Raw genomic sequence first — 60,948 nt, 5'->3', positions numbered from 1 at the left:
ACATCAGGAGGCAACATATGGCTCTCCCCACCCCCACCTGTCATAACTGTGACTATATCATTTCTGACGACCAGAAGGAAGCTGCTAGGCTGGGCCAGGATTCTAAATGCTGCGGAGGTAATTCAGAGCCATGGAAAGTTGCACCATATGCTTTGGGGTTGCCAGCTGCGTATGTGCATGGAGGCAGGGTTTAGTGCCAGTCTGCAAAACCCAGGGGCGGCACTCCCCTGACTGCCCTGTGCACCAGGCGAGAGTCTGGGGTGCCACTTTTTCTCTCCCCGAAGGAGAATCTGCCGGGGACCACGGTGCTCTAAGAAGGGGACCCACAAGAATAACAGGCTCCCCCAAAACTTGCCCTTGATAACATCAGGCCTGGCCAAATAGTATTTCTTTAAAAAAATTTTTTTTTTTTTTTTGGTTTCATTTTATTGGATAAAGGTTAAGAAAGCGCCAGCGTCTGAGAGGAGAACAAACGCCGCCCGGCTGCACGCCAGCCTGCTTGAGGGTCCGTGGCGCGAGAGGTTGCGCGTCTACCTGGAGGCGCTGGTCTCGGCCAGGCGGTTGTTCATGATGCCCAGCGCGCCCACGCCGCCCGAGAAGCCGTTCTGGCGCGTGTTGACGCACACGCTGCGCGGGTAGCCGTTGGCCGTTTCCGACAGCTGCTTCTGCAGCAGCGCCAGCGACACCTTGTTGGAGGCCGTGAGGTCGCGCATGGAGATGAGCTCGCCCGACAGGCGGCGGCCCTCGGCGTCGCTGTCGCGGGCCGCGGGGTCGGCGCCGAGTGCGGCCAGGCGGCGGCGCAGCCGGGAGCCCGGGGTGATGGCGTTGCGCCGGGCCAGGGGCGCGCCGGGCGCGGGACAGCAGCGCGCGCAGCAGCGGCAGCTCAGCTTGCGCAGCATCCAGTTGAGCACCTGCTTGATGAGGATGGAGATGACGTTGAAGAGCGAGTAGATGCAGCACACGCCGAGCAGGATGAAGAGGAAGTTGCCCAGGCGGTAGAGCCCCTGGTTCCGGTAGGCGGCGTGCTGGCTGCTCACCAGGTCCCCGAAGCCGATGGTGCTGAAGGTGACGAAGCAGAAGTAGAGCGAGTCCACGTAGTCCCAGCCCTCCACGCTGGTGTACATGGCCGAGGCGCAGCAAGACAGCAGCACGGCGAACAGGCCCAGGATCAGCAGCACGTGGTACACCGAGGGCTTCCAGCCTGCCAGGCAGTCGGCCTCCGAGAGCGCGGAGCCGCGGCGGAAGGTGGAGGGCAGCAAGCCGCTTCGGCGCAGCTGCCGCTCCCGGCAGGCGCGCATGATGAAGGCCAGCAGCGAGATGATGCGCTCCAGGAAGAGGTTGAAGAACAGGATGGTCCCAGCGCAGCCGAACAGCCCGTAGGCGATGAGGAAGGCCTTCCCGCCCACCGTGGCGGGGGTGGTCATGCCGAAACCTGTGGGGACAGAGCAGGGGTCAGCACAGCACGGTCCTGGCTGGACAGGTGGTCCCCACCCGGCGCGGCGCAGTTGTATTCAGGTGTTGACATGGCTCTTACCTGAGTGGCCATCACTCAACTGGAGGGGAAACAGTGCCAAGACGTTTCTCTCCCTTGGTGGCACCAGATATGGTTCCTAAGTCTGGACAACCCCTAAACTGATGGAGGATACATGACTCCTCTTCTGGGGGATCTATAAATCAATGCCAGTGGGGTGAGAGAGTCACTAGGAAAGACCCATCACAACACACAAAACAGCTGCACAGGGGAAGGTACTGAGATACCCACAAATCACACAAGTATCACCTGTTCTCTCACCACTCAAATCGTTTTTTTAATGTACCAGTGGCACATTTGGGCCTTGTTAGGACAGAATTCCCTAAAGGCTTCATTTGATAGAATCGCTGGGGACCAGGTAGGTTGTATTTAGTCCAGGCAGCTATATTTGATGGTCTCTGAAAAGGGGTTTATGAAACTGACGAAGAATTGTTTGAGAACAAGTCCCCAACCTTCAGAGAGTGAGCGTGTCTCTGCCATTGGACATCAGCTCTTTCTCACCCAAGGACCACCATCAATCACCCTTGCTCCACTTGTAGCTAAGGGAAAGGTTTCCGCCCAGCTGGGTCCTGTGCTGCTGTGTGTCTGGAGTGGCTTTTATCCTGAGAGGTCTGCTCTATGCCTGGGCAGCTGCTTAGTGCTTTGAACTCTTATAATTAAGTCTTAATTTATCCACTTGTTCAAAGCACAGTCTTGAAGGGAGTTTCTTTATCGACTGATTGCTGCAGAAGGCTTGGCTTCCCGCCAGGGTGCTTGGCCCATGCTGGCCAGGGTCGTGCAGAGTGGCGGCTCTGCTCCTCCACCATGAGCTCTCAGCCAGCTGCCAGCTGTGATGTCTTTGTGGGACCTATGGCTACCTGACTCTGGTTATGGGAGGGGATGTTATCCCTTAGCATGAAGATCCACTGCTGCTTGGAGTCTGAGCTGAAAGCACATCATCAGAGCAGCACAGTAGCACCTATCAAGACCTCTGCAGCTAAAGTTCAGGGGCATCCCTGTTTAATGCATGCCCAAGGTCAAGAGGTCTACCTATGCCCTGTTAGTGGGGTGGGGCCAGCTCTGGGACAGGGGTGGCGTAACTATTTCCCCGAAAAACCTAGAGAAACTTTTTTTTTTCCAGAATGATTCCTTAAATGTGTCTGCTAATCATTTTCTAGAATCCTTGGAGGAAATGCCCCATTGCCTGACATTGTCTTCATCTTATGCTTAATGACTCAACTTAGGAGAAAATCTTATAGTGATACCTCTGTTGAGGAAGATGGATTATGTCCCTAGGTTCAGAATTTGGCTATAAGAGTATGAAAAAAACCAAACTAGCAATGTAACCAGGAGTTCAAAAGAGAGATTTTGCTACACTTTAAAGTCAAACTCAAGTTTCTGAATTCATAAAGAAATCAACTCTGAATCAATATGACTATATGTGGAGTTGGAATGTTTGTATTTGTCTCTGTGTGTATTTGTAAAAAAATCCTGTTAATAGATTGATAACCCAGGTGTCCACCAGCATAACTAATTCATGGTCAATTTATACAAGAAAATACTATACAGCAAAGAAAAAGCAAAGACCACTGCTACCTGCAATAACATGAATGAACCTCACAAAAAGAATGTTAAAAGAAACTGGACACAAAAGTATTCCGTTGGCATAAAATTCAAAGCCAGGCAAAACCAAACTACAGTACCTTTTTAGGGATGCATACTTGACTGGTAAAATTACAAGGGAAGTTGAGATAAAAGTCAGAATTGGAGTTTGCTCTGGGGGTGGCAAGGCAGGGTGAATGGAAGGGGACCCAGGGAGACTCTGGGGTGCTGGAAATGATCTGTTGATCTGAGTGGTGGTTACATGAGTGTTCGTTGTATTTAACTTTTCAAACTATGTGTTTTAGGAGCTTTTTTACTCTCATGATAAGAAAAACTTCAAAATGCCTAGCTGATTAGGAACTGTGAGGGATCTTAATTCTGGTCTACCTGTCACTGTATAGGTGAGGGAGCAGGGGTTGAGGGAACATGACCTACAGCTCGTGGGGGACAGATGGTTCGTGGCGGACAGATGCCATACTTGTGTCCTGGCTTCTTGCCTGGTGCTTAGACCATCATACACAATACTGCTGCTACTCATGAAGGGAAAACAACACCTCTGGTTGGGGGATCACTTGGCTAAATCCCTAAAGAAATGAAAAATGCTGGGCCTGGAATATTAATACTATGCCTAAGAGAATATTGAATGGGATTTTCCTGTTCTTTAGAATTTTCAGCTAAAAGTTTAGCATGACATGTAATACATTAGCCCTCATTCTAAAGAGAAGTTTTAAATATTTATTTATTTGGCTGTGCTGAGTCCGAGTTGTGACATGCAGGATCTAGTTCCCAGACCAGGAATCAAACCTGGGCCCCCTGCATCGGTAGCTTGGAGTCTTAGCCACTGAACCACCAGGGAATCCCATAAAGAGAAGTTTTAAATACATCTATGTTGTATCTATTAAATCAGCAAAATAGGGTGACCAGCAACCCGCACCACCCACTTCCAGGCTATACAGAAAGGCTAGAAAGTACCCAGGGATAATGGGAGATGGCCTTGAAATAGGAGGGTGCTATGGCATCCCCAAGTCAAGAGGTGGTGGGGGTGGGATTGGTCAAGAGAACATCAGGCTGCAGCAGGGGCAGCCTGGCACCTTGTTTCCTGGTGGATGTTGGCTGAACTGCAGACACTTATAAACTCACCCTGGAGCACTAGAACAGAGCATGGTGAGGGTTCTGGGAGAGTCAGAGATGTCTCCTGGAATCTGACCCTGTGCTGGACAGTTCTCTGGGCTGAAGGCTGACTGGTGCAGCTCACACAGGCAGGGGCAGGAAGGGGGCACTAGTGGGAGCAGTCTGCTGCCCTGGCAGTCTCCTAGGGCATCCTGTGCCAGGGATGGGGGAGAGTGACAGGGGTCAAGTGAACTCTGCAGCCAAATCTGAAGAGACTGCCCAGGAGGGCTGCCTGCTGGATCATGGGGGCCTGATGGGCAGAGGGCAGGTGAGCATGCAGTGTAGTCATAGGAAGCACCACCCACTCAAGGAAAGGTGCAGGGTGGTGGTGCCTGTGTTTGGGGGATTTGCCAAAGACCCATATGGGCTCCATGAAAAGGTATGCCTGTCCTAACAGTGGGCGTTGTGATGCAGCCATAAGGCTAACCCCTACCGGCTCATTCCTTTTCCCAGCAAACACTGAGAACCTGGTTTGGCAAGCCTTGTGCTAGGCTCAGGGCTTTGGTGGAAATCCAGATGGACGCCCTTACAGATGACCTAGGCTGCCTTCTTAGAGGTTTTACACAGGTCCCCATTTACCCCTCTGCTGTCAGTGGCTCACCCCTGGACAAGGGCAGAGCTTTTCCCTGCTGCCTCCACGCAGAGGCTGGGCCAGACCTGGTCCTGAGGTCTCGTGGCTATGACTGTAGGCCTCAAATGACACCAAATGCGTGACTGGCTATGGCACTTTCTGCCGAAAATGAAGAGGACAGGCAGGTAGGCGGTTCCTTGACATCACAGAGGACACCCAACGCCAGGGTCCCTCTCACTGGCCTTTTCCTGAGATCTGCCCCTGTGTCCACTTCACCTCCCTTTGCTTTCCTACAGACCCACCATCAGTTCAGCTCCAGAGACAGGGTGGAGGGGGCACGGTCCTCTGTCCTTCCCCATCAACACCAAGAGGCTCAGAGCTCTGGGGGCGCTGAGGCCCCCGGACCAGGCCTCTTGCTGAGGGTGGTAGGGTCAGTGCCTGGTGCTGCTGCCTAGCCAGATGTTTCCACAAAGGAAGAATGGTCCCCCCAAACTCTGGCAATCTGTGGGGGGCCAGGCTGCCTCTGGTGAAGGGCCTTGAAGCTTCAGCCAGAGAAAAGGCAAACCCAACCACCCAGAGAATTCCCCCTTCTCCCACTCACACTCTGCAGAGGCATCATCTGTCCCCGGGTTTGCACCAAGCCTGCTGTTTTGTTTATGCCACAATTGATCTGCCATCCCAGTTTGCAGAGAGCAGACACTAGGGGGCTTTATTATGCCACTTTGATAAAAGCTGTGAAGCTCATTCCCACAGTCTGTCTGGTGCCGCCTTCACAAATGGGGCCCCAGTGACAGGGCCTCTGAGTTCAGCTCTAAGAGCCTGGAAGCGAGATGGGGAGGCCAGCACTGATCTGTCTCAGGCCCTGGGTGGTAGCCTCTGTGCTGGGCACTGGACATGTCCTCTCATCTGGTCCCATCAACCATCCTGAGAGGGACGCATCATCAACCGCAACAGTGCAGGCAAGGGCGTGGGCTGAGCGAGATACTCAGCAAGTTACTGTTTGTAAGTGGCTGAACTGACTCTGGTGCCCTTTTTCACTGCACCAAATGGGACATTTGGGTTCATCATCTGGGGCAACTTTTCCCACTAGCTCTGCAGTGTCATCTTGGTGGTGGGGAAAAATAATTTATAATCCAATCTGAGATACTTGACAGCAAATAATTATCCCAGGACAACAGGTGTAAGCCACAGCAAATCCAAGCAACTGGGATGCATGATTAAAATGCAGATTCCAAGGCAGGTCCCACTCCAGAGACTTATTTAGAAAGGCCAAGGACTCTGCATTTTAACAAATGTCCCCTGATAATTCTAATGCGAATGGGCTAAAGCGCTTCCTTTAAGAAATAATATAATACTCTATCGTTGATGACCCTACTGGTTGGAATTTGTCCAATTTCAAATATTTTGATTTAAATTCCCTAAAACTTTTTTTTTCAGCTTTATTGAGTTGTAGTTGACATATAAACCTGTAAGATATTTAAAATATACATCATAATGATTTGTTGGTTTAAATGTCAAGTAACATAAAACCCTTGTTGTGGACATTGCAGCTATCTCCTTTAACCATCACCCCACCACCCCCCACCCCACCCCTGAAGTGTAGCAGCCAGGCCCCTTGAAGAACTGACCCAACAGCCAGGGGTGGGCTCCATTAGTCTAGTCCAATCTGGAAAATCCAGTCCCTTACTATAGCTGGTTGGAAGATGGATAGGCCTAAACCAATCAGTGCAGGGCATTTTCATGGCTACAGAGTTTGGCTCAGGGATGGGCATGTGACCCCATTCAGACCAATCAGATGAGAGGAGAGTTTCTCTGACAGTTTCTGGGTCAAATTCTCCTCACTTTTAAGAGTGCTGCCCTGGGTATGGAGGGAGCAGGAGGTGGCCCCAGGAGTGGTTGGTGGCCATGTGGCCATGAGGAGCCAGCTTAGATGAAGCTGACACTGCAGAAGGCTGAGTCAGGGTATCCTGAAAGCCCTAATGAACTGTCCAGTCAAACGGGCCAGGCTGTCTGGCCTACCTTTGGGCTTATAGTTACATGAACCCATAAATCCCTTTTCCTGCCTAAGCCTTCTGTCACGTGCAACCAAACACACTCCAGCTGGTGCCAATGGTTAAAGGCCTGGTTAAACATCCCAGGGTCAAGGAAATAGTACCAGACTTGAACTCAAAGCTTTGACTTCTGTTGTAGCCCCTATCAGCCAAGTGACTGAAGCAAGTCACTATCACTAACTCCTCTGAACTTCTATTTCTTCATCTGTAAAATGTCGAGCTCTTGATACGAACCCTCTCTGACTGTAACACATCCTGCCAAAGGGTGTTCCTCAAGATGAGACAGTAGACTTAATAGGTGGAGAGAATTCCCATGATTTAGAAAACAAGTTTATTTACTGTGGGACTTTCAGAGCACTCACTGTGTTAATCACACAGGGCTATGCTAATACTGTCCAGTGTTCCCCAAACATAAGCCATTGACCATAAAATGTATTTAGTCACCTTGAGTGACTTGAGTATTTCAAAACGTAATCTTCAGGAAATTCTATACTCTATCCTCATGAAAAACTAAGGATGAGACATTTAACAAACATTCGTGAGGATTTCCCATATTTTAAAAAAGTCACTGCAACACTGCAATGTCTTTGCCGTGCCTGGCATGTAGAATGTGCTGGGCCAAGTCTGTTGAGTAAATGCATTGACTGTCACTCTGCTTGTTTGGAGTAGTGATTCTCAGACTGGATTACCTAGGATCGACCTGGAATCTTGTCAGATTCTGAGGTGGCATTCATTATTCCAAATTTCTAACCTGGTTCCAGCTGAGGCCACTGCAACTGGTCAGTGAACATTATTTTGAGCACCAAGCACAGATGACTTAGAATTAACTTTGTGGGGCTGTTTCCACAATGAGTTTGGGAACCCTTGGGAGTAGGGACCAAATTATATTGGCTATTTGGAATTATAGATTATATAGGCTACTCAGGTTTGAATCCTGGCTCCACTAGGATTTGTCTTTGAGCAAATTAATTAACCTTTCTGTGCCTCAATTTTCTCATCTGTAAAGTGGAGATGATAATATTTGTATTTTTGTACTAAACTGAGTCAATACATCTAAAACACTTAGAATAGTCCCTACCTAGCTTATGGGGCTGTGCTGTGCTCAGTCGTTTCAGTCGTGTCCGACTCTTTGTGACCCTGTGCACTGAAACCTGCCCGGCTCCTCTGTCCATGGGATTCTCCAGGCAAGAATACTGGAGCCAGTTGCCATGCCCTCTTCCAAGGGATCCTCCCGACCCAGAGATCAAACCAGTGTCTCCTGTGTCTCCTGCCTTGTAGGCAGATTCTTCACTGCTGAGCCACCACAGAAGCCCTTGCCTAGCACATTAATAAGTGCTTAATAAAGTCTTCTTTCTATTCTCCACAGTGGACAAGGGACTCATGTATAAATTAGGCACTGATAGTTATTTGTTGATTGAATAACTGAAAATAAAAATTTCAAGAACCTCTCAAGGATGAGAGTTAAATATCAGGGAGAGTGAGAAAGCTGAGGTCAAGGGGTCAGTGGGCAGAGGAGGGGAAAGGACCCACTAGGACTCATCAGATAAAATATAGGACTCCCAGATAAACATGAATTTCAGATAAACAAATGAACTTTTTAGTGTAAGAACCTCCCAAACATTGCATGGGCCATATTTACACTTAAAAAAAAAAAGATTCATTGTGTTTCTGAAATTCATATTTAACTGGGAGTTCTGTATTTTTATCTGCTAAATGTGGCAGCCCTACCCATGGCCTACTTGTCTGCCGGGCACACTCCTCTGGGAAGCGTCTCCCAACACCCCCCTCTCCTGGGATCCTTCCTGACTGCTGGAGGAGGGGTACCAGGCTCACTTTAACACTCGAGGGGCCTAAAGCTCACCCAGAGTGGGGCCTTGCCCAAGCCAGGCCAGCAGCCCGTCTTCCAGCACCTCTTCCTCTCCAAACGGGAAACAGCGGGAGATGTGAGGTGGGCTGTGGGGCAGAGGCTGGGGCAGTCTTCGGGCTGCTCTGTGGTTGGAGCTGACACTGACTTGGGCAGAAGGCAGGAAGCACATGGCCATGCTCCGTGGAGGCGGGCTGGACGCTTGAGAGGTGAGATTTAAGACTCATAAGCCCCAGGTCTGGAACCTCGAGGCTGCCCATGTCATCCTTTTCCTAGTTCCTCTCCTGAGGAGGACAGCTGAGCAGCCTGGCCAAACCTCCTGGGAGGGTTGAGAATGAAAGGAAGGCTGGAAGAAGTTATTAAAGCATTTAGTGAGGAGTGGAAACGTGGGATATGTGATAGTTATATTATCACATAATAGCTGATATGTATTGAGCCCTCACTCTTTCCAAGCACTGTGCCAGAGCTTCATGTAAACCAATGCATCCATTCTCACAATTCAGTGAGGCACTGGGTGTCATTCATCCTAAGTCATAACTTTTTTCCTCAAGTTTTAACACCCCTGAAATCAGGATGCATCTTAAAATTGATGACTTAGTTTATTTGGCAGCCATTCAAAATTCTTAATGGTATATATTGGTGCATCTATAATTGATGGTGTCTTAGATTTGATGAACTACAGTGGGAATTATTATCATTCCCATTTGTGAGATTAGTAAACTGAGTCACACTTAATAAAGGCACTTAGGTTAAATAACTTGCGCAGATCACAGAGCAAGCAAGTGGCAGAGCCCGGTATGAAACTAGAGGAAGGAGTTTGTGATGCTCTAAGAGAGTCAAACGCAGGAGAGTTCAGACAGAAGAGACATAGGCTGCTTTTGGTTAGAGCAGCAGTTCTTAACTCTGGCTTCAAAGTGGAATCGCCTAAGAAATTTAAAGTAGTCCCCAGAGCAGCTTAGGTCAGAAGCAGGGCTGGTGTTCTCCTGCAGTGACTGAGAGAGTCTTATGGAGGAAGAGGTATTCATGTTTAGTCTTGAAGCGTGGATGGGACTTCGAGAAGGAGGAAGTTAGAGACCTGGTGTGCCCTGCTGGGAGAGCGGTGGGCACGGGGCCAGGGTAAGGGGCTGGGTCCAGCCTGGCGGGCTCCCACGTGCAGCTTGGTGTCCGGCCCACAGACAGCGTTCAGTAATTCTTGCTGATGGCGTGGGTGAACCTGAGGCAGAAGGAAGAGGGCAAGGCTGGGCACCCTCCTGTCCACCTTGTACTCAGGCTGAGCTTGCAGGAGCTCTGTGGCAGTGAGAGTGTCACCTGACACCTTTAGAAGCTTCTCCATCATCTGGGCGTGGCATCCAGCAACATGTCTGGCCTTCTACAACAGAAACTCACAAACTCTGACACACTCGATTTCGGCTTTGGAGAAGGTGGTACCTCCCCCCAGCACAGGGACCAGAGCCTGAAGCCAGCCCAGAGGGGATGTTGCCACTCACTTGGGACAGCTGAGGACACGGTGGCCCCGTGAGGTGAAGGGACAGCAAGTTAGTGGTGGAGTCGTCTTGGGTGTGTGTACAGTAGAAACTCACAAACTCTGGAAACCTCAAGCTCAGTGAGCCTCCCTTCCTGCAGGCTTAGGAAGGGCCAACATTGGCTTTCTTGGAGAGCTGAGGGCAGGGGCTGTGGCGTCAAGCTCTGGCGCCTCCACTTGCTAATGGGCCGACGGGGACACGTTATTCTCCCTCTAAAAATCGCCCGATGACCGCCTACCTCGTGAGGTTGCTGTGAAGAGTGGATGAGGAGGTGGTTCCCTCGTGCCTCCCACGGCACCTAGAACGTGGCAGGCGCTCAAGAAGCTGCAAGCTTAACTGGGAAACACACGGGCGAGGCTGGCCCTCACATCACAGCTGAAGAGCCTCAGGTGGAGCAGGGCCCGTGTGAACTACAACTAGGCATTTCAGCGGCAAGGAAAAGCCCCCGTACACACACCCAAGACGACTCCACCACTAACTTGCTGTCCCTTCACCTCACGGGGCCTCTGTGTCCTCAGCCATCCCGGGTGAGTGGCAACATCCCCTCTGGGCTGGCTTCAGGCTCTGGTCCCCATGCTGGGGGGGGAGGCACCACCTTTTCCAATCCTGAAATCAAGTGTGTTAGTGGGGGGAGGGGGTCGATACTGGAAAGTGGGCCTGTGGCAGAAAAGCTGACATGCTGGGCCCGACATTTGCTGGTACTTGTGTGTGTGTGCATGCGTGCGTGCTCAGGCGTGTCTGACTCTTTGCAACCTCATGGACTGTCGCCTGCCAGGTTCCTCTGTCCGTGGTATTTCCCAGGCAAGAACCCTGAAGTGGGTTACCATTTCCTCCTCCAGGGGATCTTCCCAACCCAGGGACTGACCCTGTGTCTTCTGTATTGGCAGACGGGTTCTTCACCAGCTGAGCCACCAGGAAAGCCCACTAGTACTTGAGGATTTGTCTAACTTGTAAACCAGATGGGAGGCTCCCTGAGGGCTCAGCTCTGGGGAGGGCTTGGCGCCGCCTCACCCTAGAAGCTCTCTGGGTGCGTGCGCTGAGCTGCTCAGTCGTGTCCGACTCTTTGCGACCCCATGGACCACGCCAGACTCCTCTGTCCCTCGGGTTTCTCCAGGCAAGAATACTGGAGTGGGTTGCCATGCCCTCCTCCAGAGGATCTTCCCGACCCAGGGATCGAACCCCCATCTCTTACGTCTCCTGCATTGGCAGGCAGGTTCTTTACCACTAGCACCACCTAAGAAGCTCCCCGACTCAGGACAAAGAGGCAACACAGAAGAACACAAGTCCCGTGGAGAAAGCGGGCCCTCTCACTCGCATGTTCGCTTTTGCTTGTTCTTTGGGGACCTTTGGGATGTTCTTTGCTGAAAGCAGGGGATGTGTGGGGATGACTGAGAGGGTTTGAAGCTTAAAAAATGTAGGCTGAACCCCACAGGCTGCAGGTCGGGGATTTTTAACATAAGAAAAGTTTCAGTAATCTGGGAGTGATGGACACGTGACCCTAAGAATCGGCTTTGAACCTCAGTGCTGTTTCCCTTGCCCGTGGGGCTAATTGAACCTGCCCCCACCGTGTGCTTCATCTGTGGGATTAAGGTTTTTCTCTCCTCACCAAAAATCATTGAGCAAAATGAGTTATTAAAAGCCGGTTAACTACGCCTGCCTCCGGGACGCTCCCGCTTAACAACCTCTCCTGGGGAGTAGCTGTCAAGCTGGGGCCTCGGAGCTGGAGCGAAGATGACTCATTTACATAGAGCCCGTCCTCTGTCCTGCCCCCCTAGATCTGTCCCTGTCTCTCTGATGACTAATCCTTTCCAGGGATGAGCTCACCGCCCCTCCTGCCCACCACAAAAAGAGCAGAGCCTAGAATTTAGCGTCAGCCCAGAACTGCGGGAGAAGACTGACTCCAAGGCCAGGGAAGGCAGGGACAGTCCCTGATGCCACAAAAGTCTGGCTAACAACAGCCGGAGGTGGGGCAGTGAGATGAGGAAAGCCCTGAAGCCCACGCAGCCCTGGCCTCGCTCCCCCAAACCTCAGGGTCCCCACGCAGGGCTGTGGTGAGGCACAGGCCACCCCTCAGCAGGGCGGGTAGACCCTCTGTGGGGAGAAGGCAGGTCCCTCAACCCAGAAGTGTCCATACCCTGTCAACTGAATCACACTTCACCGCCAATCCTAGATGAGAGAGGTGCAGATTCTTTCGTAAAGGGAACCTGTGGTGGTTTCTGTCAAACTGTTCTCTCACGCACACAGTTCCAGCTCCTCTCAGTTACTTCAGTTTTTATTCACCTGGCGAAGCACACCCTCCTCCCCACCCATGCAGCCACGAGCCACATTTGAGGGGGGCCTCTGTGCACAGGCTGAGGGGAGACACGAGGAAGGGGCTGCTTCTCGGGGCTCTGAAACCATCTCGCTGACTCTGGTCCCCAAACCTGGCCACCTCCCCACATCTCTCCTCACAGAAGGCGGCCTGCCTGGCTGCTCCAGAGGAGGAAACAAGCCAAGAAACCATGAGAAAAGCAAACTGCACTTGAAGCTGCAGCCAGGTCCAGCTGCTGTGTACAGTGCAGCGGGTCCCCGGGGAACCGTGGGTATGCCACACTGGCCTGCTAACATGGCCCCTTGCCTCAGGCTGGTAAACCAGCCTGAACGTCTCTGTTAGAGCCTAGCTGGGTCAGGAGGGCCCAAAACTGTGGCCCCTGCGCTGAGGCTAAGTAGGGAGGGGAGCATCCTTCTCCAGATGGGGTGGGGGCCATCCCAGCTGCACATTCAGCTCTTGGCTGCCCTGCAGGGAAGGGAGGTTGATCCCTGGCTCACAGGAAGGCAGGGTGGAGTGGTAGATGTCTGGAGCCTACTCTATGCCCCTCACTCTGCTGGTGCTATCACAGATACGTCCCCAGAGCAGCTCCTGGTGTGGTGGGGGGGAGTGTGTGACTTCTGGTCATTATTCTAGTGTGGAAACCAGGGCTCAGAGAAGTAAAATAGTGCATGAAAGAACACCCCTAGCACTCAGGCCTCAAGCCCCACATTCACAACTCTTTCCATTCCGCCTCTTAAGGCCTGACTCAGCCTTTGGTTCAGAGATTGTGGCTGTGAGTTTGCTTTGAAACATGCAAATAATCATACCATGCAGGAGGACTGGCTGTGGCCAAAATGCCTGCCCTGGGCCTATGGCATGAATCTGTACCAGATCCCAAGCAATGAGAGACAGGGGCCGGGGCACAGAGGTGTTGAGGACCTTGCTGAAGGTCACAGAAATTCCAACTGAGGCCCACTGACTTCAAATCCCACATTACTTCCTCATCACCTTGCTTTAACCCCCTCACCCCATTTGCACAGAGAGGCCCTGATGACTTGGGACCAGACTCCTGGTTTTCTGGAAACATTTTCTGTCCCAGTCATTCTGAACATTGATCCAGACCCAATGCACTGAAGCACAGCTCTGCCCAGATCTCTCTCCTGCTTACATTGCAACGAACTCCCAAGTGACAGGAAGATCCAGAATTTCTTAGACTTAGATTCAAGGCCCCGATTAACTTTTCCAGCATCATCTCTCTTTGAACCTTCTTCTTCAGGGCCATAGGTCCCCTCACTGATCCATACACACACATTTTCATTTGCCAGGTAATTACTAAAATCCTGCTTCATAATGGACACCACACCACGGGGATATGAGGTGAGCAAGGAGGGCAGAATCCCAGCTTGAAAGAAGCTAGTGTCTAGCAAGCATACTGTGAACACTCCCTCCTTCGTGCCTTTGCACCCACTGTTTCCCATCTCTGAAAGTCTACGATGACGTCTTTCCTTTTCTGTTCACCTACCTGAATCCCATTCATCACCTGGTAGCACTTAGAGCTCATCAGGCATTTAATTATGTGCTGCTCACGATGGCCTCTGTACCACTGACTATGGTCCTGGAGTATTATTTCATCTTGTGTGTTTCTGTGTTGCCTTGCAATGAGGACGTGGCCCACGTCTTAGGTTTCTTCTCATCCTCATAACACAGGGCCAGAAACTGCAGTTTGTCTGGTTCTGTACCAGAAATGTGATTTCAATCTTCATTTTAGTTAGTCTACCTAACATGTTTTTGAGACCTGCTATGTGCCAGGCATGGGGGTGGGGAGGAATACTCAGAGGTACAATATTGCCCATACCCTGCTGCCAAAGGTCACCAGGAACACACCTGCAGGTCAACAAAATGGAATCTATTGACTCATAGTAACAAAAGAGACTATCATGGGGATCTGGGGGACTCATTTAGGATTTGGTCTTGAGTCAAGTGACTAGGGGAGGACTCAAGAAAGCAGGGCTTTGCTCTGAACGAGATGCCACCAAAGCAGGAAACAGAGGATAAGTCTAGGCTTGAGTATCTTAATAATTGTTACCTAGAAAGGGGAATAATGGAGGAAAGCCAAAGCCGTGACTGATAAAGAAATAGCAGTTGCTCATGCTAACTTGATGGGGGTGTTTGGTCATTTCTGTGGTTTGGATGATGCTGTTATTTGGTCTGTGTTCAGACATGATATTGGTGAGTGGTCTGATTTTTAATCTCACTCCACCTTGGTCACAAGGTAGCCTTGGCTGCTGTAGATGTCCTGGGAAAGTGCTTCAAGGTCCAAACCCCATCCCCACACATTGTTGCCGAACTGTGAGTTCCAGGTTGGCTCCTGACTCTCAGAGGTTGCCTTTGTCTTTCTCAAAATAGTTCTGCTCTTAGTGTTCCATAGATACTATTTCTTTTTTTTTTTAAATTAATTCCTTCCCAAGTTTCCTAATATATTGGCTATATATATGTATGCATGTGTGCCCACACATGTATTTAATTCCATAGGTGAAACATACCTCTAGATTGTGAAAGTATGGGTGATTTTTATTTCCGTTTTCTTCTGTAATGGTGGTTTAGTCACTAAGTTGTATCTGACTCTTGTGACCCTGTGGACTATATAGCCCACCAGGCTCCTCTGTCCATGGGATTTCCCAGGCAAGCATACTGGAGTGGGTTGCCATTTCCTTCTCCAGGGAATCTTCTCAACCCAGGGATCAAACCCAAGTCTCCTGCATTGCTTTTATAAATATTTCACATTTCCTTGTGGTAAAAATGGGGTAGTTTCTACATTTGAAACCGTAACTTTTTTTCCCAGGAAGCACTGTATTTTTTAAATTATAAATAAAAATGGATAAGACCCACATTTTCAAGAGACTGACCATGATATCTTATGAAAATAACAGCATGGGAGACATCATGGGATGTCAGGAAACAAGAGAAGAGATCTGAGTGGGCTTCCTAGAGGAGCAATAAAGATGCATTACCCAAGCAGGTGGAGGCAATAAGAGACAGTCTTGGAGGTCTGGGCTGGAACATCTGTTCAAGGGTCATGTGGATCAGACTTCCCAGGAAGAAAGTACAGTATGAGAATGGGCACTCCTGGGGAACCCCAGCATTTAAAGGGCAGAAGAGGAGCCTGTGAAGGAAGCTTTCATTCAGTCAACAAATAATGACCGAGGGCCTACTATCTACCAGGCCCTTGGGCTTCATAAGTGATCCAGACAGACAAAGCACCCTGTCCTCACAAGGCTTACATTTCAGCACGGAATATGGATAATAAACTGTAAGCATAGTGTGCAAGTAAACTGTGTGGTATACTAGAAAGTGGCAGTGTTATGGAAAGAAGAAAAGAGTTGGCCGAGTGGGTGGAGAGAGCCTGGGGGAGGGAGGAGGCGGTTTGTGGTACTAAATGGGGTAGGTCCACACTGGCCTCATTGAGGAAGTAACATCTAATGAAGAACTGGAAGGAGGTGACTTCTACAGTAAGGGTGTTCCAGGCCAATCAACAGCCAGAGACAAGGAGATAGAGGTGAGGGAGAAACGAAGAGGGAAAAATAAAGGGAACACAGGACAAAGAGATTGGTCAGCAAATCTCTTATGGACACTCTCAGGACAAAGTTTCAGTTATGTAAATGCCCCAGAATATGAAAAAAACCTATCACTCTCATTTTATTTTTATTATTATTTTTTTAATATTCATTTAGTTGGTTATACTGGGTCTTAATTGCAGCATGCAAGATCTTTAGTTGTGGCATGTGGGATCTAGTTCCCTGACCAGGGATAAAATCTGGGCCCCCTGCGTGGGGAGCATAGAGTCTTAGCCACTGGACTACCAGGGAAGTCCCTCATCTGACTTTAACATGAGGGACAAAGAGGTAAACAAGTGGTTTTATAAAAAGAGGAAGAAAGGCAATAAATATTCAACTAGATTCCAAAGGACATCTGAGATGCTGAATATAATATTTTTTCTCTATGAGCAGAACCTCCTGCCATTTTAGAAGGTATTAAGATGATAAGAATAACCATCAACATTTTTTAATATCTCTGTATAGATATTAAAAATATCTATATATACACATATAGATATGTGTATAGAGCAAATTTTTATGTCTTATCTCATTTGGTCATCACAATAACCCAGGAAAGAATGTCATCATTGTCTCATTTTATAGATGAGGAAATTGAATCCATGAGAGATAATGTGACATAAATGGCATGTGACTTCCTTGAGTCTGAGCCTGTCTCCTGTCTCTCAACCTCATCTCTCAAGTCTATAATCTTTCAATTATAACAAGGGAAATATTTGAGGGCATATCAGTTTATATTTTGAGTACAGTGTTAATATGTGCTCATTCAATGTTTATCTACTAAAAATTTTACATGACAGTTTTAAAAGAAAAAGCCAGTCTCTCTGGTTGCTGTGATGAGGACGTCTGAAGTGGCAGGCCAAAGAGTCCAGTTCAGAGGTATCAAAGAGGTGGGGTTGCCCAGAGCAGGACAGTAGCCCAAAGAGACCAAAGGAACAGAGGCCAAAGGGAGGACACAGACTTGGCAGAAGGCAAGGAAACTAGAGGAGGAAGCAGGAATGAGGGGATGCTCAGAAACTTCCTAACAGTTCCCCTGGGCTTTGGCAACTAGGAGGAAGCTGGCTGTAGGTGTGAAGGGAGGGAGACGACCTCATGAATGCCAAACTGCAAGGGGCTGCTGAGGTGTTGCAGATGGAGGAAATGAATGAAGGCCTTTGAAGCAGCATATGAGGAAAGCTGGGGCACCCATACCTGGGAAGGCCAAGGCCAAGACAGCCACTTCACTTACTTACTTCAGGGAGTGCTGTGGACTGGATGTTTGTTTCCACCCACCAAATTTCATAGATTGAAATCCTAACCTCTAACATGACAGTACTAGGAGGTGGGGCCTTTGAAAGGTGATCAGATGAGGGTGGAGCCCTCATGCATGGGATAAGTGCCCTCATAAGAGGGGCCCCGAGATCTCTCTTTATCTCTCTTTCCGCCGCCTGAGGACACAGCAAGAAGGCAGCCATCTGGAAGCTAGGAATTGGCCCCTCACCAGACATCGAATCTGCCAGCACCTTGATTTTGGACTTGCCAGCCTCCAGAACTGTGAGAAAGAAATACTGTTTAAACTGCTTAGTCGGTGGCATATTTGTTATAGCAGCCTGAACGGACTAAGACAGAGAGGCTGAGTCAATTGCTAGGGTATCCAAGCATAGTGGTTAAAATCCCTGGTCTTGGAGTCAGAGATTTGGGCTGTACTTAGTGCCCAGTGCCCACTCAGAGCTCCTGGCTATGTGTCCATGTCCTCATCTATGGGATGGAGACAGGATTACCTCCCAGGACAGCCACAGGGATTACATGGGGTGGCTCCCAAGGGCAGCAGAGTGCTTGGCACAGAGTGAACACTCAGTAAATATGCTCATTATTAAGGGTACACACCCTGCAGAGGGCAAAGAAGGGAGAAGACTGAGCTGGGCAGACCTCTGTCTGGGAGAAAGTACGAATGATGGACCTAAATTTTCACAACTGCATGTCAGTTGTTGGATCTTGCTTCTAAGGCATTTACTCCCTGTCTTGGTCCACTTGGGCTTCTATAACACGATTCCACAGAGCAGATGGCTTATAAACACAGATACTGATATCTGACAGTTCTGGAGGCTGGAAGTCCAAGATCAAGTCACTGGCAGGTTCAGGTCCAGCAAGAGCCCTCTTCCTAGTTCATGCTCAAGTTCATGTCCATTGAGTCAGTGATGCTATCTAACCATCTCATCAGAGAGAGTTTTGCTGTGTCCTTACATGGTAGAAGGGGCCAGGGAGCTCTCTTGGGCTTCTTTTATAAGAGCACTAATCCTGGTCATAAGGGCCCTGCCCTCATGAGCTGATCAGTTCCCAAAGTTCCCACCTCCTAATAACAACACCTTGGGGGTTATGTTTTAACATACAAATGGGGGGCACAAACACTCAGACCACAGCAGTCCCTCACGCATGCACTCACCTGGTCACTCACTTTTATAACATCGTGAGGTGCCTACTCTGTGCCAGCCGTGAGGTGCTTGCTGTGCCAAAGGGCTCAATGTCTGGCCTAGGATGTGGGAGGGTACGATTACCCCATTAGGGGCTTGAATGATAGTCCAGAGATCTAACACAGTAAGTTCCTTCTTGTGGGAACTCCAAGTGCCATTTCTATATTAAGTCAGGTCATCAGAAAATAGCCACCATGGACCACAGTATCCCGCTCCCCACAGAAATGCATTCACTGTTATTTAATGTTTTGCCTCATGCCTTTAGGAAGGGATGGTGGAATTATCCCTTTGAAGACCATGTCTGTATCTTTGGTAAAACCACAGAAAAAAATATCATTGCCCATGTCCCTTATTTAAAGACTTGTGAGAGTCATTTCTCCTTGAATTCAGGATCTACAGTGTTGGCTTCCTAGGGGCACTCGAACACTTGCTCCCTTTTAGTGAACCCTGAGCACTGTTTGCCTCTTGATAGAGCCAGTGCAGTGATCAGTTGCTGTAGGTGTCTAGCATGTGGTACATCTCTCATCAATTCTTAATTATTTTTAGTTCCCTTCCTCCCCACCCACCTGTCCCCTTCTTCCTGTCCACAAGATCTGCTGAGCACCTGCTGTGAGCAAGCACCATGCTAGGACACAGTGCTGCCCTCTTAGAGAGTACAGTTCAGCTTATTCTAGTTTGAGCAGTCAAATTTGTTCAGGTCTTTTGTGGAATTTTAAGCTAGCTTTTAGTCATATCTAATAAGCAACAGCAATTTCCAGAAGTGTCTGAGTCATAGTGAAAAGTGAAAGTGAAAGTCGCTCATTCGCGCTGGACTATTTGTGATCCCATAGACTAAATAGTCCATGGAATTCTCTAGACCAGAATACTGGCGTGTGTAGCCTTTCCCTCCTCCAGGGGATCTTCCCAACCCAGGGATTGAACTCAGGTCTCCCACATTGCAGGTGGATTCTTTACTAGCTGAATCACTAGGGTAACCCCACCAAATATGTGGGATCTCTTTCTCTAAGGTGGTCTTTAAAATACAGACCAACTCTCTGTCACACAGGAGGGTCCTAAGATGTTTCAGTCTAAAGGCAGGGGGATGGCCACAATGACCTCTTGTCTCCCCAAAATTTCATATGTTGAAGGCTCAAGTATCTCAGAATGTGACTGTATTTGTTGATAGAGCCTTTAGAGAGGTAAATAAGGTAAAATGAGGTCATATAAGTAGACCCTAATCCAATATGCAGAGGATGAGATGGTTAGATAGCATCACTGACTCAATGAACATGAACTTGAGCAAACACTGGGAGATAGTGGAGGACAGAGAAGCCAGGCTAGCTCCAGTCCATGGGGTAACGAAGAGTCCGACACGACTTAGGGACTGAACAACAACAACAATCCAGTATGACTGGTGTCCTTATATGAAGAGATTAGGAGACAGACACGAATCAAGGGAAGACCATGTGAGGACACAGTGAAAAGGCTGCTTGCTATCTCTATGCCAAGGAGAGAGGTCTCAGAAGAAACCAGTTCTGCCGATGACCTTGATCTTAGAGCTCCGGCCTAAGAATTGTAATTTTTGCTGTTTAAGCCACCCAGCCTGTGACACTTTGTTTGGGCAGCCTGAGCCAGCTAACAGCCCATTTGCTGGGCTGCAGAAGCCCTACACTGCTGCATCCTAGCTTGTTCTGTTTTCTGCAGTAGCCAAGGCTGCAGAGAGCTCAGATGCAAAGCTTAGTTTCTGAGCCCTGATCAGGAGGCTGTGTTTATATTTATCCTGCTAACTGCAGGGGACTGTTTCTACCCACGGCAATAACCTCCTGAGGGAGCTGGGGGCAGCCAAGGAAACAGCTGCCTCCGCCAGGCCCGCTGGGTCCCTCCAGCAGGGCCCACACACTCAGGCCCCACGCTTCTGAGCTGCCTCCTCCCTTCAGGCTCTCTCTGATGCCTGGCTCTCCTAACCCCCACACCAGGCTCGGGCTCCCAGGCCAGAGCTAGTCTACCTGGCACCCATGTGAATTGTGAGGATGCAGACTGCTTCTCACAACCTCTCCAGAACATGCCCAGACCAAAGACTGGTGCCTTTGCAAGCAAGTCACAATGCTAATCTCACTTAGAATCTTCTGATCTGCAGTCAGGTGGGTTATCCATTGCAGCCTCACTCAGATTCAACACAATACCAGGTATTTAGTAGGTACTCAGTGAACAGAATAAGAAGGATTAGTTTATTTTTTTTCTCTTCATAAACTGTAGTGCCTTTGCCACCTGCTCTCCTGAGATCCCTGAGGGGATGGTCTCTTGGGAGAGGGTCTCAGCAACCCTGGGCTCTTCTGGGGTCCTGCAGCCAGCCAGGAGCCTACAGTAGGTTTCAGTTGGATCCCTGGCCATACTGCACAGGTTCTTGTTTTATCTGCAAGAACTGGGACCACTGAGACCCACTGCTGCACTGGGACCCTTGAGATCCTCAGGGAGAGTATAAGGTGAGAGCAGCAAAGTCAGAGGGATGCTGCTGCTGCTGCAGAAAATTCGAGCTTACAGGAAGCCAGGGCACCACAGGGACACGAAAGAAAAGAAAGGGAGGAGCTGATGGGTTTTCAGTGCTGGCTATGGAAACACTTTTTCTGGTGGATGAGTACATGGGTCAGTCTACATGACATGTGAATGTGTGCTCTTTAAATGAATTATTTGAGATGGGAACTTTACTTGAGTAGGGGTGTCCCTGGAATTATGAAAAGAAGATCTGCCAGGGTCTCATCACCACCACAAATAGTCACAACCCCTCCATAAGAGCACAGATGACAACCTCTTTTTTTTTTTTTTTTAAGCTCCTATCACTGCACTGTGTTATTTCCCTTACGAGGCTTCTGTGGGGTTTATGGTCTTAGAGATCATTTTCACAGCATTTACGTACCTTTTCCCCAAGCATCCATGATTGGGGGACTACTATCCAGTTTTTAGATGCACAATCTGAGGCTCAGAAAGACATGGTCTAAGGCAAGTAAGTGGTGGAGGTGGTGTCAGAATTCGGCTCAGTGACCCCATGGTGGGTGGCTCCCCTTGCAGGTTTGTGACCATCTGGGGCTTTCAGAGTAGAAACCTGTAGGAAGCTCACATGGCCCACTGGGTACACCTGCCCCCTGGCTGGACAGATACCCCACAAGGCAATGGGGTGTATTCCCCCAGGTGTGTGCCCTGTTGGCTCTTTGGGAGAAAGGATGGTCAGGAGGTTCTGGACACTGCCCCTGGACTGGTCTCCTGGAAGCTGGGCTCAGCTGCGGAATGGCTCGTCTTTCCTCTTCCCCTGCTACTGTGGTTCTGGGGATCTGGAGAAGAATGTTCAACACTTCTTTTCCTAACTGGAGGATAATTGCTTTACAGCGTTGTGTTGATTCCTGCTGTACAACGACACAAATCAGCCATAAGTATATATATAGCCCCCCCCTTCTTGAGCCTCTCTCTCAGCCACCCCCCACCCTACCTCTCTAGGTTGTCACAGAGGAGCAGGCTGGGTTCCCTGTGTTGTATAGCAACTTCCTGCTAGGTATCTATTTTATACATGGTAATGTATATTTGTCAATGCTACCCTCTCAATTTGTCCCTCCCTCTCTTTCCCCCTGATGTGTCCACAAATCCATATTCTACGTCTGCATCTCTATTCTTATCCTGTGAATAGTTTCATCAGTAACTATTTTTCTAGATTCCATATATATGCCTTAATATATGATATTTGTTTTCCTCTTTTAAAGTCTATTTCCCATCCCTCTGCTAAGGAGTGCAGCATCATCCACCAGCTTCAGTTCTCATAGCTCTTGTGCCATTGATGGGAACAGGGCACAGATTCTTTTCATAAAGGAGCCTCCTGGGAGCAGGCTCCCCCAGATGTGGTGTGGAGTCCCCAGGGCCTGCTCTTGGTGGCAGCAAAAGGCCAAGAAACATTTGTGACACCACCAGTTTTGCCTCTTTTTTTCAGACTGACTCCTCTGTCTCAGAGGAGATAGACCTTGACCCTGATGTCGGACACACAGATATGCCTGAACCCCATCTTTGGTGTCTCAGCCCCCCACCTCTCCCTCGACATATACATGGCATCTCGGGGATAAAATAGGCCAAAGGAATTCTCATCATATCAGTTCCCAGCTGGTCTCAGCCTGTCCCTCAAGGCCGCATAGCTCAGGGAAGCCCTGCATCTCTGTATCAGCTCTGAAAGGTAGGGCTTGCTTACTGACAGCAGCACCTAGGAAAGCCTTTCTTTTTCACACCCTACCTCCCCAGGCCCTAGAGATGGCTAGCCCCATTGTTCTCTGTGCTCTTACTAAAACACATCACTCCCGTGTACTTTCCTGTCTGAGTAACTCATAGATTGCAAAAACTATAATTTCCTGGGATCTGTTTTAAATGCCCTTTGCTGGCAGACGTGGGCTCGACATGAGTTCTCTGTAATTTTCCAGCCTCCTAATGCCCCCCCTGTAGCTAACATGTACCGTGCACCAAACATAACCCACCTTCTTTCCACCCACCAGACAACCCAATTACTCACTCACAGAGTCTTCAGCAGTGCCATCCTGAGGGTCCCCAGCTAGGTTGTGGAGGAGGGAATGTAATCATGCTTCTGACAAACTATAGTACATCCTCTCCAAGGAATACTATGTGTCCAACAACAGGAATGCTTGAAAAGTTTATTCCTACATTATATGCATGCACATACTCAGTTGTGTCTGACTTTTAATGACCTCATGGACTGTAGCCTGCCAGGCTCCTCTGTCCATGGCATTTCCCAGGCAAGAATACTGGAGTGGGTTGCTATTTCCTTCTTCAGGGGATCTTCCTGACTCAGGGATCAAACCCGCCTCTCCTGAATTGGCAGGCTGGTTCTTTACCAGCTGAGCCACCAGGGAAATCATTATATATCAGTATATAAAAAGCAGGACCCCCAACTTTTTTAGGACCCCAAATCTTTGTCCAGAAAAAAAAAGGACATGTAGTGATTCTATTTTATGGTGAAAATGTGGGGATTTTTTCAAGAGTTCCAATTGGCATATATTATTTTAATGAATTATAGACAACTCATTTTGTCATTATTTTTTAAAGTCAGGGTCTGACAGCATGGTGGGGTAGGAAGTCACACATCTGTGAACAGATAAGGCCATGAGGGGTCAGGGTGGGTGGTCAGATGACCATAGGCAGAAGCTAAGAAAGAGGGTCATGAAGCCTGCATTATCAGAGTGGGCTCTGCAGAGGAAGTGGCTGTTTCATGGCATGGCTTTGGGGGAAGTACAGGGGGATGGACAGGGGAAAGTATTCTGGGCAGAGGTAACGTAATGAGGACCTGGAGGTACATGGTATCTGGTCTAGTTTGGCTAGAGCTGAGGGTGCAGCAAGGAGAACCTTAACCCCTCTCGGGGTTGGAGGGACTAGGCCCAGTTTGTAGAACCCTGAAACTAAAGGAGGTTCCCTGGAGGAAACCAGGGAGGCTGCCACCAGAGGATGGGCCCTCTGGGAGGCTTGGATAACATGTCAATGTCTTTCCCCAATTCAGTCATTTATTAAGTATCCTTTATATCTCTAAATTCCTCATCATTCAAGGAGCACTAACTTTGCCATACAAGGGGGTAAGGTGGGAGGTGGGTGAAATGGCAGAAGCCACAGGGCCACCTGGCTTAGAATCTCAGTTCTGTCACTCACTGGCTCTTTGATCTGAGAAAGCCATTGAGCTTCTCTTTGCCTCAGTTTCCTCATCTGAAAAGTGAGGGTATGAATGGTACCCACTTCTGCAGCAGGTGATGAGGATTGTGTAAGATAAAGTCTGGAAAGCACTTAGCATGGGGCTTTGAAATGTTGACCATTTGTACTATTAGAGAACAAGGAACAGAGTTTCTAAAGATAGGGTATAAGGAAGGATGGAGAAGAGAAATGTGGGAGAATGAGTAAAAAACCCAGACTGAATTTCTCTAAGCTCCTTTTGTTGTCTTTGGGGAAATAATTTGCTCAGAAGGCCAGCCCACATCTTCTGTGTGCTCTTTTAGGGGGAAGAATCCACCTGACAGAAAGAGAAAGAGATAACCATGGACCAGACCAGACAGGGAAAAGCTGCAAAGGCAGCAGCACTTGAGGGTTCCGGGAACAGCCCCTCCCCTCATTCAAAACCTCCAACGGCTTTCCAGGGCCTAGAACCATGGAGCTCAGTCACCTGGCTCGGATACCCATGACTGCAGTTATTGCAAAGGCAGCTCAGCTGCCATAAGTTTCTCCTACATTGTGCTATTGGTTTCCAAACATATTAAATGATTTTATGATGGTGAAAAGATGCGTTTAAAAGTGGCATTGAATTAGTTCATAGGACTTTGTGTGTCAGTATGTATTTTCCCTATTGAAAGCGTAGTCGCTCAACCATATCTGACTCCTTACGACTCCATGGACTGTAGCCTGCCAGGATCCTCTGTCCATGGAATCTTGCAGGCAAGAATACTGGAGTGGGTTGCCATTTCCTTCTCCAGGGGATCTTCCCAACCCAGGGATCGAACCTGGGTCTCCCGCTTTGCAGACATATTCTTTACCATCTGAGCCACCAGGGAAACCCATTTTCCCTATTAATGAATAGATATTGGAAGTATATGTGACTTCTGTCAGACGGGTTCTGTAAAAATATCTCTAGCTTTTAAAGTGGTCCTCACACTTAAAAAGCATGGCAGATTTCTGATTTAAAATGATCATCTCATCACCTGATCTTATTTACTTTCCCTCCTAAGACTCTCTTAAAACGATGGTAAAGGGATATAAAGGCTCAAACACTGAGAAGGGGCAGAGAGATTTCTTGTGGATAAGGAATTTCAACAGACTTCGGGAAGGTGGCCAGCAGGAGCGAGGGGTGACTGGCGAACGTGGGTGCTGCTCAGAGAGGATGACAGCCAAGGAGGGGAGGAAGATGAACCGTCCCACAGAGCCCTGGGGAGATGTGGGTCTGGGCAACACCGCACAGATAACACTGGCTGCTCACCTGCTGACCTAAAGAGAAGCTTGAGTCCACAAGCCCCACCTGTGTGCCCACTGAGCTACCAGTCAGAGTTGATTCTGGTTCCTAAATGTGAGTGAGCAGCCACAGTTCAGACATCTGAGATAAGCTGGGACCTCTCCCTCTAGCTCAGTCCCACCTTTATCTTCTAGACCACTAAGGCTTTGTCTTCAGATCACTTCTCTTTTGGGTATCAATGTGCACACTGTAGGACCTGGCTGTATATTGAAATTACCGGAGGAGTTCAACAAAACATGAATTTCTAAGTCCCACCCCTGGGGAGTATGATGCCGTTGGATTGGCGGTGGAGGGCGGGGTGGGGGGAGGGGTATCAAGACTTTCAAAAATTCCCCAGGTAATTTTTAAAAAATGTGTTTATTTTTGTCTGCGCTGGGTCTTTGTTGCTGCACTCGGACTTTCTCTAGTTGTTAGGGGGAGGGGTTACTACTCCCTGTGAGTAGGGGTTATTCTTTGTTGCAGTGTGCAAGCTTCTCATTGTGGTGGCTTCCCTTGTTGCTGAGTATGAGCTCTAGAAGCACATGGGCTCAGCAGTTGTGGCCCATGGGCTTAGTTGCTCCATGGCGAGTGGAATCTTCTCAGACCAGGGATTGAAACCGTGTCCCAGATGGATTCTTATCCATCGTACCACCAGGGAAGTTCTCCCCAGATAATAATTTTAATATGCAGCCAGGGTTGAGAACACTGTCCTTGTTGATATTTGGTAGGGCTTTAAATAATACTATAAAAGAGTGGTTCTCATACCTGTCTGTATATTGGAATCATCTGGTGAACTTTAAAAAGTATCAATTCCCAGGCCTGATCCCCAGAGATTCTGACTGAATTAGCCTAAGGTCAGGTCTGAATATTGATTTTTTTTTTGAAGTTTCTTAAGTGATTTAAAAAAATATTTATTTATTTGGCCATGCTAGGTCTTAATTGCGGCACGTCGGATCTTTGATCTTTCTTTGTGGCATGCAGGATCTTTAGTTGCAAAATGCAAACTCTTTGTTGTGGCATGTAGGATCTAGTTCCCTGACCAGGGATGGAACCTGAGGCCCCCCGTAATTGGGAGCCTGGAGTCTTAGCCACTGGACCACCGGGTAAGCCCCTTAAGTGATGCTAATATTGCTGCAGACAGGGTTAAGAACCAATGGTCCATAGACTCACAAATTCTAAATCTGCATCTTGGTTCCAATTGCCTGACTGACATCCAATTTGAAGTCAAGAGACATCTCAAAATAAACATTTTGAAAACGGAGCTCTTTATTTTCTCTCCCAACCACCCTCTCCTTCATTCTATTAAATCTTTCCTTATCCCAGTAAATGACAAGTCCATCCTTCCAGTTGTTCAGTTCAAAAATCTTAGAGTCCTTTTGATTCTTTCCTTTATCTCATACTATATATCTGATCCATGAGCAAATCTACCTTCAAAATAGATCCAGAATCTAACCACTGGCTTTTGCCTCAGGCCATTAGGGAATAACTGGATCCAGATTTCTTTCCCACTAGGAAACTGGACAAAATTTATGAAGTAATTATTTTCAAGCCCTGGAAGACAGGTAGTACAAGATTATGGTCCCTGAGTGAGGGAAACAAACAGGGTGAAACCTTTGATTGCCCTGGTTTTCTGCTTGGATGCAGTTTGCAGATAGCAATAGAGGGAACAGGGATCCAGAACCTAGCGGTCTCACTGAAGGACAAAGCAGCTTCAAAAAAAGGCAGACTTACAGGGTAGCAGACCAGAGAGGAAGGAACTACCCAGAGAAGGAGCTCCAGAAATCTGTGCAGGGGTTCCCCTGAGTCTTTGGCTGAATAACAGTTGGTGCAGGTATAGGGTGAAGCTCCTTAAGACCAAGATGGGGGGCGGGGTGGTGAACAACTTCCAGGAAAGAACAGTTGCCAGAGAGCTGTAAGCCAAATAATTCCCAGAGCTCTCACAGAGCCAGGAATCACCTGAGTTCCCATCAGTTAGGGTGAAGAGGTTTCAATAAACACACGAGGAATTCCATAGAGCCCTAGAAAGGGTATGCCCTAACACTGTGGCTAAATTAGTCCCAGAGAAAAGGCTCTTTTAGACCTCACTTTAAAAAGCTTTAAAACAAGCCTAGAAAAGATCAAACTTATCCATAAGCAGCTTAACTGTCTGCCATAACAGAGTCTACCCCTGTTTAAAGGAGGACAGCATAATCAACCATCAAAAACGTAAAGCTCACAATATTCTGGTCTCTAATAAAAAAGGATCAGACATACAAAGAATAAGGAACATGTAATCCACAAAGAGAAAAATCTGTCAACATAAACAGACCGAAGAATGGCAGAGATTAGGGAATGAGCAAAGACATTTAAACAGCTATTATTAATATATTGAATATGCTCAAGGATTTGAAGAAAAAGATGAACTTAATGAGGAGAGAAATGGGAAAAAAATTGAACTAAGTGGAACTTCTAGAGATAAAGAATATAATATTTGAAAGAAAATTTCCATTGGATAGAATTAATACTAGGTTAGACACTGCAGAAAAAAAAGACTGAACTTGGACATAGCAATAAAAACTACCCAAAATGAAGCAGTGAGGGGAAAAAAAAAAGACTGAAAAAACAAAAAAGAAAGCAAAAGCCTCAGTTACCTGTGAAACCGTATCAGGTAGTCTAACATATGTGTAATTGGAGTCCAAAAAAGAGTAAAAAAAGACTATTTGACAAATTTTGGTCAAAAAATTTTCAAAGTTAATAAAACTTATAAACACATAGATCCAAGAAGTTTAACAAGCCCACAGTAGGATAAACACACACAGAAAACTACGCTGAGGCACATCAAAACCAAATTGCCAAGGGAATTTTCTGGCAGTCCAGTGGTTAGGGCTCCATACTTCCGCTGAAGGGACCATGGGTTCAGGGAATCCCTGGCCAGAGAACTAAGATCCCACGAGCTGTGTGGCCAAATAAATAAGTGAACAATTTTAAAAAGTCAAATTGCTGAAAATCAAGAATGAAGAGAAAAATCTTAAAAACAGCCAGAGGGGAAAAGGGCACATTACGTAAACATAAACAAAGATAAAAATCACAGACTTCTTGTCAGAAACTATGCAAGTGAAGAAACAACCTTCTAAATGCTGAAATTAAAAACACACCAAAAAAACAGCCCTTCAACCTAGATTTCTATGTTGTTGCTGTTGTTCAGTCACTCAGTCGTGTCTGATTCTTTGCGACCCCATGGACTGCAGCATGCCAGGCTTCCCTATCCTTCACCATCTCCCAGAGTTTGCTCAAACTCATGTCTGTCGAGTCAGTGATGCCATCTAAGTATCTCATCCTCTGTCATCCGCTTCTCCTCCCCCTTCAATCTTTCCCAGCATCAGGGTCTTTTCCAATGAGTCAGTTCTTCGCATTAGGTGGCCAAAGTATTGGAGTTTCAGCTTCAGCTTCCGAATATTCAGGACTGATTTCCTTTAGGATGGACTGGTTGGATCTCCTTGCAGTCCGAGGGACTCTCAAGAGTCTTCTCCAACACCACAGTTCAAAAGCATCAATTCTTCGGTGCTCAGCTTTCTTTATAGTCCAACTCTCACATCCATACATGACCACTAGAAAAACCATAGCTTTGACTGGATTGACCTTTGTTGGCAAACTAATGTCTCTGCTTTTTAATATGCTGTTGAGGTTGTCATAGCTTTTCTTCCAAGGAGCAAGTGTCTTTCAATTTCATGGCTGCAATCACCATCTGCAGTCATTTTGGAGCCCAAGAAAATAAAGTCTATCACTGTTTCCATTGTTTCCCCATCTATTTGCCATGAAGTGATGGGACCAGATGCCATGATCTTAGTTTTCTGAATGTTGAGCTTTAAGCCAACTTTTTCACTCTCATCTTTCACCTTCATCAAGAGACTCTTTAGTTCCTCTTCTGCCATAAGGGTGGTATCATCTGCACATCTGAGGTTATTGATATTTCTCTCAGCAATCTTGAATCCAGCTTGTGCTTCTTCCAACCTGGCATTTTGCATGATGTACTCTGCATGTAAGTTAAATAAGCAGGGTGACAATATACAGCCTTGATGTACTCCTTTCCTAATTTGGAACCAGTCCATTGTTCCATGTCCAGTTCTAACTGTTGCTTCTTGACCTGAACACAGATTTCTCAGGAGGCAGGTAAGGTGGTCTGGTATTCCCATCTCTTGAAGAATTTTCCACAGTTTGTTGTGATCCACACAGTCAAGGCTTTGGCATAGTCAATAAAGCAGAAGCAGATGTTTTTCTGGAACTCTCTTGCTTTATCAATGATCTCCGGTTCCTCTGACTTTTAAATCCAGCTTGAACATCTGGAAGTTCACAGTTCACGTACTGTTGAAGCCTGGTTTGGAGGATTTTGAGCATTACTTTGCTAGCGTGTGATCATACATGACTATACATGACCATACACATGCTAGCATGTGATCCATACATGACATGCATCCATATATGACTACTGAAAAAACCACAGCTTTGACTTTATGGACCTTTGTCAGTAAAGTAATGTCTCTGTTTTTTAATACACTGTCTAGGTTTGTCATAGCTTTTCTTCCAAGGAGCAAGCATCTTTTAATTACATGGCTGCAGTTACTGTCCACAGTGATTTTGGAGCCCAAGAAAATAAGTATAGATTTCTATATTTAGTGAATATATCTTTTCTACAAGATCTAATCACTTTTCTCTGACACTGCCCATCACACTCTTGTCCAAGTCACCATCATCTCTTACCTGGAATATTTCAAAAGCCTCCTAGCTAGTTTCCATGCTTCTACATTTGGTCCCCTATGTCTATAAACTCACTGCACTCCTCTTCTCACAACCCTCCACAGGCTCTCATTTTCAAGTTCAGTTCAGTTGAGTCGCTCAGTTGTGTCCGACTCTTTGAGACCCCATGAATCACAGCACGCCAGTCCTCCCTGTCCATCACCAACTCCTGGAGTTTACCCAAACTCATGTCCATTGAGTCTGTGATGCCATCCAGCCATCTCATCCTCTGTCTTCCCCTTCTCCTCCTGCCCCTAATCCTTCCCAGCATCAGGGTCTTTTCCAATGAGTCAGCTCTTCACACCAGGTGGCCAAAGTATTGGAGTTTCAGCTTCAACATCAGTCTTTCCAGTGAACACCCAGGACTGATCTCCTTTAGGATGGACTGGTTGGATCTCCTTGTAGTCCAAGGGACTCTCAAGAGTCTTCTCCAACACCACAGTTCAAAACCATCATTTTACTTAGAGTAAAATCTCAAGGCCTTGCTATGGACCATAGACCCTGCATGATTTAGTCCTTGGCTATTGGCTCAGATGGTAAAGAGTCTGCCTGTAGTGCAGGAGACCCAGTTTCAATCCCTGGGTCGGGAAAATTCCCTGAAGAAAGGAATGGCAACCTACTTCAGTATTCTTGGCTGGAGAATTCCATGGACAGAGGAGCGTAGAGGACTACAGTCCATGGGTTGCAAAGAGTTGGATATAACTGAGTGACTAACACACATATACATTGCTCTGAGTTCACATTGTAACATTCTCCCACTTGACCCTTCTTCAAACACTCCTCCAGGCACACTGGCCTCCTTGCTACTTCTCCAACAAACCATGCAAACTCCTACTTAAGGACCTTGACACTTGCTGGAATAATCTTCCTCCAAGTAGCCACATGGCTTGCTCCCTTGCTTCACTCCATGTTTTTCCTCAAGGGTCATGTCATCAGAGACCCTTTTAGATTACCCTATCCAAAAAAGCACCCCCACTTCCATCACTCTTCATTCTGTTACCTTATTCTTTTAATAGCATTTATCGCTGTCTGCCTTTTACTTATTTGTTGACTGACTGCCTCCTCCAACTAGAATGTTAGCTCCATACAGTGGGGACTTTGTCTGTTGTCTGGGTAAGACAGGTCATTGGTTGAAAGTTCAACTCTAACCACAGGCTTCCCTGTGCATAGCTCAGAGGGGCTGGGAGGAGCTCTAAATGACATGTGTGTCACTTCAGTGGCACCACTCAGGGGTTGGAAACCCTCGGAAAATTATAAGGGAGAACAGCCAGGGCCTTGCAGATGCTGGCTCATTCAATCACATTATACTGAGAACTGGGCCTCTCTCTGCAGGGTCTGCATCAGCTCTTTCCTCTTCCTCAGCCCTGGGGAGAGGAGAGGGTCAGGAGCTAGGACAGAATTAATCAGAGTACTCAGCTCTGAGTTGAAGTTAAAGTACCCTTCAGCTGTAAAAAGCTATAAAAGAAGAAGAAATTTTATGCAAAAACATTTAAAAAGATATAAACCAGGGATTTAGAAGAAGGTGAAGGTGATTCTGACAAAGATGTCATGAATTAAGGTCATTGCTACACAGCAACTTCCTTTGCATTCAGGCCATCCTCCCTCAGTGCCTTTCTCACCTGCTGGGCACAGAAGCTGCCCTCAGCAATCTCTGAGCAGTGGTTGGGGGTGGGGAGGGCTGCCCTGTTGAATTCTGCTTTGGAGGAGGGGCTTTCTCATCCAGACTCAGCCTGACTTCACTCTCCACCTCCTGTACAGCTGCAGCATCCTCAACTCCCTTCCTCCCATTATTAGACATGTGCACAAATCTCCGGATGCATCATAGAGATCCCCAGGCCCACAGTTAGCCCCTTTCCTTAGATCTTAACATATGACTTTGATGTCAAGAAATTGAGGAGGAACAGAGGATGAGAACCAAGCTTAGTAGGGGTCATATTGAGTCATGTTGAGTGCCGGTTACTAGACCTGCCATTTGGCTCCTGAGAACATCTCTCACATCTCACATTTCCTCTTCTCCTTTCCAAAGGCCACAGGATCCCTGGCCCTTATCGCTATCCCCCTCCACTAAAATCACTCTGCACACAAGTATTTGGCATCCTGGGCTGCCACATTAACAAATGAACAACACTTACTGACCTGTTATGTGGCCAATTATGTGGGTTCGTCCCACGACCGCACAAGAGAGATGTCATTGTGAGAAAGATTTGTACACAGCTGCTAAGTCGGATGTGCCAAATTCTGCTCTCTGTCCACAGCGCATACACCAGTGGCTGTAAAACAAGAGCTTTCATATATCATGAGCCACTTAGAGCTCATGAAGAAATAATACACATTGGCAATCCCTTTGAATGAGTTTGGAATCACATAGCAGTTCAGAGATGAATATTACAAACTCAAGGATTTGCCACCCTAGAGACACACATAAGCTCCCCATAAACTGAATGGGACAGCTGGTAGTGGGCTGATTTAAATGTTCAAAGTGAACAGCCAAAACAAGGGACTTCACAATTATCTGGTTGTTTCCAGGCCATTTAGAGACCGACAATTTAGACTAACTAGATTGCCTGATTTAATGGCATAACTATATAGTGACTAATCAGCCAGAATGTTCTTCTCAAACACTCATCATCACATTATACTCCTGCTCAAGAACGTGTATTGGCCCCTTAATGCTCCTCATGCCAAATCTAAGGCATTTCTGCCCAGCTTTCAATATGACCTCTGATAAGACCTACACCTCCTAAGTAGTTTTACCAGTTGCTGATCCTCAACATGCCTAAGGCAGGCCGGTCCTGACCTCCCACACACTGCTCCCCCAGGCCTACCCTGAGAGGTGGCATCAGACACACTGGAATGAGCAAAGGATCTGAGGTTCAGCTTTGCCACTCACTGTGTGATATCAGCCACATTACTAATAAAAACACTAACTCATATTAGAGTGTTTACTAAATGCCATGGCCAGATGAAGCACTTATATTCATGGTCTCATATAATTCTCCCAACAACCATGTGAGATAGACACTGTTTTATTTCCCTTTTGTAGATGCTAAAACAGAAGCTTTAGAAGTTTGCTCATTTGTTTAGCAAACACCAGGTGCTGTACTGTGCAATGAGAATATAACAGTAGATGAGACAAGATCTCTGTTGTCATAGAGCAGAGAGTGGCTAGAGGCCATGCAATAAACAAGTAAATACAGGAAGTGGATGATTTAGGAAAGTGGTACATACTCTAATAAGACAGCAGTGTGATGAACAGCAGCTGGGGGTGAGTGGGCGACACTATAGTAGTCAGGTGGTTAGAGGAGGCTCCTCAGGGGTGACATTTTCATTTTAGATGTCGAGGCATGAATGTCGTTGAGAAGTCAGCTATGCCAAGGGGACATCTAGGGAACAGGGCTCCGAGTAGCAGAAACAGCAAATGCAAATGCAATGAAATCTAACAAGTCTAATTTGGCCACAGTGAGCTGAGCAAAGGGGAGAGCAGTACCAGTGAGGCCCAGAGGAGGCAGGGCCAGGTCACTAAGGGCCTTGTGGGTCATGATGAAGAGACAGATTTCCTGCAACAGGAAGTCATTGGCAGGTTTCAAATAAGGGAAGGACTTGACTGATTCATACTTGTAAAGATCTCTTTGTGGACTTCCCTGGTGGTCCAGGGGTGAAGAATCCACCTTCCAACACAAGGGACATGGGTTCAGTCCCTGATCAGGGAACTAAGATCCCCTACATGCTGCAGATCTTAGCACACCACAACTGGAGAAGCCTGCACACTGCAATGAAGCCAAAATAGAAAAAAAGATATCTTTGGCTGCTGTGTGGAAAAGAGGTAAAAAAGCAGAGAGGAAGCTGGAGGATTCGTTGGGAGACTGATTTGGTTGTCCCAGCAACATACAATGATTGTGATCAAAGTAGCCCAGTAGTGATGGGCATGGAGACCGGGGATGGAGGTGGGGAACTGTTGACCAAAGTCATCAACCAGGCACAGTGACAACCACTTGCCTGAGTAGTCTCACAACAGGAGGTCCCAATAAGGAACATGGTGTCGCTGTCAAAAACTAACCAGAATTTGGGAGGGACCAAAAGAAGGAGGAGATAGCCAACTTCCCAGAATCCTTCACACTGGAATCCATCCTGGCTGAGGGATGCATGTGCCACCAGGAAGGACCCTGAGTCAGACCAAATATGGGCACAGGCAAGATGAGTGGCCTGAGACAACCCAGAAGCTAACCCCATCACCATAAAACCTGAGACTTTCAGCCACATGGCAGAGCAGTTCTCCTGGGTTCCTTACCCTGCTGCTCTCTAACTAGGCTCCCCTTTCCAATAAAGTCTCTTTCTTCATCAGCACATGTATCTCCTTGGGCAATTCATTTCCAGGTGTTAGACAAGAGTCCACTCTTGGGCTCTGGAAGGGGTCTCCCCTCCTGCAACAAAATTGGAGTGTATTTTGCAGATTGAGCTGACAGGATTTGATGATGAATACAGAAGATTAGAGAGAAAGGCATCAGGACAGCTCCTCATGATGGCACCATTTGTTGAGATGAAGAAGACTGGAATAGAGCAGAAATCAAGAGTTCTACTTTGGTCTTGTTAAGTTTTGATACATACTAGACCTCCATGCAGAGATGCCAGTTAGACTGTTGGACCTCCAGTCTTGAAGCATAGTATGGAAGACTGGGGTTATTCATCTAGAAGTCATCAGAAGATAGATGGGGTTTGAAGCCAATGGTGTTGAAGGGGCTCAAAGAATGTTATCCCAAAATATTCAACGTTGGCATAAGGATTATTTTGAGCTAGAGGCAATAGAGAAACAACAGACGCAGGAAAAGCTCTCTACCCTTCCCCTATAAGCCCAAAGGTAAGGTATAAATTTTCCTTTGTGAAGGTGTCCCCCCTCCTCTCAACTATAGCAGGAAAGAAGAACAACTCTTAATCACCAGAGACACTTCTCACCCCAAGACTGCAAGAGATGGAGTCTGCACAACAAAGCTTACTAAAACAACCCTTACCTTCCATTGAAAAAGTTTTTTTTGAAAGTGTTAGTCACTCAGTCATGTCGTATTCTTTATGACCCCATGAACTATAGCCTGCCAGGCTCCTCTGTCTGTAAGTTTCCCCCATATGCTTACCTTCTCACAATCTATAGCTCCTAGAAGCCCAAACCCTTGTCTGTTCCTTATTATTTCTCCACAATTTACAGCTTTGTTAAAATGGCATATAAGCCCCAGGCTTAATTGCTCTTTCTTTGGGTCTTCAATTCTTTTCTATAAAGGCCTCCATATGCATACATAATAAGCCTTTTCTTATGTTCATCTCTTTCATCAGTTTAATTTGCAATACTCCAGGTTTAGAACCTAAGGGGACAGAAGAAAAAAGTTTTCCTCTCCTACAGGTCAAATGACAAGGTCTGGAAAGACAATCCAGGGAGAAAGGGACCCTCTAACAATAAGAGAGCACAGAGGAGAGGTTTCAGCAAATGAGACTGGATGGCAGCCAGTGAGGATCAAGGAGTGCATGGTGCCTCAAAAGCCAAGAGAAAAGAGGATTTCAAGGAGGAATGGCCAGTGGTGTCAAATGTTGCTGAGATGCTGAGTAAGATGAAGATAGGGAAGTCATCACTGGAATTATAGAAAGGAGGCCATGGGGGATCTTACAAGAGCAGACTCAGTGGAAATATGGGGCTGGACTCTGGTTTGAGGTGGATCCAGTGGAGGAAGAGAGATGTTGAGTACTCTTTTGAGATGTTTTCCTGTAAAAAGGAGCAGCAAAATGGGGAGGTAGCGGGAGGATGATGCAAAGGGTCAAGGGAGGGGTCTATTAAGAAGGAAGAAAATACAGCATATTTGCATACTGGAGGACAGACCAACAGTGCATGGTGTGTGTAATGGCAAAAACAAAGTCTTTGAGAAAGCTGGACAGGATGAGACCCAGTGAGGCAGGCATTTGAAAGTGGGCAGTCCATCTGCTGTTTTAAGGGAGAGGCAGCTCCACGTGATGAATGGATTTGGAGTTGTAAAGATGAAAGAGTCTCTGTCTGATTACTTTAATTTTCTCAATGAAGTGTGAGCAGAGAGTGAGGGGTGTGGGAGGCTAGGAAGTCAGCCTCCCTGGGAAGAGGAGGAATAAGTGGGGAACTGACACAGTAGGAAGCTAGGAGGAGGGTCTGCCAGGATGGAGTGTCTGGCTGGTCCCCAGGGTCATTAATTTAAAGTTGGACTGGTCAGCATCTTTGCATGATTTTTTCTAGTCACATGGAGCAGCTTGGGCACAGGTAAGGAATGGGTGGAAAGCTGGTATTTTGATGGTACCAGGGGAGGTATAGGGACACAGGGCAGGGAGAGAGAGGGGCAAGGAAGCTAAGGGTCCTTGCAGAGAGAGTGAATCTAAGCTGGGTTAGGAAAGAAATGAGGGCCCAAAGAAAATGATGGCAACATCAGAGTAGGAGACTACAGGTTTGGGGTCCAAGGAATACTATATGGGGGCAACAGAGGATGTGAGTTGGAAAGGTGGGAGGTGGTGACCAGAAGGTGGGCTTTGAAGGCAGTGCAGCTCACTGGTCATAGTGCAGTTCATTGGACATGGATGGGACAGGGGACTTGCTGGAAGGGGATAGAGGAAAACACTGCTATAGATGAGATGGTCAAGGAATGTGAGGCTGGGGTCTTGGATGGGTCATGGGAGATTGGACAGGGGTGGAAATGAAGGCAGTGAGCCGGACTTCTTAAGTGAGTGATCAGGAGATGTTCCCTGGCAACCCCACTAGTGAATGACAGAGCTGGAATCCTAAGGCTGGAATCCTAAGGTTTGCCCGTAATCACTACACTACACTGAAAACTGCGTCTTGGTGATGCAAACTTATTCATTCTTAACATGGAGGCACCTACAGGACCAGGCTGCCTGGCTGAATAATGCACAGCAATGAGCTTTATAATGCACTTTCCATGTGTTGGGCATATGCTCTGTTGGTTGGACCGCTCCAGAGGACCCGGGCAACTCCAGTTGTTACAGGGCACACCTCTCACATAAGCTCTTGAAATCCACACCTCTGAATTGCCCACTGGGTCAAGTGTATTGCTCATGAATTTGACCAGAACCCCTTGACTTTAGGGACTGGGCTGCCTCAGGGATCTGGGGTCTGTGTTGAAGGTAGCAATGGCAGTAAGGGGACTTGATGTGGCTGCTGGCTTCCTGACATACTCGCTGCGTGCTGCATCTCAATTGAAATGCACTGGTATCCCTGCCTACTTACAGAAGCACCAGAGTGAATCCCTCTGCAAATTGAAGCTTTCTTTTACAAAGTGAATCATCATCTGATTAAGATTAAGTGGAGATTTTCACATTTTACTTTTTTGTTAAACTGGTGTCTAAGAAGAGTTGAAAATCTTGGGAATGACCAATTATTCAAATTTATGTTCATTCCACAAGTATTCATGAGCCCCTCCCTCCCATGTGCAAAGCCCGGTGCCAGGCATGGGGAGATGGAGCAGAGAACAGGAGAGAGAGGCTCCCAGCTATTGGGAGGGTCAGGCCCTGCAGTTCCACTCAACATGGGCAGTTTTGTGTTTTCTTTTCCCTCCCTGGCCCGGGCTGTCCCTGCAGCTTTTCTGGCAGGTCCTGGTGTGAGCAGCTCACCACGAGGTGTTCAGAATTCAGAACACTTGGCAGCAAGGGGATGAGATCGTGGCCATTTGGAAAGGATTAGGGAGAAGTCACGCGGAGTGCGATTTGAGGCTTATGTTTATCTCAACTGTAACTTTCCAGAAAGCTGGGACACCCCATTCCAATAAAAGCTTCCCCAAGTATTTTTAGAGGCATTGTGATGGTGCTCGGCTGTGTGGATGAGGTGGTTTTCTGGATTTGTGGAACTGCATTTAGTTACTTGTAAAACTTCTGTTCAATTTATGAGCCAACATCTGGTTTCTAAGGGGTGTGCCATGGGCTAGTGATGGAGAAGGTAGAGCTATTGAGCTGAGAGGCAGAATTCAGCAGGGCTTCCTTGTGGCCAGAAGCTGGAGCGAAGGCCAGGGCCAGATGGGCCATCTGGGTTGGTGGGAGAGCTGGGCCCAGAAGCCTGGCTTCAATGTTCAGAACTGAACTTTTCCCACCACTCCTGGGGCACTGGGGCTGAGGCTCAGAATCATCTGGTTTGGTTTCACTCCAGTAATTCTGCTGGGCCCCAGGCAGGGTAGGACAAGGACCCGGCTGACTCAGAGAGCCACGGAGACAGCACTGTCCGCCAGGGGAGCCCCAGCCAGAGTGAGCTGGCTGTCTGCTGCACACCTGCCAGCCACTGAGAGATCGTTAAACCAGTGGCCTAGTAGAAGGGCCAGTGCACAGCCAGCCCCTCTGGCTCGGCAGGGCGGGGAGGGAAAGGCAGGCGCTGGGAGGTTCCTGGAGCCCAGCCTGCGTCCAGGTTTTTCCACTCTCTTTTTATTATTTCCAGCACTCCAAGGTTTTCAGTTACTCACACTCATTTATTCATTCCATCCATTCAACATACGTTGATTAATCGCCGACTTTGTGCCAAGCATTCTGCTCCATGATTTGTAGAAACTACCTCTTTGCTTTTTAATTATCTCCATCTCCAGACACGGTGCCCACTTCATAGTAGTTATTCAATGCATGGCTGCTGCCATATGGCTATTACTGTCATTAACTATCAGGGACAAGCACTACTAAGACAGGGGTCCTGACCTGGAGGAAAGAGAAAGGACACCTACTGGGTTCTGTGCCAGACTTTACTATACCTTACCCCACTGAACAGAGGCTGGCATTATTGCCAGGGAAACTGGCACAGAAACAGATAATGACCACATGTCTTGGCGCAGTAAGAGGGGTTCCAAGAAGGTCTCGCTTTTGTGGTCTCATCTGACCTGCAGCTTGAAAACCAAGTTCATTTGGTGGAAAATGGAAAGAAAGGGAAGACCATCCAGGTAGAGAAAACAGTATGAACAATGGCCTGGAGGCTGAAAGCGCCTGGAGTTCAAGGGTGGGGCTGTGTGGGAGGGTGGGGTGGAGCGGGGCTGGCCAGAAGTTGAGAGTGGCTAGAGTTGGGGGTGCACTGGCAGGTCCTTGGTTTCATGCATTCCCTCAGTGTCTGAGCAGGTTTGCCTCTAAGACATGACCTTGGATAGTACTGAGCTGGCCATGTCCCCAGACTTTCCTGGCTGGTGTGCTCAAGTGCGGACCTTTGGGTTATTTGCTTTTCTGTTCCCACCTCTCCTTGGCCACCGCTGATATCCCAAGTATAAGGCGGAGGGCCCCTCAGGTCATGAGGTCCTTTCTCTGGGCAGGGGCTTGGTGCAATGGGCCCTGAACGTTCCCACCAACACAGCTCCTAGAGTTGTAGTGAGCTCTGTACGGAGTACCATGCTCATCCACACTCTCTTGCCTGCCTGCAGCCTCCCTCAAAAAGGATGCATGGTGGTGTGGGACGGAAAGCAGGCAGCCCTCAGCTCAGCGTAGCCACTGGGGCTACAAGGAGCACAGCAGAACCAAATCCGAATCCCTAAACTGTGCCTGAGCCCTTGCTGACACAGCCTCACATTCACCTCCTCTGCCCCCACTACCCAGCAGACCCTAGACTGGGCTGGGACTCATCTCCCTCTGTGGCTGTGCGTGGCTCAGGAGCAACAGAGAGGTTGTTGTGCAGTCAGGGGTCCTGAATCCTCTCTCCTGCCACTGATTTCTTTGCTGTGTAACCCTAGGCAAGTTGCTTAACCTCTCTGAGCTGTCTCATCATCTGTGAAATGGGAATACAGCATTCTCTTTGCTGTTCTGGGGTTTTGGGAAAGATTCCTGAGTAAACACAGGTAAAAACACTGTAAACGGGCAAACATAACATGTGTGTATGGAGGGGAGGTGATAATCAAAGAGATCAGAGATGCTTCAGTTACCCTCTGGCTCCCCAGAACAAAGGCCCTGACTCCTGGCAGGGCGGAGTCTGGAGAGGGAACGTGCTGGCAGGCTCTGCAGCCTCGCCTCTCCTGCCCTAGACCTGGAGGTGCTGTCTCCACCCATCGGGGGAGCTGAGGAGCCCCAAGGTGAAGGGAGTAGCAGCACCCTGGCTCCCTCCCCAACAATGGGGTGACGCCATAATGCCATCCTACAATCGCCTCTCCCCACAGTCCCAACACCAGACCTGCCTCAGAGAAGCATGGTGAGGCCTGGCCTGAGCCATGTCTGGTCTCTCTGCTGGTCTCAGCTCCACAACCTCCCCCTAAGCCCAGGCTCTGCCAAGAGGCCCTAGCCCACCAAATCCAGAGGGTGGGTGGCGGGGGATAGAAGGTGGCTTCCCAGGGCTCTGCTTGAGGGGTGAGGACCAGAGACACAGCAGGGGATACCGGTCTAAACCACCACTCGGTCACTCGTTCAGTTATTCACCAATCTTCTTTAGAAAGATCAAACAGCACACACACGAGGCATTAAAAATTCCAGTTGAATGGGCTTCCCTGGTGGTCCAGTGGTTAAGAATTTGGCTTGCAATGCAGGGGACACCAGTTCGATCCCTGGTCTGGGAAGATCCCATGTGCCGAGGGGCAGATAAGTCCGTGACCTGCAACTACTGAAGCTGGTGCTCCACATCAAGAGAATTCAAGGCAATGGGAAGCCTGTGCACTGAAACTAGAGAAAGCCTGAGAGCAGCAATGAAGACCCAGCACAGCCACAAATAAATAAATAAACAAACAAAAAAAAGATCTGACGAAAAAAAAAAAAAATTCCAGTTGAAGACCCAAAGAAAATGCAATTTAAAGAGCATCCTCCCAGGTCAGTTATGTAACAGTGTCAGACAGCAATGTGCCCCAGAGATAGCGGCCCATGAGAGGGTGGTAGATGCCACAGGGCAGGGGTGGCAAGACCCAGAGGGCTGGACGCAGAACGGTGGGTCAGGGCTGAACTCACCTTCCCTTTGCGCAGGGGGGCAGTGCAGGGCTTGCCCATGAGGCTCACCGTGTTCTGAGGGGCTGATGCTTTCTGAGGGTTTGCTAGGCACTGCACACGCAGATTAGCTCCTTCTTCCCTTGTGGGCGCCCATGGGCAGGGAGCATTGCTATCCTCACTTTACAGAGGAGGAAACTGAGGTGAGAAGAGGCATGCCCTCTCACTAGGAGCGCATGGCTAGGAAGTGGCAGAATTGGGACCAGGACCCAGTCTGCAGAGTTGGTGTGCTTAGCCTGCGCTGAGTGCACCAGAGGATGTGAGCAAGCAGCCTTCCCAGATCTGAGAACATCAGAACTGGAAGGGACCCAGGTGACCCCAGCACTCCCTACTTTTAGGAATGAAGACATTGTGGCTCCGTGTGATGACCGGTCCTGCTCACAGCTGTGCAGCCAGTGAGGGGCAGAGCGGGTCTAGGCTGCGGTCCCTGACTCACTGCTGCTTCTTTATACCCATGCTGTGTCCAGTGCAGTCTGGGAACCAAGAATATGGGCATCTCTGGGAGCTAGTGAGGAATGCAGAGTCTCAGGGTCCACTCAGACCTCCTGAAACCGACATTTGCACTATGACCAGAGCTAGTAATTCAGATACTGTCGTGATTGAGAAGCACCACTCTGTGCTGCCCTGCCTTCTTGGTATCTGTTACTGGGAAAATAATGCCATTGTGTCCAGACACTGTAAGACTTCAGCTACTGTCTGTTTTCTGTAATAGGTGGCTTGCTGTTTTTTGTTGACAAAAAGGTACAAATGCTTGGGGAAAGTTCTGGAGGATTTTTACAGTGTTATCCAGCTGGAATATTCTAGAAATAGGTATCTGCTCCATGTGGCACAGTTCTGGGCCAGTCCAGGCTGGGGTCCTTGGGCACAGTCAGGACCAAAAGGACGCACCCTCTCTGTCAGCTGGCTTGGCCCAGAAGCGGTGGCAGACATCCCTGGGAATGCAGGGGATGGGAAGGAAGAGGCTCCAGGTATTCCCTCTCTGTCTTTGATGGCTGGGAAGCTCTTCCTGTTTTCCTTCCTGCCCTTCTCCGCTCACCCAAATTTCCCAAAGGAAGTGGCCCTCAGTTAAAGTAAGGGAGGCTGAAGATGCTGAAGCCACTGCCTTGTTCAGGGGTCAGCTCAGTCCCAGGGACTGAGCGCAATCCTGGAGAACACCAAGTGGACCCGTGGCCTGTTTCCATGGAGCCATTTGCTGGGTAACTGTCTAGTCTCTTCTAGGCTCTGTAAAGGTTGAGGCTCAGCTCAGGGGAGGTCAGACAGTCCTTCACTCCAAAGGGACTGGCCCCAAGAGCCATGAAGATGGCAGTGTCTCCTGATTATCAATTTCACTGCTGGGAATTCAGCCCAAGGAGATATTGCATGAAGGAAAGGCCATCTACATAAAGATAATCACTGTGGTATTACTCAAAATAGCCCCCCAAACTGAGAACCACGCCCAGATACCCAGCAATAGGGGTAGTAAATCATAGCACATCATTTAGATAGAATATTAGGCACTCATTAAAATTAGTATGTGATGCTTCCCTGGTGGTCCAGTGGTTAAGAATCCATCTTACAACGCAAGGGATACCGGTTCGATCTCTGGTCTGGGAAGATCCCACATATTGCAGAGCAACTAAGCCCCTGTGCCACAACTACTGAGCCTGTGCTCTAGAGCCCACAAACTGCAACCACTGAGCCCACGTACTGCAACTACTGAAGCCCATGCACCTAGAGCCTTTGCTCCACAATATGAGAGAAGCCACCACAATGAGAAACCAGCAAACTGCTTGCTACAACTAGAGAAAGTCCGCGTGCAGAAACGAAGACACACCGCAGCTAAAAAATAAAGAAATCAGTATGTGAAGGACATGTGGAAAGATGGAAACAACACTGATGATATTATAAAATGTTAGACCAAAAGCAGCTCAGCACTTGTCTATTAGTTTCCTTTCATTTTCCTACAAAAGGTGACAAAGAACTGCAAAGGACCTTGCAAAAATGAAAACAGTTATATGAGGGCAGAGTATTATGTGTTATCATAATTAGTGACTATTTACAATGTGCTGGGTCCAGTGCTGGTTGCTGAGGAAGGAGCAATGAATTGGAATGCATTTTCCTTGCTGTCCATCTAGAGTTCCAAATCTAATGATGGATATTTCCCCCCTAAATGTCCTTCAAAGTTGTCACAGCATCATCTTCCAACTAAAAAAAAAAAAACCACAAACTGATGAGAGAAATAAGCAAAGAAAGGTGCTCCTCTCCTTCTGGGTAATGTACTTGACTCCTGGTATCAGAGCCACCTCCAGCTGGATTACATACATGTCAGAAGAAAACCAAATGTAAATGTGGTAGTGACATTTTGGTCTTATAATGTCTTAGTTTCCTTTGAAACAAAAAAATTTTAAAAACTCCATGTTAAAAAGGAAGAAAAAAAGTTAGAACTTGTTACTAATCTTGCAGTTGAATAATTAAGTATGCCTAATTCTGAAAGTAGCAAGCTAAATTATGCAGTGCCAAAAGTGACATCTCTATACCTACACCATCCCGGCTAGAGCGGCATGGTTTTAGCTTTATAGCTAAAATACGCTGCCAGAAAACCTAATAAAAGGAAGCAAAAATATTTCTGTTTATATCAAGCTGCCATTTGAGAGAGACTTTTAAATATGTTCTTCCCTACGTGTAAATCAGACAGCAGTTGCATAATTAAAACCCCAGTGGAGAGTTTCCTTTTAATCTTTTCAAAGTAAACCAATAAAACATCCTTTAGGATGTGAAATGACGGATTAATACTCTTTGTATGTTTGAATATCTTTCACCTAGGGACTGCCTCCAAGAATACTGTTTAGTACTAAAAGAACACCAGTTACTGTCTATCTTCAGGAGTTCAAGTTATCATGGGAGATGCAGATAACAACATGCCAAAGGCGATACATGCGTGGTTATGAGTTCTGCTTGCTTAGGATTTTATTAAATGGAGGAATGAATAACTGGATGGATTTACATTAAAACAAACTTGATTTCATCTCCTTGGGAATATGTCACAGAGCATAAATGGGAGAAATAATTGCCCAGGATTTCAGTTCAGTGTAAGCAATCAATATGAATAATTTAGACTACAAAGTGGATTTTCATTTTGCTTGAGCTATTCAGACTGAATTTCTATTCAGCCTCAACTACCACTGAACAATCACTGGCAAATCTTCCCACTGGGTCTATGTTGTGTGGACACACATGTGTCTCACAATTGCAAATTACCTAGCTCCAGATATGGGCCTTGTTCAAGCCAAATGTCAGGACAAATATTCCACCTCATCAGGACGTTTCATCTAACCCGAGTACACACAGCCACACCTGAATTTTTCTTCTATCTCTCCCTCTGGCTGAAGGCCCATTCCTGCCCCTTCTTTCCCTCCTCTACACACACACACACACACACAAACTGGTGCAAAAGAAGGCAGAGAGCAAGTGGCTACTGTTCTTGGATCAGAATTTACCCAAATGTCTCCTACTTGCTAGCATTCCTGTCTCTGACCTTCTTGGTACTGGCTCTTGTCTTCCCAGCTGTCTAAGACTTGCCAGATGCTTCTTTCTAGCCTGTGTGACCTCTAAGATGTGTCTGATTCTTCAAGTTCTCTCTGGACTTAATTGTTGGCCTGACCAGCAGACCAGTCCATCTGCCCAGCCCTGCTGCAGTGTCAGACACACACACATACACTATTAAATACTTCAGTCTCAAACAAGAATGTGCCCACCAATTATATGAATGAAACTGGTAGAATAAACACAGCATAACTTGGATTCTGGACCCAGCTGAATACATAATTAACTGTGACCTGAGACACATCCTTTAACACTTTGAGCCACATGGGACTGGACCAAAGGACTCCTCCTTGTTCCAATCATTAGTGAGGCTAGCCAAGATGTGGCACCCATGAACACTGCAATTCAGCTGCCCTTGTCGGAATATGCTTCAATCCTTGCCTTGTAGAATAAGCTTTAACCTTTCAAAATATAGCACTCAGGGCCTGATATACACGTTATATCAAAATATATCATATTTATGGGATAAATGACGGCAGAGTTTTCTACACCAAGGTCTAGACAAATCTGTTAGCTGGGTCTACACAATACAAGAAAACGTCCACATTGCTGCATGGACCATACACACTGTGATATTCAAATAAAACTGAGTGCATGCTAATTTTCCTCTTCTCTGGGTGAGATGGTAGATAGCGAATCCTGACAGCCCATTTTGGACTCAGCTTTGGCTCCCTGAGCTGCTGAATCCATAAAAGCACCAGTAGTGATAATTATTGTCTCTGAAGACTCAGGGCATTTAAGGGAAAGGAACTATATAAACAGAAGTGAAACTGACGTGTGTAGGTCTTTACTTAAATTTCATCCAAGTACATTTTTGCAAAAGAAGACTGAAATAAAAATCATGCTACTTCAGGATTCAGCAGAACTTATCTAACTGCCTGAGACCATGACAGCAGGTGGGTCACTGGCAGAGACCCTGCTACCTATGTGGCTCTCTTGGCACCTCTGCAAAGGGGCTAGTTGAATGCTGAGCTGTCCACCAGCTGATTCTGGTCCCTAAGTGCAGCTCTTATTGAGATGAATGTCTCCCTGCAGCAGATTTTGGAAACAATGTGCTGGGTCATTTGTAACATAGCCACAAGCTTCAGCATAGTCCTCCTACAAGGCTTGCCTACATTCCCAAACACAAATCAAGAAAGAGAACATAGTTTCTTTCTGCTTGACTAAAAAACAGCCAATTCTGCCAGTAGATTAAAGGCTTGGACAATTTGCCAACATGTTGACTTGATTTCGTGCATAGAGCTGAAAAGAAGCTGTAGAAGCCATGGCTGGGCAGTGAATAAAGGCATTGATGGGAGCTCATCAGAAAGGCACAGAGACCACAGGTCACTGGAACGAGGCCCCGTCTAGATGGACTCGTGGCCTGTAGAGGAAGGGGACACTGCTGTCACCTTTTCCCTTAACCAGTGGGTCCCATTAGGAAGCCAAAGTCAGAGCACACCACCGGGACAGAAATGCTGTGACTGGCCAATATGTGCACAGGTGTGCCTCTAGGTGAAAGCAAATGGGTGTATTTAAAAGAGGAAGAGCACAAATCAATAATGAGCTATGAACACATGATGTCATCAGGACTAAGCATCTTTAGCACTTTTAAAGCACTTAAAAAAAAATGAGTTGCTATAGCAACTTGATGCAGTTCTTAAAAGGGGATTTTTTTTTAAGGGGGTCATTTTATATCTTCAATCACCATAACAACATGATATAGCTTTTACAGGGTATTTTAATCCAATTTGTTTGTGCTTTGGACTTGGGCCATATTTGCCTTTTCTATTTTAAGTCATCAGATCAAACATGACACATGAAAATTCATTGAAAAGAAGTCCTTTCATAGACTATACATATACACTCAGAGAGCCATCTCTAGCTGCTCATGTTCTGCACATGGATGCAGTCTTTTCTGCCTTCCAGCAGCCATCTGCAATGGCTTACACTGGGCAGTTAGTCCATACCCCATCTCTAAGCTGGTGTACCACTTTCCAGGCCAGAACTCACCCAGATAAGGCTGCCTACGAAATTCTTCACCTTTCAGTTCTGTGAGTCCAGTCCCCTCCTCCAAACCTATCACCAGCAGATAGTGCTTTGGGGTGACTGGAAGCAAGGGCAGCCAAATGCTTTTTTTCACCCTGGGACTCGAAGGAGGAGTGGATGAGACAGAGTCATGCCAAAGTGACAATCTTGTATTTATTCTGCACTCTATACAGTAATGGGAGGAGATCTGTTTCACATAACACCCAGGGAAATGGGGGGATGCAGAAAGTGGGTAAGAGAAGAAGAGAGACCGAGACCGGGTGGAGTGGGGAGCAGTGGTGGCTCCTGAATCTCTATAGCAGAAGCTCAGAGGAGGGTGAAAGAAGTGGGGGGAGGGGTTCAAGGAACATTTACACAGCATTTCTTGTACTGTTACAAAACCATGAGCTGTTTTTACCGAAAATAAGAGGAAGGGATGATAGAAAGTATAGAGAAGCTACCCCTTGGTGCCAATATTTATTGGAAAAGATAACAAGGTTACAAAGAAAAGAGGTCAAGAAATTGGAGGGAAATTGCGGGGCAGAAAACCAGAGCCAGAGCAGCTGAAGTCCTATTCTCCAAGTCTAATGGGCTTTTGCTTTGGGAAGGGATGGTACAGACTGTAGGAAAAAGGTGGAAGGAGACCTGGGGATTAGTCTGGAAAATGGTCACCTTTTCCAAGGTAAAGGGTCTAGAGGACTCAGGGAAAACGCGTGGTAAAAGAAAGAAGAGAGGGAAAAGAGAGAAAAATGCTGAGTGGAGAGAGAAAGGGCTTTCCAGATTACCTGGATGAGGAAACCGAGGACCGGGGGCTGTGAGAAATAAGAAGGAAGCCCCAGGCCCCCCATACATACTCTCCCCAGTCCTTTTTAGAAGCGAACACTAAGGCACAAGAGGTTAGGTCACGGACTTGGCAAGTGCCGGAGCGCGGGCGGCCCCCAGTCTGCCCCGTGCCCGGGTGAGGGTTCTCCCCGTTTGGCCTCTCTGCCGGGCAGTCACCGCTGGGTAAGCGCCAGTGATGGGCCTTTCAAGCCACCTCCCGCGCCGAAAGCCAGTAAAGAGGAAGACGAGGCAGGAAGAGAGGGACTGGCAGGGAGGAGAGGGCGCGATGAAAGTAGGCACTCGGGCATTAGAAGGGAAGAGGGGAGCCGAGGGACGCGGCTCGAGCCCCGGAGCAGTGAAAGGGCAGCAGGTGAAAGACGTGGAGAGGAAAGTCGCGCGCCTGGCGAGTAGCTCACCTATGGTCGACACCACGGTGCCCACGAAGTAGAAGGCGCCGGGGAAGTCCCACCGCGGGCGCAGCGCATCGGCTCGGACGCCGGCTGCCAGCGCGGCCTCGTAGTGCCGGAGGAAGGCGCGCAGCTCCGGCTCGGCCACGCCGTGCGCCGCGCTGAAGTTGCGCAGCGTGGCGCCCCAGCGCGCCCGTGCCTCCGCCTCGCCCGGACTCTCGAGTGCCGAGAAGACGGTGGCGCCCGCCACCAGGTAGAGGCCGATGAGCGCCGCCAGCAGCACGAAGCGGCCCGTGTCCTCGTTGAGGTGTGAGCGGCGGCAGCAGCAGCAACAGCAGGAGGGGCGCGGCAGGCGGCGGCGGCAGCGGCGGGGCGGGGGCCGGGGGCTGCGGGAGGACATGGTCCGGAGCTCAGCCCCGGGGCCGCGGCGGCGCTCGGGGCCCGGGCCGCGACATCCCCCCCGCGGGAGCAGAAACGTGAGGATGGTGACCAGGGGACGGGGGCCGCCGTGGAGCAGCCCGGACGGCAGGGCGCCTTCGCCTCCTCGGCGCTCAGGCCGCACACGGGTCCCGCGGCCCTTCGGGCGTCAGAGCTGGGGCGCTCCTCTCCGCGCCCCGACGCCTGGCCGGCTCCCGCGGCTCCTCACCCACCGCCCTCGGGCGCGGGGGTCTCAAGGTAGGCCCCTGCCGCCTTGTGGCCGGAGTCCGCGGGGCCCCGGGCCTCATACTCCCCTCCAGACAGGCCGCGGGCTGCGGGCGGGGTGGGCTGTAGAACCCGGGCGCCTAGGACTGGGACAGGGCAGCAGGGCACGGAGAGAGACCCCGGGGGCGTCCCATGAGGCGTTCCTGGCCAAGCGGCTCCCAGACGCAGGCTCCGTGGGCAGTCCAGCTCCCGCCCCCGGGCTTGAGCTGGAGGCGTCGGCTTCAGAGCCTTGGAACCGAGCAGAGTCCGGGGAAGCGCTCCCTTTCCAGCTCCAGCCGGAGAGCCGCCCGCCACGGAGAGGCGGAGTCACCGGCGCCCGGGGCGGGGTGTTGGGGGGTGGGGAGTAAGGACGGGAGAGAAGGGGTGGGGAGCTGGGCTCCTGCGACGCCTTCCCGGTCGTTCTGGTGACACCAATGCGGGGCACCGAAGCAGGTGTCCGGGCTGCGGTGCAGCTACCACCCCGCTGGGGAACACCGTCCAGCCCTTCCCTGCGCTTCGGCCCCGGAATCCCTCCCTTATGTCCAAGCGGCAGCCAAACTTTGCTCAACTTGACGTTGCCCTGCGGTCTCAGGTGCTGGAGGCCGAAAGACACTAGTTCCCCAACACCGGGTTCTCGGGCTCCGGTCCGAAGTTTAAGTTCCCTTTCGCCCGCTTCTTCTTCCTGGATCCATCCACAGCGCCCGGTCTCGGACAGTTCTTTCGGAGGAAAGGATCCTACTTAGGAGCGGGGGTGGGGTCACTGGGCTCCGGGCGGCAGGAGAACGAGGGCGTCTCCTCCCCCTGCCGACCGAGCGGGCGGCCGGCGTCAGCACCGCGGACAGCGCATCGGTGCCGCAGCCGCGGGGCGGGCGGCGCTCCGGCTGCGGGGACCCACGGCACGGGCCCAGCCGGTCACCCTGATGCGCTACGCTCCCCAAGCCCTCTCTTTCCCTTTCTGCCTCCCGTGTGTCCCCTCGACCCCTAAGGCAGGTGCGGTCGCTGAAGCAGAGTGCTGACAGGGCGGGGACGCTGCGGAATAGAGACGGGGGAGGAGTCAAGCGCGAGTAGGGGACCAAGGTGCCTCGGGAGGAGGGAGCGTTCAGGCCCACCCGGCTGCAGGATCTCCATTCGTCACCCCTACCCTCTGATCCTTCGGCCCAGGGTGGTGGGGGACCCTGGTTAAGATCCTGGCGGCGGCAGGGTGGGTAGAGGAGATGTAGGGAGAGCTCACTAACCGGCTCCCCCAGGCCAGCAGTGGGAAGGCTGTGTTCTTGAGCCCTGAGGGGGAGTGTGTGTGTCGGGGGCCGGTTATCTTCCGCCCTCTCCGCCCCGCCGCAACAGGGGAAAACCGCGCAGGGCTCGGCCCTACCGCGGGAGCTTCTTCGTCCAGACGCAGGCCGGCTTTGCCTGGATCTCTTAAGTTCTGTGTCGAGGAATGCCCTTGGAACAGACAGAAAACTGTCCTCTTCTGGCAGCCAGCCCCTTCTCTGTCCGTCACCCTTCCACAGGAAAGGGGGACCCTGTGTAATGATGAGATGATGCAGATGACAGAAAATGAAGATAGTGATGGGGACTGTGCTTAGATACCCTAGATGGGTGAACTGTGAGGAAATCCAAAACCAGCCCCCCACCCCAAATCTCAGGCTGTCTGATCTCCACAATAGAAAATATTCAAGCTAAGTTCCACCCAAAGTAGTGGAATCGTCAGTCCCCTAAGTGCCAAGGAACTCAAAATGGTTCTTGAGCAAGCCTCCACCATTCACTGAGCATTTCAAAGCCTGGAAACACTTCTGACCCATGTCCTGATAAGACTGCAGGCCGGGGGAGCTGTCCAGAAGCTGAAAGGCATCAGACTTGCGATATTTCTTTTCCCAAACCAGGACACATCAGAGACTTGGCTCTTCTTAGAAATTCTACTCCAGTTTATAGATGGAACCAACTGTACTCTCCTTTGTGTTAGGGAAGGGAAAAATGGGAGAGGCTCCACCACTAACAAAGTCTGAAGCAGCCTTACTGGTCCTGGATGGCATGTGGTTAGTTTTACAGTGGTCTTCTCAGAAAGGGTCAGGGGAACCTTTGAGTGAGGGGAGAGCATCTCATCCACTGAAAATACAGAGCCCTCTCTTTTTCTGAAGCACAGTGGGAGCCTTATGTAAACACAAATCATTGCCATTGCAGACTATTGTTATTATTGACAAAATACACTTCAATTATTCTCTCCAAGCCTTTGCCTCCCCTGGGCTCACTACTGGTGTCATCACCCTAGCCTGTTCCTCCATCCCTATAATATCCCTGTCTCTACAAGCTCCTGCAGGTAGGGAGGACAGCCCAGCCATGGGCCTCCAGGGATGGATTCCACTTGACTGGTCAGCTCTGACAGAAGCCTAGAAGTGTCATTCCAGGAGTTGGCCCTAGAGTCTCCAGATGAAGCTGAAGGGCATTGCCAGATCTCTCAATGGTTTTCTCTGCCCAGACTCCCAGGGCAGGAACAGAGTGCTTTGCTGCAGTGTTCTGTGCCTCTGGACTTTCTCCTTACCCATTTGGCAGAGGGCCTGCCTTGTCCTCCAGCTTGTTATTCTAGCTTGATTAGTAGCAAACCCCTGGCATCAATCTCAGCTCTGAATGACCTAATCGATTTATATAATAAGGAAATGATCACTTCCCTGAACATAGACTTGGGTCCTTTGGGGAACCAGCACCATGATGAATGCTGCTTTTGTCCACTGAATCAATGTAAGTCACCAGCTTCCAGCTGGCTATCCACAAAGCTTTAACCTCAACCTTGAATTGCTGCAACAGCCTTCAAAAAATGGGCGCTTGCTATCATAAATGTGCCCATGCTTCTGTCTATCCTGCCTGTACCTGCCTATAATTACCCTGATCATGTCCATTTGATCTGATCATGTCACTCATGTCCCTAGACTACAGTCTCCAATGGTTCCTTCAAAACCATAAAAATTTAGTCTTTAAACCCTTGTGGCTGCTCTTCAAAGACCTTGATGATGTGATTCCCATCGAATCATTCCAACCTCACCTTCTACTACTTGCTACTTATCCCCCACATACTGCATACTCAGCCCAATCACCAGTGCTTTGCTTATGCTGTGGCCCCTGCTGGAGTGCCATCTTCTTTCTCTTCTTCTCTAGCTGTTTGTGTATGCAGCTCAACTCAGGTCAGACATTTGTTCTTCCAGAAAACTTTTTCTTTATAGGATATTTTGACCCAATCACATTGATTGCTGTAGATCATTTGATTCTGAATGTCCTCACGAACTTCAGACAAGACACTTGAGCAGATAAACCCTCTGTCTTCTCGTCCTGTCTCTCCCTGTGTCTTTCTGTACTTTACTTTGTAAAAGAAAACACAATGGAAGGAGTGTTAATCAGGAAAATTAGGTCAGGTCAAGTGCAATCAAATGATGATTCTACTCCTAGGTATATATCGAAATAAATGAAAACATACATTCATGTGAAAACTTGAGTGTGGATGTTCATAGTAGCATTATTCACAGAAGTGGAAACAACCTGTATGTCCATCAACTGATGAACTGATCACTACAATGTGGTGTGTGTGTGCTTGTGGCTCAGTCATATCCAACTCTTTGTGACCCCATGGACTGTAGCCCTCCAGGCTCCTCTGTCCATAGGATTCTCCAGGCCAGAATAATGGAGTGGGTATCCATTTGCCTCTCTAGGGGATCTTCCCGACCCAGGGGTTGAACCCAGGTCTCCCACATTGCAGGTGGATTCTTTACCATCTGAGCCACCAGGGAAGCTGTACAATGTGGTATATTTATACAAAGAAATATTCAGTAATAAAAAGGAATAAAGTACTGATTCATGCTACAACATGAATGAATCTTAAAAGCATTATTTTAAGTGAAAGAGGCCAGTCACAAAAGATGACATAGTGTATGGTTTTATATGTATGAGATGTCCAGAATAGGAAAATCCACAAAGACATGATTACTTAGTGGTTGCTTAGGTCTGGGGAATTGAAGAGGAATAAGAATGACTGCTAATGTGTATGAGATTTCCTTTGAAAATGATAAAAAAAATTCTAAAATTGATGGTGGTGATGATTCCACAGATCTGTAAATATACTAAAAATCTTCAAATTGTACATTCTAAATGTATGAATTGTATGTAATGTGAATTATATCTCAATAAAGCTGTTAAAAAACAAATAGAAATGCAACTAATCAAGGAAATCTTTACTGAAGAAATGGAAGTAGAAAAGAACTTATCACAAGAAAGATAATTTCTTTAAAATTAAAAATGGGGGAAAAATAAAATAAAAATGGGAAAAATTGGAAGCAATATGGCTATGCTAAAGGGAAAATTTATTATAAAGTTGAACTTGAATAAAGGAGTTTGTGTCATAAAATACTTTAAAATTAATCTGTATTGGTAATATTTTGATGAAAAATTCAGCATTCCAAATAGCAAATTAAAAATGTTCTGGGTACCTCCAAACCTCTTTGATATTCCTGATCTCAGAACTCATCTAATATTTGTCTACATTACTCATTTGGTAGTTAGTTGTGTTACAGGGTATATATAATATTATATATAATATGAAAATATAGCATAAAATCTGGAGAAGCTGGTCATTGCTATCCTGTGAAGGGCCTCTTGTGCAGCCTTCTTATTTGTACAAATGCAGAAACCCTTCTCCTCTCATTTTTCTTTAATTAGGGTTTCATAGGGCCTTTTATGGTTTATGTGATTTGGCCAAAAATTTCTCACCCCTTGTTTTTCAGATCTGGTGACTAAGGAGGAGTGAACCAGTTTTACCCAAGGCCTTTCAGGATGAAAAGGAAAAGTGTCTACTTGGTCTTCCCTGAATCTGAGGTCAGAGACTTGTTGAAGAAAGATAGGGGGCAGTATCTAACCACAGCTCAGGAGTGGGATGGGGTGGGGAGGGGGAAGTGGGGGAAGGACCCTTGAAATTTGTCTGAGGAGTAGGAAATCTGAATAGAGGCTAGGCTCAGAGAAGTGTCTAAATGCTTTGGTGGGACAAGATGTAACTGGTACTGGATGCTCCATGGGTCTATCTCCCTGGTACTGTGTGAGATTTGAAGAGTAGGGTTAAGCCTGGACTTGTGACCTGAGAGGAGGGCAGCCTTGATGCCCAAGATGGCAACTCATGGTAAAGTGCATCTGAACAGGGATAGAAAAGCAATGTCACAAAAGATGCGGAGACACTTACAATAACAGGGGTGATCTTGCTCTTTTTTCTTTCCAATTGGCATTTGGAGGAGGGAGTAACTTTTAGACTGAACATCTACTATCTAGATGTTCTATCCATTATTAAAAGTGGGTATTGAAATCTCTAACTTTGTTGTTTGGTGCACATATGTTTACAGTTGTTGTAACATCTTGATGGATTCGTTCTTTTAGCAATATGTACTATCTTTTTTATTTTTTGTCTCGTACCAATTTTTTATTTAAAGTCAATTTTGTCTGATATTAGTATAGACATTCCATCTCTCTTTTGGTTCCTTTTTGCATGAAATGTCTTTTTGAGTCCTTTAACTTTCAATGTATTTGTGTTTTTGAATGTTAAATGAGTCTCTTGTAGACAAAATACAGTTGGATCATGAGACTGTGTTGCAACTGAACTTGTTAAGAATGACTGTGATTGTACAGCTGGCTCCTGATATATTTCCAAATAATCAATGAATAAATATTTACTGAGAATCTACCAGATACAGAACAGTGTGCTATGAAGTGTGTTTGTGTGATGAGCTCTGCTCTCCCTGTAAGAATTTAAAGCCTGGCTAGGGAGACAAGGTATGCATATGGGAAGCAGTAAGGAGTATGTTACAACAAACACAGTTAGGAGCTGACTGTGTGGTACTGATCATGGGAGGTCAGAGAAAAGGAGTCTGTGGTGAGGGCTGCAGGAGTTTGAAGTTTTGGGTAGCAGGCACTATGTGGGCTAGTCCTGAGGATGGATAGGGTTCAGATGTATGGAAATAAAGGGTACATTCCAGCCAGGAAAATTGACCTGGGTACAAGGGTGCAAGCAGAAAAGAGCATATTTTGTTCAAGGAACTGTGGTGAACAGAGAGTAGATGTGGGTGAGAAGAGAGGGAATAGCCTCCGTCTTTTTTATTCCATGACCTCATTCTCTGGCCTCTCAGACTCTCAGTATGACTATTGTATGCAATAACTGACCCTGTGAAACTCAAAGATCAATGCTCTCCTTCCAGACTGAGAATCAGATATCTAATATAAATCCACTCAGGCTTAATGTAGCCAACTTAATGGCAAATTTTTAGTTTCCCCACATACACGACCATATGGGGTTAGCCATGCCTACAGAGGAAAAGAGGGGCAAGTGGAACCTATTTGGCATACAGTTAAGAGCTGTAGCGTTAAAATCTCCCTGGTCTCCACAAATGTCTTTGCAAAGAATGCATCTTTATATCAACATGATGCTTGAGGATAAATGAAGTCACTGATGCCTGTCTGTTTACAAGGAGCTTAGAAATGAAGCCTAGAATCCTAGAGTGAGGAGCTGCCATGAGGCCATTGGAGACCACTCCTTGCTTAATTTTCTTGTCCAGAAAACTGTGGGTTTCTTGTCTAAATGTCTCCATTAGCCCACTCTTGCAATGCCAAATCACTTTTTATTAAGAAGTGATTTTTAAATGTCTATCTTAATTCTTTCTTATTTTAAATTCTGATTTTTTTTGTTCTGTAGCTAAGGCCATACATGCACTGATTTTTGTCCTAAATAGATTTTGATAAAGCTTTTAAAAGGCTATAAAAGTAATGTATAAATAGAATGATTAGAAGACTTGGAAGATTCAATAAAGGAAAAACAAAAATTACTCCAAATTCCATTCCATTCCATTATCCAGAGATATGCATATGGGAAGCAGTAAGGAGTATGTTACTATTATCAGTTGTTTTAATAACTCTCCTGCCTGGTTGGCTGGCAGTATTAGTCTATCTATCTATCTGCACATACATACTTAATTTTATTAAAATTATGGGATATGTTGCATACCACTTTAAACTTACTTTTTAACATTATAGGTCGTTCAAAAAATGTTTCAAGTATTTCAATTCAAACATATCTGTGGGGCACTTACTAGAGACAGAGAGAGTGTGTGTCATTTATTGGCGTACTGTCCTTCCAAATGAAAATTTAACTAAATTTCACATTGGCAAGTATTCCTGGATTTTTAAGGTTTCCCCCTCATTGCTCTCCTCTATCTTTTTGTATTGTCGTTTGCGTGCAGGCTTAGTCTCTTCAGTTGTGTCCGACTCTCCGTGACCCCTATGGACCATGGGCTGCCAGGTTCCTTTAGTCCCCTATTAAAATGGGCTTCCCATGTGGCGTTCATGGTAAAGAAACTGCTTGCCAATGCAAGAGATGTAAGAGACATGAATTTCATCCTTGGGTTGGGAATATCCCCTGGAAAAGGGCATGGTACCTCACTCTAGTATTCTTGCTTAGAGAATTCCCATGGACAGAGGAATCTGGCAGGCTACAGTCCATAGGGTTGCAAAGAGTTGGACACAATTGAGGTGACTTAGCACACATGCAAAATATCAATAGAGTTTGGGTTTGACTTCTCAGTGAGATTGCTAGTTCCCACTCAAATCCATTCTCTACCTCTTTTTCAACAACAGAACATCCATTTTATTTGTGGTGTCAATGCGCCCAATTAAAAGACTACATTTTCAAGCCTCCTTTGTAGTTAGGTGAGACTGTGTTTTTAAGTGCTAGCAAAATATTATATGGGACTTTCAGGAAAGCTGAATAAAGGGAGATAATTCCATAGGAGTGAATGCCCTATGGAAGGGCATTGAATGCCCATAGGAAGGAATTCCTCCTTCCTCAGTCATGCATCCTAGAATGTGGATGTGATGGCTGGGATTCCAGCTACTGTCTTGAATTATGAGATGACCTTAATGAAGGAAGCCACATTGTTGAAGAGCAAGATGATGAAATGAGTTTGCATAACAGAGGAATGCCTATCTCTAGTCTTCTTATATGGGAGAGAATTAACCTTTATGTATTTGACTCACTTCACTGATCAAATATTCTGAATATGCCAAGGTTCCTGCCTGCAATCAGTCCAAGATGAGAATTTAGACCTTCCAATGTTATGAGACAATCAACAGGCTTGACTCCTTCTTCTGCTTCAAATTTTTCCTCTCATACCCCAACTTCCCTTCTTTCAGATGTCTTGCACCTTGTGGTCTCATGGTGGTTGACTTTCCTCTGAGTGTGTGTGCATATGTGTTTGTTGTTGTTTAGTCGCTAAACTGTGTCCTACTCTTTTGTTACCCCATGGACTGTAGCCCCGCCAGGTCCTCTGTCTGTGGGATTTTTCCAGGCAAAAATACTGGACTGGGTTGCAATTTCCTTCTCCAGGGTATCTTCCCAACCCAGGGATCAAACCCACATCTCCTGCATTAGCAGAAGCGTTCTTTAGCACTGAGCCACCAGGGAAGCCCAAACACGTGTGTGTATTTCCACTTTATTCTTATTATATACATTCTTTTAGTTGGGGGAGCTGCAATATCAGCAACTTTTCTAATTCAAACAAGCTACTTTACCAGACTCAAAAGCAAAAACAAAGCAGAGGAGGGCACAAGGATGAAGATGCTTTGGAGTTACCATAACAAATATTTCATTGTTTGAATGAGTCAGAGGTCTAAGAATATTGAACTCATCTTTAGAGATTAGATAATTTGTTTTAACTGGGCAACTCTTATAAAAGAGGGTTGAGCCCAAGAAGAGAGAGGAATGGAAGGCAGAATTGGAGGATGGGAATTTTGGGGAAGAAGTTGTTCATATAACCAAATCATCCTTCAGATTGTTAATTGTTGCTGTGAAACATGTACAAAGATGAGGTTTGTTCATTAGGCATCAGTTAAAACCCTTGTGCTAAAGATGGATCAAGCACAGAGCATCATGCTCACCTTAAACAATTGAGAGGGACATGTGCTGTTTCTCTTGCTAATAGTCCAGTGATGAATCTTTGTTGGTAGAGAGGTTGGAGGAGGGCATGGATATGGGGATGGTATTTGGAAGGGTATGATTGATGGAGGTAGGTGCAGAGATGGGATGGGGAGAATCTTGGGGACCCTTTCCAGTATTACATAAGTCAGTAGGACTTCTAGATGCAACAGTATTCCTTGTGGATAGAAGCTCTTCTCTATAGATGAATATGCAAGTGTGATCAGCCTGCCTTAATTCCTCCCTTCCCCCGCTCTCCTTCCACTCTTTCCTTCCTTCCATCCACCTATACAATAAATATTTCCAAACCTCTACTCTGGGCCAGGCACTGTGCTATTAAGGATTCTGACTCATGACAGATGATTTTAGGATGGGGTAGGAAGGAGAGTAGAGTGCCATTGGGATAGTTGGAATCATAGATAAGAAAGCTAAGGCCCAGACAGTCAGAGGTACTTATATCCTGCAGTGCATTTGTAATCTGTATCCACCCAAAAGCCCACTGGACTGACTGGGCTTGAAGTAGAGTATATTCTACATCTATTTAGTCCTGGAGCCTCTTGTACCCAAATTCCCTGGAGCTCTTACTGAATATGCAGTACTCAGGGCTTTGCTTCCCTTGTGGCTCAGCTGGTAAAGAATCCACCTGCAATGCAGGAGACCTGGGTTCAATTCCTGGGTTGGGAAGATCCCCTGGAGAAGGGAAAGGCTACCCACTCTAGTATACTGGCCTGAAGAATTCCACAGACTATATGTCCATGGGATTGCAAAGAGTCGGACATGACTGAGCAACTTTCAGTTCACTTCACAGGGCTCAGCACAGACCTGCATAATCCCAATATCTAGGGATTGGGCCTGGGAACTTGCGTGGGCCACAGACTTCCCAGGTGAGCTTCTTGGACCCTTGAGTTTGTGGAAGTTGGGCTTGGGCCATTGGATCGACTGAAGTGGGCCTTAGAGGGTCAGAGTCTGGAAATATGCATGCATGTGTGCTAAGCTGCTTCAGTCTTGTCCAACTCTGTGCAACCCTATGGACTATAGGCTGCCAGGCTCCTCTGTCCTTGGGATTCTCCAGGCAAGAATACTGGAGTAGGTAGGCATGTCCTCCTCTAGGAAATCTCTCTGACCCAGGGATGGAAACTGTGTCTCTTATATCTCCTGCATGGACAGTCAGGTTCTTTACCACTTGTGCCACCTGGGAAGCCTGTTTGGAAATATATTTGGCTGTAATTCCAGTGTCATGAGGAAAGGTAAAAGAAATACAAAGCCTGCTCCAGGTCCAGCTCTGCCACTCACTGGCTAGGTGACCTTAGCTAGTTGACCACAGTCTATGAGTAATTATTTGAGCCAAACCCACCAACAAACATACCCTCTTTGATCTAATCATGATTATGTCCAGGTATCCTGGATGCTCAGCCCATGGACAAAGAGGTGATGTCATTAAAAACCTTCCTTTGAGTGATTCTTAAGAGAAACCTCTTCAGAGTTGGAGGACATTCTATTTCTATCCCTGACTCTCCTGCCTTGTTGTCAGGAAAGTTCCCTGGAGCCTAGGAACCCAGTCTTTCCCAGAAGCTGTCATGAAATATATCTGTATCATCTCCAGGGCCCCCAAGGAGATCACCTCCAGGGTTCCCGAGGAGGTCGGCCTGAAGCCCACTTCAACAATTCATATTTTTTCGTAGAACAGCTGAGAACTGTCAGGCAGAGAGGTGAGGGAGATTGAAAATGGAGACAAGTGGGACCGGCTCTAGAAAAATTTGCCAGAAAAGTTCCAGTCTCTCCCCATGTTGCTGAGCTGGGAGCAAAGTGCTGAGTAAAAGCACACTGGAGATCAATTACAATCTGGGAGGTGTTCTCACTGTATGAGCCCTCAATATGTTACACATAAAAAGCATAAGATACTGTAACCTGAGGTAAGAAGCCAGTGGCTGGATTCACTCTGAGAGGTATGGCTGCCCACTGCCTTCCTCAAAAGCAGATATTATGAGGAGAAAAGTCCAGGCGGGGGGTGACGGGGAGGGCCCTCATGAAAATGCTGAGATTTCAGTGACTCTCCTCTCTTCCCACTTTCCTGAAGAGAACTGCATCTCAACAGGTGTCAGGTTCATGGAAAAGATCCCAGGCTCATTTGCTCATTTCTTTTTCATTTTGCAACAAGTATTACAGGGCATCAGCCACATGGCAGGTGTACTGCTAAGTGCCAGCTACAAGAGCCAAAACTGATGCTTTCTGGCCTTCACTGCAGCTTCAAGCCACTGGGGAATCACAAATCAAACACCTATGTGAGAAATGAACAATGTAACAACACTGTGAGGGAAACGGCATGGTTCTGTGAAAAATGCATACAGGGAGGTTTGACCAAACAGGGCAGGGATGTACAGGCATTGACCAAGAGGAGGGCGTGTGACTGCCAGGGAGTGGCCACACAGAGGCAACAGCCTGTGCAAAGGCCTCTGGGCAGCTGGGAGGAACTGAGAAGGGCGCTGTGGGGGTGGGCGGGGCCAGCAGAGGCTCACCCCCTCAAAGATTTGGAAGCCCTAGGAGAATGCCTCCCAGAAAGGGAAGCCATTGTCACGTTGCACGCAGGGTTGCTGGATTCTCAGGCTGCTTCTGATTCTCCCAGGGTCTCATTATGGATCAGGGGGAGCCTGGTCTGGAGCCCTGACTTCCTCTCTCTCACCTGCCACATCTAAGCAGACACCCAACTCCTATCCATCCCACTTTAGAAATTGCTCTCAAATGGACCTTGCTTCCTGAGTCCCCTGCCACTGCCAAGCCTTCCTTCCCCTGGACTGTTGCCATCCTCCACATTCTCCACTTGAGAGTCTTCTCTCTGCAGTCCACGCTCCACAGCAGCTTCCTTCCTAAAACACACACTCGGCCTCTCTTATGCAGACTTATGCAGCTCTGGTGGTCCCCATAGCCTGGAGGAGCAGTCCCAGTCTCTTCAGAGCAGCTCTCTCATCTCTGCTCTTTTTGACCTAACCTACCCGCTACCTTGTCTCCTTCCTCCCTGGCATGGCCTGCCCTCCCTGTACACCTGATGCAAGAACTGCAGATGAAGGACTTCTCAGCCTTCCTCAACACACACATACCATCTCTACACTGCTTCCTCTTCCTGC

At 47.6% G+C, this 60,948-nt stretch overlaps 1 protein-coding gene across 1 annotated transcript; it reads right to left on the bottom strand.

Moving 5' to 3' along the window:
- Positions 1-400: 400 nt before the first annotated feature.
- KCNK12 (potassium two pore domain channel subfamily K member 12) lies at positions 401-49,139 on the bottom strand. Its single transcript, XM_081591244.1, has 2 exons — positions 48,169-49,139; positions 401-1,432 (listed from the first exon to the last, which is right to left on the bottom strand). Exons 1-2 carry the CDS (start codon positions 48,557-48,559, stop codon positions 531-533), a joined length of 1,293 nt encoding a protein of 430 aa, XP_081447370.1. The 5' UTR covers positions 48,560-49,139; the 3' UTR covers positions 401-530.
- Positions 49,140-60,948: the final 11,809 nt, after the last annotated feature.

This window comes from Giraffa tippelskirchi, chromosome 4 (assembly GCF_054371585.1).
Source record: "Giraffa tippelskirchi isolate mGirTip1 chromosome 4, T2T-mGirTip1v1.2.pri, whole genome shotgun sequence".
Lineage (NCBI taxonomy): Eukaryota > Metazoa > Chordata > Mammalia > Artiodactyla > Giraffidae > Giraffa > Giraffa tippelskirchi.
Note: the sequence above shows the minus strand (reverse complement) of the source record. Positions and strands in the feature narration are given on the sequence as shown.

Coding starts and splice junctions, on each gene's coding strand:
- KCNK12 (XM_081591244.1), bottom strand. CDS start 48,559: ATGTCCTCCCGCAGCCCCCGGCCCCCGCCCCGCCGCTGCCGCCGCCGC. Junction 1,433..48,168: donor CACCGTGGTGTCGACCATAG/GTGAGCTACTCG, acceptor CTGTCCCCACAG/GTTTCGGCATGACCACCCCC.